General features: G+C 40.6%; 3 protein-coding genes across 4 annotated transcripts; all 3 read left to right on the top strand.

The window, feature by feature from the left end:
- The first annotated feature begins 3,545 nt into the window (after nt 1–3,545).
- Nucleotides 3,546–13,813, top strand: LOC100584047 (salivary acidic proline-rich phosphoprotein 1/2-like). Its single transcript, XM_003265504.4, has 5 exons — nt 3,546–3,621; nt 10,763–10,884; nt 11,810–11,845; nt 12,202–12,569; nt 13,721–13,813. The coding sequence occupies exons 2-4, from the start codon at nt 10,821–10,823 to the stop codon at nt 12,549–12,551; spliced, it is 450 nt and encodes a 149-aa protein (XP_003265552.1). The 5' UTR covers nt 3,546–3,621; nt 10,763–10,820; the 3' UTR covers nt 12,552–12,569; nt 13,721–13,813.
- Nucleotides 13,814–38,533: 24,720 nt separating this feature from the next.
- On the top strand, nt 38,534–42,155 carry PRR4 (proline rich 4). Of its 2 annotated transcripts, none has more exons than XM_004092118.1 (4): nt 38,534–38,630; nt 39,600–39,635; nt 40,638–40,963; nt 42,054–42,155. In XM_004092118.1, the coding sequence occupies exons 1-3, from the start codon at nt 38,567–38,569 to the stop codon at nt 40,943–40,945; spliced, it is 408 nt and encodes a 135-aa protein (XP_004092166.1). In that variant the 5' UTR covers nt 38,534–38,566; the 3' UTR covers nt 40,946–40,963; nt 42,054–42,155. The 2 variants fall into 2 exon arrangements, with proteins under 2 accessions (XP_004092166.1, XP_012357856.1); XM_012502402.2 differs by having other exon boundaries at nt 38,539–38,630; nt 40,870–40,963.
- Nucleotides 42,156–56,372: 14,217 nt separating this feature from the next.
- Nucleotides 56,373–60,653, top strand: LOC100587281 (histone-lysine N-methyltransferase, H3 lysine-79 specific-like). The gene is given in 7 exon segments (XM_030804945.1): nt 56,373–56,525; nt 56,527–56,926; nt 56,929–57,192; nt 57,195–57,695; nt 57,698–58,948; nt 58,951–59,505; nt 59,508–60,653. Coding segments are annotated over 7 exon segments (4,176 nt in total). The 5' UTR covers nt 56,373–56,387; the 3' UTR covers nt 60,575–60,653.
- The last annotated feature ends 9,439 nt before the right edge of the window (nt 60,654–70,092 follow it).

Genomic DNA, 70,092 nt, shown 5'->3' on the forward strand with positions numbered 1-70,092 from the left:
ATTTGTATCCTGAAACTTTACAGAAGTCCTTTATCTGTGCCAGGAGCCTTTTGGCAGAGTCTTCAGGGTTTTCTATGTATGGATTCACATCAGCAAAGAGATATAGTTTGACTATGGCTTTTTTTTTCTATTTGGATGCCTTTTTTTTTTTTTTTTCTTGCCTGATTGTCCTGGCTAGGACTTTCAATACTATGTTGAATAGGAGTGATGGGAGTGGGGACCCTTTTCTTGTTCTAGTTCTCAAGGGGAATGCTTTCAGTTTTTGCATGTTCAGTGTAATGTTAGCTGTAGTTTTGTCATAGATAGCTCTTATTATTTTGAGGTATGTTCCTTCAATGCTTAATTATTTGAGGGTTTTTTCAAGAGTCCAGAATTTCCTTGTTAGTTTTCTGCCTCAATGATCTGTTTAATCTTCTCAGTGGGGTGTTGAAGTCCCCCAATATTATTGAGTGGGTATCTCAATCTTTTTATAGGTCTGGAAGTACTTGTTTTATGAATCTGGGTGCTCCAATGCTGAGTGCATGTATATTTGGGGCAGTTAAGTCTTCTTGTTGAATTGAACCCTTTATTATTATGTAGTGCCTTTCTTTGTCATTTTTTTACTGTTGTTGGTTTAAAATCTATTTTATCTTATATAGGAATAGTGATTCTTTCTTTTTTTTTCTTTTCTATTTGTGTTACAGATCCTTTTACAACCCTTTACTTTGAGCCTAACAGTAGCATTACATGTGAGATGGGTCTCTTGAAGACAGCAGACAGAAGGCTTTTGTTTTTTATTCAATTTGCCACTCTGTGACTTTTAAGTGAGGGTATTTAGACTATTTACATTCAAGGCTCATATTGCTATGTGAGGTTTTGATTCTATTGTGAAGTTGTTAGCAGGGTGCTTTGTAGTTTCTATTGTGTGGTTTCTTTATAGGGTCTTGGGCTATGTGCTCAGGTGTGCTATTTTGGTAGCAGATTTTCATGTTTAGAACTCCCTTAAGGATCTCTTGTAAGACTGGTCCAGTGGTAATAAATTCCTTTACCCCTTGCTTGTCTATAAAAGATTTTATTTCTCCTTCAGTTATAAATGTTAGTTTGATGGAATATACAATCATTGGTTGGAAAATTTTCTTTCCTCTAAGAATGCTGAAAGTAGACCTCCAATCTCTCCTGGCATGTAAGGTTTCTGCTGAGCTATATACTTGGCCTTATGGGGTTCCCTTTGTATGTGATCTGATCTTTTTCTCTAGCTGCCTTTAAGATTTTTTTCTTTAGTGTAGACCTTGGATAGTCTGGTGACTATATGCTTTGGTGATGTTCATTTCTTATAGCATCAGTCAGGTGTCCTCTTGATTTCTTGTATCTGTATGTCTACCTCTCTAACAAGATTAGGGAAATTGTCTTAAATTATTTCCTCAAATATGTTTTCCAGGTTATTAACTATTTCTCCTTCTTTCTCAGGAATGCCAGCAGTTTATGAGTTTGGTTGCTTCACATAATCCCATATTGCTCTAAGACTGTATTCATATTTTTAAATTCTTTTTAATTTTTTTTCTGGGTTAGTTCAAAAGACCAGTTTTCAAGGTCTGAAACTCTTCTGCTTGGTCCAGTCTATGAGATAAAGCTTTCAATTGTACTTTATAATTCCTTAAGTAAGTTTCTCAATTCCAGAAGCTCTGATTGATTTCTCTGTAAGATGTTTATTTCTTCCTTCATTTCCTGGATTGCTTTAGAAATTTCTCTGTGTTCATTTTCAGCCTTGTCTTGCATCTCATTGAGCTTCCTTGCAATCTATACTTTGAATTTTTTATCTGTCATACCTAAGCTTTTGTTTTGGTTAGGGACCATTGCTGGAGAGGTAGTGTGCTCCTTTGATGGTGTTGATTTCATTACATTCACCTTTTTATGGTGGTAGAATTCTTGTCCTGTTTCCTCCTCCTCTGCAATACTGGCACTTCTAATATTTGTAATTATTTTCATAAGGTAGGATTTTTTTCTTTATTTCCCTATAATATTATTGTTCTTTTTTTCTTTCCCTTTCCATTCCCCCTCCCTCTTTAGGAGGTGTGACTTTAAAGAATTCTGGGTAGGGTCTTTTGCCCAGCTTATATAGCCCTATGCACTTATGGGTTGCAGGTTTTATATTAGACTGTGCGGTTCAACCTGCAAGCCAGTAGATGGCACTTATAGGTAAAAGCCAGTTGTGGACAACGTGATGGTTACATATTTGATCCTTGTTTACTGGAAGAAACTCTCTGTTGCTGCAGATAATGGGCTGACTCATGGAGTACACAGTGGTGTGAATTCCCTGCTCAGCCTTGGGGGTTGTGGGGTGCAAGGTGGGTGGGGCCAGACAAGGCAGGTCCACTTATAGGTCTTCCAATGGCAGACACAAGCACCAACACTGAGGGAGAATCTACTGAGTGGCTACCAAGTGACCAGAGTTCTGTCTAGGGATGGAGCTAGGTAACCCCCTTGGCTCCAAGTTCTTTGCACAGGGGTATTGGAGAGGTTGGCCTAAACTCTTAATCCAGGAGAGTGGGGGCTCTGAATGCCTGGAAATCTGCCTGTTTGTGGAGCAGAACCCACCCCCACCAACCAAGATTTCTGCACAGGGTAGATGGGGTGACTCAGGCTGCTTAACCAGGCAGGCAAGTGCTCTGAATGCTTGGATATTTGCCTGGGCATAAAACAGAGAGGGTCAGCCCTGTACCTGGATCTCTGCACAGGAAGGGTGAGGCAGCACAGGTTGCCAGTCTGTGTGAGTAGGTGCTTTGAATGCTTGGGTATGCAGCAGAGAGGACCTCCCTGCATCAAAATATCTGCACAGGAAGGGGAGGGGAGGGTAGGCTGCTGAGCCAGGTGAATGGGTGCTTCAGATGTCTAGAGTTCTGCCTGGATGTGGAGCAGAGAGGGCCCCACTGCACCATGACCTAGGTCAAGGAAGGTTAGGTGGTTCAGGGTGCTGAACCATGCTAGCAGGTGCTCCAAAATCCTGAGATCTGCCTAGGCATGAAGCAGAGAGGGCCTCCCTGTTCCAGGATCTCTGCACAGGAAGGATGGAGCAGATGAAACTGCTGAACTAAGTTAATGAGTGATCCAAATGCCCAGATTTCTGCCTAGAGGTAGAGTGGAGGAGACTCTGCTGCACCACAATCACAGGGGAGCAGGGTGGGGTACCCAGCAATGACACACACAGACTAGTTCCAGGTAGCTAAGCTGTCTGGTTGCAAGTCTCATCACATAGGATAAACTGGCTGTAGCAACTCCCCTCCTGACCCAGGCCTGTGATGGGGGAGAGCACAATTTCAGTGTTTGTTGATAAGGTTTTTTTTCCCCACAATTCTGGCTATGGAGGTGCCCACTCTGCTCTAGAGCAGGTGCTCCAATATCTGGCCTAAGACTAAAATGCCTGCACAGCTACGCTGCCGAGCCACTGAAGACTGATTGACTTTGTATGCACCTGAATTTAAAATGGTACCCTGTTCTCAGTCCTGGGTGTGAGAAAAGGCCTGAAACTTTTCCCAGTGTCTTTCCCTTACAGTGTCTCTAAGCCTCTCTCCAAGTTATCTCCAGGGCTTTGGAGAAACAAGGTACTCTTCCTCAGTCTGGGTTCCTCAGATCCGCAGTGGAAAGGTGAGTCACAGAGGGAGGCTCTCTGCCTCTCTCACCTACTGGAGCTTCACTCACTTTTATAACTGGGTGCCATCATGGGGGCTGTTTGCCCTTGTTCCCCTCCCTGAGATCTGTGTCCTTATGATTCTGGTAGATCCCCACTTTCCTTCTTGAAATAAAGCTCACAGAGTTAACCTTTATGAGAGTTTGTTGAAAAATTTGTGTAGGTTGGTATTTTTTTCTTCTTAAATATGTGATGAAAGTAAACATTCAGGTCATCCCTTGCTTTGTGTGAAAGTTTTAAATTAAGAAATCAATTTTTTAAAATAGACACTAAGATTTTCTACTTCTTTGTATGCCTGATTCAGTAATTTCTTTCAAAGAATTTGTCCATTTTATCTAATTTAATTCACTGAAATAATTTAAAAATATTATTCCCCGATTTCTTGGTATGTTTGTGTTGCTATAAAGGAATACCTGAAGCTGAGTAATTTATAAATAAAAGAGGTTTATTTAGCTCATGGTTCTGCAGGCTGTACAAGAAGCATGGCATTAGCATCTGCTTAGTTTCTGCTGAGAGCTTTTGTGTTCAAACCACGGTGGGGAAGGTCAAAGTAGACGCGGGCACATGTGAAGACAGAATAAACCAAAGGTGCATCCTGGCTTTATAACAATTCACTCTCATGAAAAACAACTCATTCCCCCAGAATAAATTCAGTCTTGTGAGAGTGAGAACTCACTCACTACATTGAAAATGGTACTAAGCCATTCATGAGGGATCCAACCCTATGACTCAAACACTTCTCACTAAGCTCAACCTCCCAACACCACTACTCTGGGGATCAAATCTCAATATGAGTTCTGACGGGGACAAACAAACCATGTACAAACCATAGCATTCTGACTTGGTCCCTTGAAAACTCATGTCCTTCTCACATAAAAAAAATGTAATCATTCCATCCCAAGAATAGTCCTCCAATTCTTACCATGTTGCAGCATCAATTCAAATGTCTGAAGTCCAAAGTCTCATTTGAGACTCAAGTCAATTTCCTTCCAGCTATGAGCCTGTGAAATAAAAAACAATTTATTTCCTTCCAAGATACAGTTGTTGTACAGGCATCGGGTAGACATTCTCATTCCAAATGGGAGAAATCAGCCACAAGAGAGAGGCAGTAGGCACCACACAAGTACAAAACACAGCAGGGCAGGCGTTAAATATTAAAGTTTTAAAATAATCTCTTTTGACTGTATGTGCTGCCTTCTGGGCACAGTGATGTGAAGAGTAGGCTACAAGGCCTTGGGCATCCTCACACCCATGGCTTGGCTGGGCCAAGGCCACATGGCTGCCCTCATGCCTCTTCCTTCTGTGACTTCACTTTTAGTGGTCTCACTCTCTCATCTCTGCAACAGTGACACTGCTTCCTTGTTCTTCCTCCGACACACTAGGTACATCCAATGTTAGCACACTGATAATGCTGTTCCCTGTGTCTGGAATGTACTTTACCCAGACAAAACATGGATAATTTCTTTACCTACTTTAGGTCTTGGTTCAGACATCACCTTCTCAATGAGTCCTTCCCTAATCACCTTATTTAAAATTTCAACCCCTCTTCTGACACACTTTCTATTTCCCCTCTCTACTTCTTATAAACTATATTTTATATCTGTATGATATATATTTTATTAGTTATCTGTTTAGAGTTCGTCTTTTCAGAATGTCAACTTATTAAGGGCATTTAAAAATAGTTGTATTTAATGCTGCATCCCACCTCCTAGAGGGCTGGAACAAAGAAGATATTCAATAAGACAAATAAAATAACCCTTTTTCAGCATACAATATTTTCCTGAATTTCCCTTTGTTTATTTCAGTTTCAGTTTTGTTTGCATTTCATATTTGCCTACCACAATTAACCTTTCGTTTAGTCATGGAGTTCTCTGTGAATTTACCTAGGGTGTATCTTTTGGTGGGCTGTCCAACTCATTCATTTCTTTGAATCCTCTTAGGCCTATATTATATCTCCATTGTTTCTGAATGTCACTAAATTTTGGACTAGCTACTTTGGGAGGGAAATGCAGGAGTTGAATTACACAAAGAATGTGACTAACTGGCCTTTCCTGGTTTGACCTCATTAGAATTAAGATTAAGTTCAGCTCAACATATGAAAAAATTATAGAAAATGTATACAAGTTCCTCTCACACTGAGGAAAATAAAGATGCTATGGATACCTTTATTTGGGATAGAAGAGAAAAAGAGCCATGGAAATTTGAAATAACAAAATATTGATACCATTCATATGCTAAATAATTCTATTCTGATGCTCTATTGCTGCATAATAAAATCACCCAGAAACTTCATGGTGTAAAATAACAGCCATTTTATTGTACTTGTTGATAGGGTTTGAATTTCTGTCCTCACCCAAATCTCATATTGAATTGTAACCCCTAATGTTGGAGGTGGGGCCTGGTGGGAGGTGATTGGATTATGGGGGGCAGTTTCTAATAGTTTAACACCATCCCCCTTGGCCGTGTTGTGGCAATAGTGAGTGAGTGAGTTATCACAATATTTGGTTGTTTGAAAGTGTATGGCACCTCCCCCCTCTTTCTCTTCCTCCTGCTCCAACCATGTGAAGATGTATCTGATTCCCCATTGCCTCCACCATCATTATACATTTCCTGATGCCTCCCCAGATACAGCTGCTGCCATGCTTCCTGTACAGCCTGTGAAGCCATGAGCCAATTAAACCTCTTTTCTTTATAAATCACCCAGTTTCAGGTGTTTCTTTACAGCAATGCAAGAATAGACTAATTCACTTAAAGATTCTGTAGGTTAGGGTTTTGTTCAAGGCATAGCAGGGATGGCTTCTTTTTGTTCCAGAATGTCTAAGCCTTTAGCCAGAATGTTATGAACAACGGGGGGCAATTCAAGTGACTAGGGGCTGAACTTATCTAAGGTGGAGCTGATAAATACATAGAAATGTCAATGATAGGCAATGATAGAAATATCCCCTATGTATGTTGGCTATAAAATAGTCAATAGTCACATGTGGCTAGTGAGCATTTGAAATATGGTTAGTAACACTGAGGCTCTGTACTTTTAATCTTATTTAATTTTTATTAATGTGAATTTAAAAAGCTATGTGTGACACGTGGCTAGTATCTACCATATCAGACAGGTCAAATATAGTTTTCTTGGCTCATAGGTTTAGTACCTGGGGTAAAAGGACTTAAAAGCTGGGCTCATGTGGGACAATGAGCCAGAGGGCCTGCACATGGCCTCTGCATGTGGTTTGGACATTGTGACCTCAGAGTAGTTGGACTACTTACATGTGGCTTAGGACTCCAAGAGTAAATGTTGCAGTGATTAAGAAAAAACCACATGGCTTTTTATGATTTAGCTTCAGAATTATTATAGCACTTTTACTAGTTGAATTAGTCAAAAACCATTCTAGATTTAAGGAGAGAGTACACAGACTCCTAAGATTTCAATAGAAGAAGTGCCAAAGTATGTATTGTATGTTTTAAAACTTGCATACTCTCTCTCTCTTTTTTTTTTTGAGACAGATCTCACTCTGTCACCCAGGCTGGAGTGCAGTAGTGTGATCTCGGCTCACTGCAACCTCTGCCTCCTGGGTTCAAGTGATTCCCCTGCCTCAGCCTCCCAAGTAACTGGGATTACAGGAGCACGCCACCATGCTCGGCTAATTGGAATGTTGCCGGGCGCGGTGGCTCACGTCTGTAATCCCAGCACTTTGGGAGGCCAAGGTGGGCAAATCATCTGAGGTCAGAAGTTCGAGACCAGCCTGGCCAACATGGCAAAACCCCATCTCTACTAAAAATACAAAATTTAGTTGGGCATGAGAGTGGGCGCCTGTAATCCCAGCTACTCGGGAGGCTGAGGCAGGAGAATTGCTTGAACCCGGGAGGTGGAAGTTGCAGTGAGCTGAGATCATGCCACTGCACCCCAGCCTGGGCGACAGAACAAGACGCCATCTCAAAAAAAAAAAAAGAAATATGCTAAATTAATTGCGAAATATATATATTTATGGACAATTAACATCAAAAAATATAGAAGACCGCCATAATAGTGTCACCAAAATTTTTAGACAAGTCAAAGCAAGTTGAAGTCTCAGAGACTATTGTGTTTATTTGCTAACTGTATTATCAGAATGCTTAATTGATGCAATTAATACAATAATTCTGCCAATTCGTAACACTGCCAGACCACAGCGACTCAATGAAACTCACTGACTCTCAGAGAAGTTTATCCCCTCTGCCAATGTTCATCTTTCCTGGCAAACCATCTTTAGTGTTCCAGGCAAACTAGAGCATGGTGAAGTTGAAGAAGATTCTACTTTCTGTTCCATTCAGAGAGCTTCCTGGTTTTCAAAAAAGAGTGAGGCATATAGGTGTGAAAGAGCTGAGGCATGAAATTTGGATCTTATCACAAGTGCAGAAGAAAAAACAGGAGAGATTTGAAGCACAAATGTGATATGACCTAATTTCTACTTTTAAATGATCAATCTGATTGTTGTGAGGGAACTGATATGGGATGAGCTGGGGGAAGAACATTACCAAGACCAGCTGGAGGCTGGTAAAGCCCTCCAGGAGAGAGCATCATGGCTGAACAATCACCTTCTAGTAAAGATCAGGCAAGTGGTCATATTCGGGACGTACTTTGAAAACGGAGGCAATTAGATCGGCTAATGCATAAGTTCCTGGAGGGAGTGAGGATTTTTGAACCACTAGGTAAACACCTGTCAGTGACCGAGAAAATGTTGAGATGTGTTATGAGAGATGAATCCTAAAGTTTCATATGTTGAAGACTGGCCCTTCAGGGCCTCAGAATATGAACATCTATAGTAGAATGCAAGTGTGGTGCTGAGGGCTGCCACCCACCTCTAGGTACCCAAGCTCCTGCAGCAGTCCTGCTTCTCCCTTTCACCCACCCTCACTCACAGACCATGTCCCTTTCAGCTCTTCCATTACCTCTGTTTCTGAAGTGTCTAGTGAGAGCGTAGCTGATATTTACTCTTTCCTGATACACTAGTCTCTCGCTGATTGCTGACATTGGAGGTTAGGGAACAGGCCTGAGCTGAGTGACCTTTAGGAGCATTTCCTGTTCTTTTCCTGTACTCTGCTGCCAAGGAGAAACCTGTCTTGTACCAGGCCTGCAGCTTCCTCAGTCGCCCACATCATAAGGCAGTATCTGCCTGGCACTCCTCTTTGTTCCTTTCCTCTGACCTTCCTTTTTCACATGATGGTTGACCTGAAGTCACCTAGGCAGGACTGCTCATCTCCAGGTCCTATGGGAAACAGTATCTGGTAAAACCAGAGACAATAATCTCCATAACACATTGGGAGCTGCTGGGCTCAAGCAACTACTCTGTGCCTAAGATACAACTCATAAAGGCAGCTAGAACTGATCTACTTCCCGCAGGGCCAGAGAAGAATTGCCAATTAAGAATGCATTCCCCCTGAAATAGGTCTATATTTATTTCAGGGAAAATACCAGTCAGCCTGGGTCCCTTACAAGAACAATGTTGTCTGTAGCAAAATCTAATCTACTAGGAAGCCTTCTTGTATTATTATCTGCAAATTTTCAGAAGAGCCAGACCAGACCCTCGTATGTCCAGCACAGGATCCACTCATGCACATCTGTCTAGGGCCTTGTCTTTATGATTTTCTGTCACCTGGCCTCTCAGCCATGCCTCCAAGCAAGCTATCCTCAAATAAAGACTAGCCATGCACAAAAAGTGAAAAATTACACAAGACCTACTCAAGGTCTGAAACGGAAAGTGCAGCTAGTGATACTGTCTAGTATATTTTACGAATTGATGAACAGGGAATTTCTAGGTATCACAGAGCAATCAGCAGCTGAGGAGAGAGCTATCAAACCAGGACCCTGAGAGGGCTTTTTGGAAACTTAATTTTTTATTGTCAAATTATACAGACAAAAATGAAAGTAAAGGTAGTGAGGAGTACCACACACCATTACTTAGAAGGATAAATAAAGGACATCTTGTGGGGAGAAAAAAACAATATAGGAAGAAAAGTAAACATGGCAAGGTAGACTCAGAATACAAAATATCAACAAATAAGTGCGAGAAAAAGAATGAGAAAGCATGAGTCTTAGAATATTACAGATAAAAATCCTCTGTGAGAAAGAACACTGATGAAACAGGTGACATAATTACTGAGTAAAAAACAGAAGACCAATCAATCAAGGCAATTGAGGCTTGGATAGCATTACAAATTATCTTAGTTGAATGTATAATTGTGGCCATTTAATTATCAGTGATGACAATTACAATATTTATTAGAAGAAATAAAGTAGAGGATGAATTCTATAGAACATACTGGAGAAAGTGGAGGTCTTAGCTATATGACATCACGTGGTTCACTTAGGGAACCATATATTCAGTTTGTTCAGGTCTAGAAATTCCTTGGTGGCTTCTGTGTTCAGTTTTGCTTTAATAAACCCTAAAGATATTTTTAAAATGCAAATATTTTAGCTTGCCTTTGTTGTACAGCACCAAGGCTTGCCTGAGTGTAGTGAGATTCACAGAAGTTTGGACAATTCTTGTAGCCTGAGCAGGCTGCGAGCACCCTTCTCTCATATATGTATGCCTGGGAGTGTGCTGTCCTCACACATCTCACAGATAAGCAAGACCATCTCTGTTACATGAGAAATTTAGCTAAATGTGAAAATATCCACACACACACACATCATGAGAGATGGAAATAGGCTGTAAAAAGAGTCAGAGATATTGACCATCTTCACTGTTAGCTGTAGGATTGCTGCCCACCCCCCGACACACCCACACAAACTCACATACACACAAATGAAAAGCACAATGGAAAGCAGAATAGCAGTCTTTCCAAACAGATTGAAAAACAAATGACCTCTAAAGTTCAATCCTGGCACTGTGCTGATTGCTTGGACACAGTTCCGTCAAAACATTTATCCAAGTCATAGTTGTATCTTTTAGAAATTAGACACAAACAACATCCTACCCAACCCTTCCTGCTGGGCTAGAGTCCTAAAAGAAATGAGGGATACACTTGACCTGAAGTAAGCAAAGCAGAACCCAGCCTCTGAAGTGAGGAGGCCCACCTCGTAGGGAGCTCAAATGCGCCATTGTCCCGCTTGTCTTTATAAAGGGAGCTGCCACATTTCTCCCAGCACAAAGTTGGGAGTGACACCAGAGCCTCCTGCAAGATGCTTCTGATTCTGCTGTCAGTGGCCCTGCTGGCCTTCAGCTCAGCTCAGGACTTAAGTGAAGGTAAGACGGATTGGCAGAATATATTATGACTCTGATTGGGGTTTACAGGCAAACGCTACAGAGGAGGAAAGTGGAGGGAAGAGAGGAGGATGAGAAAACAGATGGGACTGCAGAGTTCTAATGCCGAGGATCAGAAGACCTATTGTGCCTTCATTCCTCATCAAGGTCTCATAGTTTATTTGTTGCACAAATAGAATCCGATAAAGAATTTGTACTAGGGGTGTGAGAGGGTGAGATTTGCATTATATAGAGACATGGGACTGCTGTGAAGGACGTGGAGAATGCAAGACAGATTCAGGGAAGTACAACTGTGAAGATCCTGTACTGATCCCAGTATACAGGGATGATGGTGGCCTTGCTGTACAGTGGATGAGCATCGATGAAGGAGATAAACGTATGTCAGAGCTACTGCCGAGGCAGAGAATTGGGTAAACACTTGTCTCTGTCTACACAGAGAATAACCAGAGTGAAACATTGTCATTTTTCTCTCTCCTGAATGTAGTATTTCAATGTGCTGGGAATGGCATGTGTAAGATTATATCCAAGTGGCTATGTCTGGTGGCTCCTGTTGAGAAAGCTTGCAAACATAAGCAACATATTTACAGATGAAAGAGGGCAGAAGAATCCCCAAATATGTCATTGAAATACTCAGAGCAGTTTAACTAAATAAGCACTAAGGCTTGAGGAATCATAAGAGGACACACAGGGGCCCTTCTATGTTGAGTTCCTGGTTGATGCTCAGTGTAATAACAACCCTGCTTCCCCCTTACATCTTCCTCCACTTCCAGTAGCATCAGACAGTGGCTGATGAGGTCACCAAGGGGATGCATAGGGTGTGATCAGAGGGCCCTTTTCCTCTTAGAACACTGTAGCCCTGAAAGATTCATGAAGCAACTTTTCCCATCATCCTGTACTTCTTTTCTAGATGTCAGCCAGGAAGACGTTCCCTTCGTAGTATCAGGTAAATCCCAATAAATTCTCAGTAAACTGTCTCCATTTTTTCCTGAAGGATTGATCAGTTCTCCAGTGTCTTCTTATCATCATTTGCTTGTCAGAAATTGGCTAATACCAGTGCCCCAGAGATATAAACAGTTTTCTCCCAACCTTGATTCTGGGGACCATGAGTAAAGAAATTCGATTTTTCATCACCTTATGTGGATTAAGAGGAGTTCTAATCAGGAAGCCTTGGGAAGGAGGAAGGTTGAGAGTTGAGAGGCAGGTCAGTGAGAGAGGGGCTGTGTGGCAAAGACAGAGAATTACGAAGACAGGAGGGTTTTCCAGCACTGAGCTCAGCTCTTCTTGTTTCAACTCACACAGATGGAGGACACTCTGAGCAGTTCCTAGATGAGGAGCGTCAGGGACCACCTTTGGGAGGACAGCAATCTCAACCCTCTGCTGGTGATGGAAACCAGGATGATGGCCCTCAGCAGGGACCACCCCAACAAGGGGGCCAGCACCAACAAGGTCCACCACCTCCTCAGGGAAAGCCACAAGGACCACCCCAACACAGAGGCCATCCCCATCCTCCTCACGGAAGGCCACAAGGACCACCCCCACAGGGAGGCCATCAGCACCATCATCCCCCACCTCCTCATGGAAAACCCCAGGGACCACCGCCCCAAGGGGGCCGCCCACAAGGACCTCCACAGGGGCAGCCTCCCCAGTAATCCAGGATTCAATAACAGGTACGATTCCAGTTTATTATCCATCAAAGGCTCCAACTGCTACAGTTCTCTAACTTCATTGTGCCAATGAATCCTCTGAAAACCTGTTAATATTGCCTTGTACTGGAACACATTTCTAAAAATTGTTATTCAGATATTCTTATATAGGGTATCAAGACCCTGTGTTTTACAGAAGCTCTTGAAGGCAATTCTGATTTTGAGAATCACTATCTTCAAATTACATGTCTTAAATAGAGTTGACAATGAGGACATAGAACCATGTTCCCCCTTTGGCTCCGTGTTTTCTTTCCTCAAACTCAGATTCCCATTTAACGTTTTCACCTGAACATGCTTTGCACAGTCCTGCCTCATGTCAGGCTTTCAGGTCCAGTATTCCTGCTAAGTGGTCCTTGAACTTTCAGTTGTTTAATGGTATCTCATTTTTAATATACTTACATTTAAAGTCATACATGCTTAAGCTAACAAAAACCAATCTCACTGAACTGAAATGTACAGAGCTAAATAGTAAGAGCCTAACTCATCTTTCCTCCCTTCTATCCTTCTCTAAACCCCCACCTTTTACTCTTTGGAATCTCCTTTTTGAAATATTTATTGCTACATAAATATATACAATGCTTTTATTACAACCACTTATACCATACTGTATATTCAGATTTGTGTCTTACTCATTGGAAAAATTTATTGTTTAGAAAACTTTCTCATGAGTTCATTTAGATCTCTTCAGTGTTTATTGGTTAATTTGTTTTTACAATTGTATACTATTCTATTGTTTGGTTGTTCCATAATCTATTTAACCAATCCCTGTCACTGGACATTGAGGCTGGATTCACATTCTCACTATTATATGATATGTTGCAGTGCCCATCTTTGTAAAAATAGCTCTTACATAACCAACAGCAACAAAGCATGAACAACTTAACAATAATTGTTTCTCTTTCTCATCTAAGCAACACTTTAAATCACATTACATGCAATGGCTTAAAGAGTGAACAAAGAAAATATTGCTAAGGAGAAGGGGGCTGTAGAAGGGATAGAGGGCAAGAGTAGGGGCTTGCATCTCCATCACTGCAGTAACCCCTAGTGAGGGATTAGACATTTCCTGCCATGTCAAGTGTTGTCTATAATCTTCCTTGTTTGCTTGTCTTTTTCAGGAAGTGAATAAGAAGATAACAGTGTTTCAAATGCCATGAAACATGGCCGTCATGCTCTAACTTCAGTATACCAATAAAACAATCAGCTTGCAATTTCTGATGGTGGTGTCTCTTTCTGAGTGTTTGGGACTCTAGAATCTGAGACCCATGTTCACATTGTAAGAACATCCAGGACCCCTTCTCCTTGATGTTTCCAGCAAGCTTCTCTCCTCCTTATCCTTATTAAGTCATCCGCCTGGGGAAGGAGTTCCACTGTTTCTTTCCTTCTCTGTCTTCTATAGCTCGAATTTAAATTGTACAATTATTTTCAGGTCATTTCCTGATATTCTAGTCAACTTATGAATGTAAGCAAAACAGTATCAATGAAAGAAAATCCCAGAAGCTGAGAGAAATTTTAACAAGTTCGAAAGTAACCGATTTTGTTTTCTAGGGAAATGAGTATGGTTCTATGCCTCTATTCCCCAGAAGCCACTAGACCTATTTTCCCCTATTTTATCACTGATCAGTTCTGTCCCTGCCTATGAGTCTTACTATTCTTAAGAAAACCTAAATGGATTTCATCAGAGGCAGCATGACTTGAATGGGCAAAGAATTTGGAATCTCTCAGATTGCAGTTTAAGAACTCTGTCTTGCTAACTCTGGACTCACAGGAAGCTACTTATGTCTCAGAGCCTAAGTTTCCTCTTCTAAATTTTTGAATAATCAAAATGGCTCCCCTAAAGGATGAAGACTAAGCAGATCACATACATGAAAAACTAGTGGATATAGTCATGTCTGCCTCACAATAATGATTTTAGGAAAGAACAGCAGACATGAAATTGTGAGGAATTAAATGCTCCCAAGTTAAAAATCTTAAGATTTCTTTGTCAAAAAATCTAAGTACAATAGTCTCTGATATTTTTTTTCTAGGCTTTCAAACAAAATAGGAACACATTGAGTATTCATATATTTTTTAGCATTTTCTTTCTTATCAGGTCCGTAAAATTCTAATTAGTTTTTTTTTTTTTAAAAAAGTATCTGCCTATGGAAATTTAATTATGACAATCAGAAATGCAGGCTTTTGAAATCTAAGAGCTTATGAATGTATTAGTTAATATAGTGAAATATTGCTTGCATAATGTCAATTTTTTATGTGTATCACCCAAATTAAAATATCTAGAATGAGAAAACAGAGAAGCAATCTAATTTATAACAGACAGAAAGTCTAATTCTTAAGCAAAAATAAAAGATACATACATCTTATAATTTCATTTAAAAAAACAGAAAACAATGCAAACTTCAGAAATGAGAGGGAGAAATTAATCATAGATGTGTAAAATTTTGAAATAAATCAGATAACATGATGTACAACTCTTCTGATATAAAAATTTCCATGAAATTAATATTACTTTAACATAAGTTATCAAATATGACTCAAGAAGTTTCAGAAAAATGGAATATAAATAACCTAAGAGAAATGAATGATGTTGATAGGAGACTCTCTGCAAACAACTTTCAGTGTCATTTCCAATGTCAATGAACACAGAAAATTCTTATGTTGAATTTGTTAATCACTAGGGACAGATATGTCTAGTTTAAGTTTTTCTAAATTATAACAAAGATTAAAAACATTCAGAATTCTTTCTGTGAGGCTCATTAATGAAAACAAATAGACCTGCAAAGGATAAATACTCAGAAGTAAATAAACAAGTCAATGCTGTGCGGAAAATAATCCACCATGTTGAAAGAGGATAGTGAGGATGGCTCAATATTAGAAAACTGCATCTGTCTCCACTGATAGCCTAAGTGCTTTCACTAAGAAGTTCAAAAACAATCAGAACAGAATGATCTCACCACAACAGCCACCAAGTTGACCAACCCACATGCAGCTGGAGCTGAGTTCTCTCCTATTATCCTAGGTGAAGCCTCCTTGCCTCTATCTTTTCCCTTCCTACTTGATTTTTTATCTCATTGCCTAATCAAGGATTTTGATTCTGCACATGATCCTTTTGTCTCTTGAATCTTACCTGTATGCTCCATGAGATTATTTCAATCAGCACAAACTTGCTGAAACATCTCTTATTTTTACTAAGGTCTCCCTAAAGCTTTTAATGCTTCCTTACTGTGACATTATTTGTCCGCCTTCCTTATTACAAAGTTCTTGAAATATATGACTATAGTATTTCCTCCATTCACTCACCTCCAATTTTTCTTCCACATTCATTATACAGGCTTTCATACTTTGCACTCCAATTTTATGACAGTCATCTTTGACCTTTATTCCAGTCAGTTTAGGAATCCATTTTCAGTCTTGCATCTCATTTGACCTCTGAGCAATGTAACACTATTGAACATATCCTTCTTTTTGGAACAGTTTGTCAACATCTCCAGGGATGTCTCACTGTCTCCTATGGTTTCTTCTACCTCTGCTGCCTCCCTCCTGCAGCTACAAGTTTATTGTCTCTCAAATCTGTTTCATCTTGGTAAATAGCATCTATATTCATCTATGTGATTTAGCCAACTGCAAGTCATTCTTGACTCTTCCTCATACATCACATTACATCAGGTCAAATGGACTATGCTACTATTTTAAAGTTCAACCTTCAAGTATGTTTCTATTGCAGCCATTTTTAAGCACCATCATCACTATCTGCCCATCTAAGCAAGCCTCATTTCTACCTTACTCCAAATTGCAAATCTATTTTTTCTCAACAGTTCCCCACTGTAACTATTTAATAATCATATTACACATGTATCTTTTTTAGTGCATTTGCCCCTCCTTTACACTATAAGAACAAATTCCTAATTTTGAATGTGGTCAAGTTCCTTAGGGTAGAGCCCTACCAGTCTCTGAACTTATTGACTGCTCTATACCTAATTGATCCAGCTACGGCCACACTGGTCTTCTTTGTTGTCATCTCCTCCTCCTCACTCCTCCCACCTCCCTCCTCCCTCCTCCTCCTCTCTTCTCCCCCCTCCTCTTTCTTCTTCTTCTTCCTCTCCTCCTCCTCTTTCCTCCTCCCTTCTCCTCCTTCTTCTTCTACTTTTTCCTTCTTCTTTCTTCCTCCTCCTCCTTCTCCTTCTTTTTTATTTCTCCTTCTCCTCCAACTCCTTATTTTTCTTTTTTGAAAAAATATGCTTCAATTTGCCTTCAATTTTTTTTTATTTTTTATATTTTTTCGAGACGGAGTCTCGCTCTGTGAGCCAGGCCGGAGTGCAGTGGCAAGATCTCGGCTCACTGCAACCTCCGCCTCCCAGGTTCAAGCGATTCTCCTGCCTCAACCACCTAAGTAGCTGGGATTACAAGCATGCACCACCATGCCTGGCTAATTTTTGTATTTTTAGTTGAGACAAGGTTTCACCATGTTGGTCAGGCTGGTCTCGAACTCCTGACCTTGTGATCCAACCGCCTCAGCTTCCCAAAGTGCCGGAATTACAGGCATGAGCCACTGTGCCCGACCACCCTCAATTTATTTTTAAACTTCATTTTTATAAATATATGTGGTTCAAAGGTAATTTTGTTACATGTATAGATTGCATACTGGTTACATCATGGCCTTAGGGTTTCCATAACAAGAATAACAAACATTGCATTTACTAATTAACGTCTAACTCTTAATTCCCTCCCACCCACTCACTCCTCCAAGGCTTCAGTGTCTATAATTCTACCCTCTATATCTATGTAAACACATTTTAGCACCTACTTATTAGTGACAACATGTTATACTTGACTTTCTGTATCTGGCCTTTTTCACATAGCACATTATCTGTCACACCCAGTTCCATTCATATTGCTACAAAAGGAGCGATTTCTTTTTTTCCTTCTTTATTTTTTTATTTTTATTTTTTGCAGAGTATTATTGCATTGTATATATATCACAATTTCTTTACCTACAAACCCATTGATGGGTTTCCATTGCCTCCATACTTAAGATTTCCCAAGTATCTATTGATGGTTACTTAGGTTGATGCCGTATCTTTGCTACTGTATGTGGTGTTTCAGTAAACATAGAAGTGCAGATTTATTTTTCATATACTGATTTCATTTCCTCTGGGTAGATACAGTAGTAAGATTGCTAGATTGAATAGTAATTCGAGTTTCAGTTCTTTGAGAAATCATACTGTTTTCCATAGAGTTTATACTAATTTACTTTCCAATTAGGGTGTATAAGAGCTCTCCTTTCTCCACATCCATCCCAACATCTGTTTTGTTTGTTTGTTTGTTTGTTTGTTTGTTTGTTTGTTTTAATCATAGCCATTCTGACTAGGGTAAGGTGGTATTTCATTGTGGTTTTGAGTTTTATTTCTCTGATGATTAATGATGTAGAGCATTTTTCACATACTGTTGATTATTTGTATGTCTTATTTGAAAAGATGTCAACTTCTCTTCCTTGTCCACTTTGTAATGGACTATTTTGTTGTTTTTGAGTTGTTTGAGTTGTTTGTATAACAAACAACTGGTTATTATTCCCTGCCAGTCCTATGCTCAGTAGGGTTATAATTGGGAGCTGTGTAGAAATTTCCAGTAGTCCAAACTCAGGAGTGAGGCATAGGCGAGCACAACTTGCCAGGCAGGGGCTCTTGAGGCTTGGCCAGATCAGTCCTGGGCTCCAATCCAATGTCTAGTGTGTTTCTCTAGCACTAGAGGAGAAGGAGAACTCTCCCACCTCCAATTATTCAGTCCCGTCCTGACCTTTATAACAAGCTCTTCTATTCTCAAATTGATTCCAATATGGAAACCAGAGTGGTGAGTGACAGGCATGTATCTGCTCCCTCCTAGTAGGTCCCGCTAGAAAGTCAGGTCTCTTCGGTAGTCAAATATTTTTCTTTTTTTAGAATGAGGAGATTTTCTTTGCTTTGTGTTCATGATTGTATCCTACAATCACCAATGTCAACACTACTCTGTATCTGAATCTACATGTTAATTGTACTTACATTTATTTGCTTGCAAAACTCCCATGCCCAACCACAAAGTTATTAATTATCTGTTTCTCAGTTATTTGCTTTGTTTTAAAAAACATCTAAGTCTTCCTTCAATTTCCAACAGACCTCCAAAATCCCTCCTAGTACAATTTTCCTCACTCTCAAATGTCAGATAATTGGCTTTTTTCCTGGAAATTCTCATTTCTCCTTTTTAAGTAAGATAATGTATATCCTGAGTTACTGCCTTGCTCTTTCCTGGTTTTCTTCTTCTCCTGTGAAATACCTGCTAGCATAGCTTCAGCATATGAGAAGCAAAATATTTCAAGATTTTTCATGTCGTCAGATGGGTTATGTTACCTTCACACTTAAATGATTACCTGACTGGATATAGGGTTCTAGTTTGAGTGTTATTTTTACTTAGAATTTTTAAACACCTGCTCCACAGCAGCAACAAGGAACCATCTTGGAAGCAAAGAGAAGCTCTCACCAGACACTGAATCTATTGATGCCTTAATCTTAGACTGCCTAGCCTACAGAATGGTAAGAAACAAATTTCTGTTCTTTAATGATGACCCAATTTATGGTGTTGTCAGGGCAGTAGAAATGAACTAACACAGAAACCCATCTGAGTTCAAATAAGTAAACACACATCTAAAAACAAAAATAAAATGAAATGACAACAAGAAAACACTGTTGGACTGTCTTCTGACTTCTATTGTTCCATTTAGATTCTGATTCTCAATATCTTCTCTATGACTGTTTTTTCAAAGTTGACTCTTCAGGATCTTTCTTATCGTTAAGAGTTTATTAGATATAAGTTGATGTGGGTCTTTCCCATTTATTGTGTTGGGCACTCTGTATTTCAAGAGGGTCTCCTATCCTGGGTCCTCCACTTTAGAGGGCGCTCTACAAAAACACCATAATCAAAAGCATTGTTCATTCCTTTTATTCTCATTAGTAAGTACTTTAGAAGTTCAGCCATAAATAAAACATAGAAATTACAGGAGTGGGTACAGGCTGAAATAAATGCTTTTCCAGGCCTGTGGGAACAGGTGAAGAATTTGAAAAGAGAATAAACACTGTTTCTGCTCTGTGGCACCAGAGAAAAAGTGGAATGCTTCTCTGTAAAGAGAGCCAACTGGATAGGACCAAGTAGTGCATTATCAAATCCTAGACAACTATCTCCATACACACTACTGAAACAAAGTTGAGAGGAGTAAGGTTGCCTATCCTGTCTGTAGGAGGAAAACATGGGGATCCCAAAGATGTCCACATTCTAATGAGTATATTTTATGTAAAGATGAAAAAGAAAAACAGGACTGGGGAATGATGTGTAAATGCGTTTATGATTTAGAAACAAACTTATTTACTCAAGAAAAGAGTTTTTTCTTACCTCAACTGTTAAGGTCTCAGGACAAGTTTTACCTTACCCATGTCTTATCACTTGTACCTGAGTTTATTTTCTGGACCTCATTTCTTCTGACTTTCTTGGGAGTAAATAAATGTATAAGTAAATAGCAAAACAGTGGTAGAGTACAGTAGGCAAGAACATAGGCTCTAAACTGACTGCCATCTATACTACTTATTACCATTCTAACAACCTTGGCATGTGCCTCAGTCAGCTCACCTATAAAATTGAGATGGTACTAAACAGTATTCTTACCTAATAAGCTAGTTCTAAAGATTAAATGGCATACAGTAAATGCTTAACAAATATTTTTATTATAATCAATCATGGCTACACTGTGTTCATAGAATAATATCCTAAAATAATTATGAAATACATCTTTATGAAGATAAAACATATTAAAATATGTACACCAGTGTCATAATTTTGTAGCCATGATTTTTAGAAAAATCTATGTGAATTTGAATTCTCAGAGACATTTCTGTTTCATTGCTAATTACATCATAAGAATGTTTAGTTGATTCAATAGGCACAGGTATTGCACTGATTCACATGAACTCCTCCCAGACCACAGGGACTCAATGCAATTCACTCCATCACAAGTCCATCCACTCTCTTCATGTTCATCTCTCCTGCAAGACAACCCTTTTGTATTGCAGACAAGCTAGTTTATGATGAAGTTAAGGAAGATTCTCCTTTCTGTCCTATTCAAAGAATCTCCCACTCTTCCAGAAAGAGAAAGTCATGTGGATATGAAAGAGTTGACATATGAAATTTAGATCTTATTACCAGTGCAATAAAAAACACTGGTGTATCTGAAGCACAAATGTGATATGATCTAATTTTCATCTGTAAAAGGTCACTCTAGCTATTTTGGGGAGAGCTGATATGGGATGTACCAAGAATGTTATCAAGACCTGGTTAGGGTTCTTAACATCCTCCTGGAGAGAGAATCATGGCATGAACCACAGCCCTGAAGTAGAGAATATGCAAGTGTTCATATTGTGCGGTATCTAGAGGTGAGCCCACTGAATTTGCTCATGGACCAGGCCTCAGTGAGAGAAAGGCAGACATGATTCCAATATATTTGAACAACAAAATGAAACTGCTGTCATTGACTGAGAAGGCATTGGGTAGTGTTATGGGCTGAATTCTGTTTCCACTTATTTATATGATGAGAGCCTTCACTCCTGGTTTCTCAGAATATGACCATATTTGGAGGCAAAAGACTGAAATGTGTGGATTAAGTTAAAATGAGGCTGTTATGGTGGCACATAGTCCCACCTGATAGGTGTCCTTATAAGAAGAGGACATTTGCATGCACAGAGAGACTCCAAATATGCACATGCACCAAGGCAGCCCCTTTTGAGGACATAGCAAGAAGGCAGTTGTCTAGAGGCTAAAGAAACAGGTCTCGGAAACACTGAACCTGTTGACACCATGATCACAATGAAACTGTGAAAAAATGAATTTTTGTTGCTTAGACACCACTCTGTGGTATTTGCTTAGGCAGCAATAGCAAAATATTTTGGGTGAGAGAGGTTTCAGGATGTTGAAATCAAGAATACTAGTTGAGGCATGTTGTTTGCAGCCATTTTAGAAGGCGAGTGAATTACTGAGGGCTTCGACTCATCTACAGGTGCCCGAGCTGCTGCTAGAGTATGGTTCTTGCTTTACCCACCTTATCTCTGTCTTTCAGCTCTTTGGTAACCTCTGTTTTGATTGTTTCCCATGAGTTTATAGCCGACGTTTATTCTTTCCTGATACACCCATCTCTTCCACTCTTTGCAAGCGTAGGAGAAGGTCAGGAAAAGGCCTAAACTGATCAATCTTTAAAAGCATCTCCTGCTTTCTTCCTGTATTCACAAGACAAGGAGAACAAGGCACATCTGCCCTGCACTCCACTCTGTCCCTTCTCTGACCTTTTTTCCTACTTGAAGGCTGCCATAAACTATGTATGCTGGACTGAACATCTGTTTTCTGCTGCCAAGTAATATCTGGTGAAACCAGGTACAAGATATCCCAAATACAACAGAGTACATGCTATGCCCAAGCAACAACTCTCTGCTTCAATTAATACATGTAAAGCACAGTTACAACTGTTTCAATTTCCACATATACAGATAATATTTGACAAGTGATAACATATTCCCCCTTCAGAACATGTCCCTACTTATGCCAGGGAAAAAAACAGAAAAACCAAGAGTCTGCCTAGTCACCTAGAAATTGCAAAGGTATGTATAGCAAACCTTGTATTATGAAATCTTCCTGTAATATGTTGGGTCTTAAAAATTCATTGAAAAATGCATATTGTATTTAAACAACTATGCATGGATTTTAACATTTTTTTGAACCAAAATGAACTCAGACTGTCTTGTTATAACATGTCTGAACAGGATCTACTTCATAGCATTAAGAAGTCTAAGACAGCAGTTGAAAAGAGCCCTTATAAGACCAACATGAACTTTGCTCAAACTATAGCAAATACCTACATTAAATTCCTGGTGAAGCCTGGGTGGAAGAATGGTGAAATTACTAATACTTTACAAAAAGTTTATGGGGACAATGGCCAAAAAAATCAGAAGTTCACAAATAGATAACTCATTTTAAGAAGGGATGAGATGATGTGGAACATAAAGCCTACATTGGCCAACCACTCATATTAATTTGCAAGGAAAAAATTATCTTGCTTATACCCTAATAAAAGATGACTGGTGATTAACAGTACAAACAATAGCCAACACTGCAAACTTCTCAATTGTTTCAGCTTACATGATTCTAACTGCATAACTAAAGTTGAGAAAAACTTTCCATGCAGTGAATGCCCAAACTCCTGCACCAAGAGCTACAGACAAGAACAGAACTTTCCCTGAAAAAGTAACTATTAAAAAAGTGGTATCAAGATCCTGAAGTACTTTTTAAGGAATTGTAACAGGAATTGAAACATGGCTTTACCGGTACAATCTGAAAACAAAGCACAGTCAAAGCAATGGCTACCAAGAGGTGGAAGTGGTCCAGTCAAAGCAAAAGTGGATAGGCAAAGGGCAAAGATCAGGGCAAAAGTTTATTTGGGAATCTCTCCGTGTTTTGCTTGTAGAGTTTCTGGAGGTCCAAGGAATGACAATAACTGCTTATTATAAAAATGTCCTGAGAATGTTAGCCAAAGCTTTAGTAGAAAAATGCCTGGGAAAGCTTCATCAGAGTGCTTCACCACGACAGTGCTCCTGGTCATTTATCTTATGAAACAAGGGCAATTTTGTGAGAGATCTGATGGAAAATCATTAGGCATCCACATTGCAGTTTTATTTTGGCCCCTTTGAACTTCTTTTTGTTTCTTGTGTTTTCATGATGGTATATATTGCCCTTTTGCTTCAAGTTATAGAATTCCCTTAAGCATTCTTTTTGTAGGGCAGGTCTAGTGGTAATGAACTCTCTCTGGTTTGGAATTCAGGGAAAAACTTTATTATTATTTCATTTTGAAAGTTAGCTTTACTGGAGATAGTATTGGTGGATGGCAGAATTTTTTTTTAACACTTTGAATATGTCATATCATTCTCTCCTGGCCTGTACAGTTTCTCCTGTGAAAATCACTCCTGATCTGATGAGGCTTCTTTAATATATGACTTGATGCTTTTATCTTACTGTTTTTAGCATTTTGTCTTTGTTTTTGACTGTTGACATTTTGACTCTTATGTGCCTTGGAGAAGGCCTTTTGGGGTTGTGTCAGCTTGGATATATTTGAGGTCCTGTATTTCCATGTTCTGATCTCTTGCTAGACTTGACAAATTTTTAGCTAATATTGTGTTTACAATTTTTTCCATGGCTTTGTCCATCTCCTCTTTCTGGAATACTCAAAATCAAACATCTGGTCACTCCATGGTGTCTTGGGAGACATTGGTTAAATTGTGGATATCATTTTAAATGACCTAAATTTTGATTCATTTATCACAAGAAATCTAAAATTTCAGAAAGTCACGAGAGAGATTGGTCAGAGAGTTGTATACCAAAAGACAAATTTGTATATTATATGCACAGCTATTAGGCTTCTGCCTGAGAGCATCTCCCATGTTCTGGCCCCAGAGCTGGTGTTACTTTGTCAGTGGTTGGGGCTGTAGAAGGAGACAATGCTCACTAGCCTAAAGTCAAGTGTCTAGCCTCAGCTTACCACTGTTTTAGCAATGTCAGGGGGTGTTGTGAAACTTTTAATTACTCAATTTCAAATTTTATGGAAAAATACAATCACACCTTCTTTTATATGGGATTAAAGGCAACACAAATCTTCCTCAAACTGTTATAAAATTATACAAGAAGCAGGTAAGTGTGCATTTTTAAAAGGGGATTATTTTCAAGTGACTAATGACAGATTCACTTTTCTTTTAGAGGAACATGTAGCTTTTCTCTCACAACAGGGTCTTCTCTTCTGCTTAAGAACATTTATGATAAATTCTGCCATAGATTTCTTACCACATTTGTTGATTTTTAGATGCACATGCTTACATTTTTAGCATCTTGAAATTTGGAATGAGTGGCAGATCATACCTTCCAAAGATGGCCAAAAGATTCTCTCTCACCTCATGCTTTCTGACTACAATGGGGCCTTGATATCCTCCCTGCAACTGGTGACATCCGAGTCCTCCCCCTTGAACCTCAGTGGACCTTTGTAACCGCTTTGACCAATAGAGCATGTAAGAAGTGATGCTTAGTAACTTTTTAGTCTAGATCATAAAACTTCCATGTAATTCTGACTTGTTCTGTCAGAAATCAGTCCACCTGCTGTGAGGAAGTACATGCTGTGAGGTAGAGATCTAAAATTAGTTTGTCAAATAATTGGATATTGAATTGTCCCCAAACAACATGGAATGACCAAGTTTTCTTCATTGGTTGAATTGCTTCACTATCATACAATAGTTTTCATACAAATATGGGTATATAGCCAAAGACGTAATGATCATCCCATTATACCTAGAATACTAATAATGTTTTGTATCATTAGCTCTTTTATCCCTACAGTAGCCCTTTAATAATTCCTTGCATTATGTTTACTCTTCAGATTAAAAAACAAAAGCTCAATATGATTGCCTGACATTTTCAGTCATATAGCTGGTAAGCATCAGTCTGCTTGATTAAATGTATTACTGAGTAATTAATTTTTTATAGCTTTGTAAAGGGAATTTCATACTTGATTTTTCATTCCTGCTACTTTATTGTTAGTATATAGAAATGCTACTAATTTTTGCATATTGATATTTTATCCTGCAATGTTACTGAATAGCCCTAAATTTTTTTTTGGTGGAGTTTAGATTTTTCTTTTTTTATGTTAACAATTTTTTTAACTTTTATTTTAAGTTCAGACATACAACTGTATGTTTGTCACATAGGTAAACTTGTGTCTTGGGGGTTTGTTGTACAGATTATTTCATCACCCAGGTATTAAGCCTAGTACTATTAGTTATTTTTCTTGATCCTGTTTCTCCTTCCACCCTCTACCTTCTGAAAGGCCCCAGTGTGTGTTTCCTAATATAAGACTATGTTGTCGGCAAACAAGAACAATTTAACTCCTCTTTTCCAATTTGGGTGGTTTTTATTTTTTTTGCTTGCCTGATTCTTCTGCCTAGGGCATGACATAAAGTAAAATGTTGACTGAGTGGTGTCTTATTCCAGTTTTTAGAGAAATGGCTTTCAGTTTTCCCCATTCTGTATGATGTTAGGTGTGAGTTTGTCACACATGGTTATGTTATATAGAGATATATTCCTTCTTTGTGTAGTTTGTTGGGAATTTTCATCATAAGAGAATGCTAAATTTTATCAAACGCTTTTTCCTACATCTATTCATATGCTTATATTGTTTCTGTCTTTATTCTGTTAATGTGATGTACCACATTTATTGATTCGTGTATGCTGAACCATTCTTGCATCCCCGGGATAAATACCACTTGATTATTGCTAATTATCTTTTTGATGTGTTCTTATATTTGGTTTGCAAAACATTTTGTTGAGGATTTTTGTGTCTGTGTTCATCAGAAATGCTGACCTCTAATTTTTGTTGTAGTTATTGTTGTTGTGTTCTTGTATGTTTTTAGCATTGGGGTATTCCTGGCATTGTAAAATTAGTTAGGAAGTATTCTCTCCTCTTAATTTGTTGGAATTGTTTGATGAGGAATGCTGCTCCTTTTTCCTTATAAGTTTGGTAGAATTCATCAGTGAAACCATCTAGGCCTGGATTTGTTGGGAGATTTTGTTTTTATTACTGATTCTACTTCTTCACTCATTATTAGTCTGTTCAGGTTTACACTTCTTTCCTGGCTCATTTTGTGTGAGTTGTATTATGTCGAGGAATTAATCTTTTTCCATGGTGTTCAATTTTAGTGTATAGTTTGTTCAAAACATACAGTTTCATTAGTGCATTATTATTATTATTATTTTTTTTTTTTGAGACGGAGTCTCGCTCTGTCGCCCAGGCTGGAGTGCAGTGGCGCGATCTCGGCTTACTGCAAGCTCCGCCTCCCGGGTTCACGCCATTCTCCTGCCTCAGCCTCTCCGAGTAGCTGGGACTACAGGCGCCCGCCACCACGCCCAGCTAATTTTTTGTATTTTTAGTAGAGACGGGGTTTCACCATGGTCTCGATCTCCTGACATCGTGATCCGCCCGCCTCGGCCTCCCAAAGTGCTGGGATTACAAGCGTGAGCCATCGCGCCCGGCCATCATTAGTGCATTATTGTCCAAAATATACAGTTGTATTTCTATGGTATAAGTTGTAACATCTTCTTTTTAGTTTCTGATTTTGTTTCATTCATTTTTTCTCTCTGTCTATATATATATATATAGATATATATACACATACATACACATATACATTTTTTTTTTGCATAGCCTAGCTAGACACTTAGGAATTTTATTTATTGTTTCAATAAACCAACTTTTCATTACATTGAGTTTGGGTATTTTTTTTTAGTTTCTAGTTGTTTGGTTCTGCTCTTATTTTTATTATACTTTTCCTTTCACTAATTTGGGGTTCAGTTTGTTTTTAGTTTTCTAGTTCCCTCTGGTGGATCACTGAGTTGTTTAATTGTAATCTCTCCAGTTTTGGATGAAAGAATTTATTCATAACATCTCCCCTCTTAGCACTATTTTTGCTGTATGTTGTGTTTACATTGTCATATTTGAAAAACATTTTAATTTTCTTCTAAATTTCTTCATTGACCCAGTGGTTGCTCAGGAGCATGTTGTTTAATTTCCATGTATTTTTACAATTTCCAAAGTTCCTCTTAATATTGATTGTTAGTTTTATCCATTGTGGTCTAAGAAAATACTTTAAAGTACACTGCTTTTTCAAAATGTACTGAGACTTGTTTTGTGGCCTAACATATGGTCTATACTAGAAAATCTTCCACAAGCTAATAAGAAAAATGGTATGTTTTGCAACTGTTAAATAAAAATGTCTATAATGTGTATTGGGTCCCCTTAGTCTTAAGTCCAATACTTCTTTGTAGACTTTCTGTCTAAATAATCTGTTTAATGCTAAGAGTCAAGTGTTAAAGTTTACAGTACTATTGTATTGGAATCTATCCTTTTAGATGTCATAATGATTGCTTTAAATATCTAGGTACTCTAGTGTTGGGGGAATATATTTAGTTTTGTTATATCCTCATGCTAAATTGATCTTTCTATTCTTATATAATAACCTTCTTTTTCTCTCCTTACTGTTTTTGACATACAGTCTATTTTATCTGATGTAAATATACCTATTTCGACTTGCTTTTTGTTTCTGTTTACATGGGATATTTTCTTCTATCCCTTCACTTTCAGTCTATATGTGTCTTATCAGGTGAAGTCAGTTTCTTGTAAGCAGCATATAGTTAGGATATTTTTTAAAAATTCATTCAGCCAGTCTGTGTCTTTCAAGTGGAGAATTTAATCAATTTTCAATCAAGATTATTATTCATATGTGAGAAATTACTTCATTCATTTTGTTATTTGTTTTTGGTTGTTTTACATATACTTTGTTTCTTTTTCTCTCACTTTTTATTATTGTGGTTTAGTATTTTTCTGTAATAGTAAAATTTAAGTCATTTCAAGTCTTCATTTGTCTGCTGACTAGGGAGTATTTTAAATTTTCTGTGCTTTTATAATGGTAGATATTGTACTTTTGCTTTCAGGAGCAGAATTCCCTTAAGCCTATCTTGTGGGGCAGTCCTTATGGTAATGAATTCTCTGTTTTTGCTTTTCAGGGAAAAACTTTATTATTACTTCATTTTGAAGTTTGCGTCTGCTGAAGATAGTATTCTTGGCTGACAGATTTTTTTTCTCTGAACACTTTGAATATATGATTTTATCTCTCTTTCACAGTTTATACAGTGAAAATCACTGTTAATCTGATGAGGGTTCCCTTATCATGACTTGATGCTTTTACCTTACTGTTTTTAGAATTATCAACTTTTGGCTTTTGACAGTTTGACCACTGTATGCTTTGGAGAAGGACTTTTGGGGTTGTGTCAATTTGAGTATCATTGAGGTCCTCTATTTGAATGTCTAAATCTCTTGCTAGACTTGACTTCATAAATTTTCAGCTGTTATTTAGTTTAAAGTTTTTGTCATGCCTTTGCCCATCTCTTCTTTTTGAGTATTCTGGAATACTCAAAATCAAACCTTTGGGAACTACGTGGTATTCTATATTTAATACTGGCTTTATTTAGATGATTTATTATATTTTCTATCTGGTTTATTTCAGAAATCTAGTCCTCAAATGGTGAATTTTTTTCTTCTGCCTTACCTAGTCTATTGTTGAAACTTTTGAAAATATATTTTTTTACTTTATTCATTGAATTCTTTACTACCAGGATATCTGTTTGCTCCTTCTCATGACATCTATGTATCTGGTGAATTTCTTATTCTTATTCTGATTTTTTTTCAGATTTTTTGTATTGATTATCTTTGCTCTATTATATTTAACTAAGCTTCTATGATATCATATTTATGAATTTTTTAGAAGTTCATAGATTTTATTTTTGTTGCAATCTCCTGCTGAAGAATAATTGTGGTCCTGTAGGGGTGTCATGTTTTCTAGCATCTTCATGTTTTTTGAGTCCCTATATTAGTATATGCACGTCTGGAGTAACAGCCTCTTCTTGATTGGCTTTCATAGGGGAATGTTATTTTTTCTATAGATATATCTATAGTGTTGGTTGCATACAGTACTTTAGCTTTGATTCTGGGTGTATACACTAGCATGGTATCTGTACGGTTTCTTTGTCTTTAGTCAGGATCAGTGGTCTGTGATTTCCTCAGTTGCTAAGACTGAGGTTGTTAGTAAAAGTTTTTGTGAGGTTTTGATGGGAACAGGGGTACTAAATGGGCCAGTCTGCAATCCACATTGGTGGCAGCAGTGGAATGAGCATGCCGGTCTTTGAGCCTCCAGACAGCATACATTGACACCAATATCTGCAGGTTCAGTTGGGTCAATTATTGTACCTCCAGGGAGTTTCCTGTGGTGCTGGAAGTTGCAGTGGTGGGCCTGGTGAGTGAGTGGTTCTTGGGACTTTGTGCAATGTGCCTGGCATGGGTGATAGCAATAGCAGTAGCAAAACAACCCTCAGGCTTCCAGGTTGAATGTGCTGGTGGTAATGGTGATGGCAATGACCTATGTAGGCCAGTCCTAAGAATCCAAGGTGTACATGCAGGTAGGTACTGGCAATGGTCTTGGCACAGGCTGTGTAGGTTTGTCCTCAGACCCATCAGAGGAGTACATGGGTGCCAGCAGTGCTGGATGGAATGGGATGAACCCAGACCAGCTCCAAAGTGTCAGCAGTGATTATTATTCTTGCAGGTCAGGAAGACGGAAGATTTTTCTGAAGGGTCAGTGTGGTTTCAGAGATAGCATATGGTTGTCTCAACAAAAAAGCTACCCACTGGTCCCAAAGTATTGGTGTAGAGGCAAGCTGACTTCACTACCCCAACCAACAGAATACCAAAAACAAATATAGAGCATTGAGATTTATCTCAGGAACTATACATTGCTCAAGTATGAAAATGAGATGGTTCTCAGGGCCAAAGAGAAGTGGAAAATCATCAAGAAGACAGTAGGAGATGGGACTTCCACCTCCGTGATGTCCCTCCTTCCTATTCCTCCTGGCACCACACATGCAGAGAATCTCCCCCAATTCATGGGTTTTAGAGTGAATAAAGTGAAATTGATGTTCTTGAACAGATTATTTACCACCTTGGATTCCCTGGCAAGAAACTTGTTCTTCCTTAGCCCACGAGATGCATTATGATTCCCTTAGGGAAGATGAATATTCTCTGTCCTCAGGGAGGAATATTCCTGAAGAGAGCAAGAGACAAAATAGGGAGGAGGGAAGATCATCTCCAGTTCTGGACACTGTTCATAACTTGGCCAAAGGAGAAGCCAAATCAGAGTAGATGTTCAATAGCACCATGCTTTAGGAGGTACATTCCTTAGGTCACCAGACCATAATCCCTAGCCAAGGTTCTCACATGTCCAGGATAATTCCTTTGGGACATTTCCCATTTAGGACAGTTAATACTCCAACCATTTACTAAAGACAAGGTAAAAGTGAGGTTAAGGCACCACCTAGAGTCAAAAGGGAGGCAACAACCCAGCAGTGAGGATTTGCCAAGCAAATAGACTCAATAACAACAAACACAACCCAGACCTAAAAAACTGAAATTAATTAATAACCCTTCTATGGAAAGACATAGAAGTATACCCACAGGAAACAACAGCAAGCAAAGAGCCATGGCCTTCCCAAAAGGACAAAGGTACCAAACGAGTTACTGACCCCAATGACAATACGATTGGTTAGTTCTCTGATCAAGAATTCAAAATAACAATTTTAAGGAAATCAGTTATCTGCAAGATAGCATAGAAAAGCAATTTATTGATTTATCAGAGATTTTTAACAGAGATTGAAATAATTTTGAAGAATCAAACAGAAATCTGGAGACTGGTAACTAGATTTGCTGAACTGAAAACTCTTTAGAGGCTCTGTATTTTCCCACCTCTCAGCTTGCAGGATCAGTCAGTGTTGGTGCAGGGAAACACATGATTCTTCTGTCTCTAGGCCAGGTTAGAAGGGCAGCCTCCAAGGGACAGGCTTCAGGACTTGGATGGAAACCTAACCTGAACCTAGGGTCGATTTTACTTTATAATGTATGGTTATTCAGAGATAGAGTATGTGAGGCTCCATTTGTCTTCCTGCACTGGGGCCTGAAAATGTTAAATCTGGTCTTTTAGATAATCCATGGCTTTTTTCATTATGGAGAGAATTATCCTTAAGTTCCAAAAAAGAGAAAGCTGTAAAAAGAAAGGGGCTACAGGCCCCATGCAAATCTGAAACTAGCAGGGAAGTCATTAAATGTTCAAGCTGCAAAATAACCTCATTTGACTCACTCTATGTTTCACATCCAGGCTTACCGATGGAAGGGGTGGGTTCCCAAGGCCTTTGGCAGTTCCACCCCTGTAGCTTTGCAGGGTTCTTTTCCCACAGCTTCTCTCAAGGGTTGACATTGAGTGCCTGCAGCTTTTCCAGGTGCATGGTGCAAGCTGTCAGAGGATCTATCATTCTGGGGTCTGCATGATGACAGCTCTCTTCTCACAGCTCCACTAGGCAGTGCCCCAGTGGGGACTCTGTGTAAGGGTTCCAACTCCACATTTTCCCTTTGCACTGCCCTAGTAGAGGTTCTCTGTGAGGGCACTGCCTCTGCAGCAGGCTTCTGCCTGGACACTTAGGCTTTTCTGTAGATCCTCTGAAATCAAAAGAGAGGCTCCCAAACCTCAACTCTTGCACTCTGCACACTCACAGACTTAACACTACATGGAAGCTGCCAAGCCTTATGGTTGGCATCCTCTGAAGCAGCAGCCCGAGTTGCAGCTGGACCCCTTTGAGCCACAGCTGGAGCTGGAGCAGCTGGGATGCAGGAAACAGTGTTTGGAGGCTGTGCGGGTCAGTGGGGCCCTGGGCCTGGCCCAGGAAACCATTCTTCCCTCCAAGGCCTCCAGGCCTGTGAAGTGGGTGTGGCCACAAAAGTCTCTGAAATGCCTTCAATGTCTTTCCCCCATTGTCTTGGCTATTAACATTTGGTTATTCTTTACTCATGCAAATTTCTGCAGCTGGGGTAAATTCTTCTCTAGAAAACGGGAATTTTTTTTCTACCACATGGCCAGGCTGCAAGTTTTCTGAACTTTTACACTCTGCTTCCCTTTTAAATACAAATTCGAGTTTTAGCTCATTTCTTTGCTTAGGCTTATGGGCTTAGGTTGTTAGAAGCAGCCAGGTCATGTCTTGAACACTTTGCTGCTTAGAAATTTCTTCCACCAGATACCCTAAATCACTCACAAGTTCAAAGTTCCACAAGCCCCTAAAGGAGGGGAACAATGCACCCAGGCTCTGTGCTAAAGCATAACAAAAGTGACTGCTCCAGTTGTTCTCAATAAGTTCCTTATTTTTATCTGAGATCTCCTCAGCCCAGACTTCATTTTCCATATCAGTATTAGCATTTTGGTCACAATTTACAAGTTTTTAGGAAGTTCCAAATTTTCCCTTATCTTCTTGTCTTCTGAGTCCTCCAAACTCTTCTAACCTCTGCTCATTGCCCAGCTCCAAAATTGCTTCCACATTTTTAGTATCTTTATAGCAATGCCTTACTCTTCAGTACCAATTTTCTGTATCGGTTCATTCTCACATTGCTATAAAGAAGTACCTGAGAGTGGGTAATTTATGAAGAAAAGAGGTTTAATTGGCTCACAGTTTCATAGGTTGTACAGGAAGCATAGTGGCATCTGGTTTTGGGGAGGCCTCAGGGAGCTTTTGCTCATGGCAAATGGCAAAGCAGGAGCAGGCATCTTACATAGCAGGAGAAGGACTGGGTGAGGGGGGGTGACACACACTTTTAAACAAGCAAATCTCATGAGATCTCACTCACCATCATGAGAATAGTACCCAGGGGATGGTGCTAAACCATTCATGAAGGATCCACCCCCATGATCCAATTACCTCCAATGAAGCCCCTCCCCCAACATTGGGGATTATAATTCAACATGAGATTTGGGCAGGGACACAGATCCAAAACATTAACTTTTCTTTCTGAAGATGTATCTGTGGTGTTGATTCAGTAGGACACTTTGGCTTTGATTCTGTGTGTGTACAGTAAGGTGGTCTTATATTATTCCTTCAGCTATTAACAGCATCAGTGGTGTCTGTGACTTCCTCAGTGGCTTAGGCTGTAGTTGTGATTGGAGGCTGTAGTGAGGTTTTCCTGGGGACAGAGATTTTAGGTGGGCCAGTTCTTGGGCCCCAGTAGGGGTAACAGTGGGCTGAGGGTGCCTATATTTGGCACCTAGTACATACATATGTTTGTACCAGTTTTAGCAGCTTTAAGTAGAACAATTCTGGGGGCTTCAAGTAGCTTACTTGGGTACTAGCAGTTGCAATGGTAGGCTGAAAGGGTGGGTGGGCCTTCAGGCCTCTGGGAATGTGCTTGCCATGGGCAATTTCTGTAGCTTGGTTGGACAACCCTCAGGTTCTCAAGTTGCATGCTCTGGTGTTAGAGGTGGTTGTGATGGGCTGGGGGCCAGTCTCCAGACCTTCAGATGTTGCATGCATATTGTTTCTGGCTACAGTGCTACTGTCAGGCTGGTTGGGCCCATTCTCAGTCCTCCTAAAGGAATGTGCAAATGCCAGTGGTGGTGGACAAAGCAGGATGATTGCCACACCCCTGGGTAGTGTGCCTGGGCACTGGGATGATGGAACCAGGCTTGGCAGGCCTGTCCTCAGTCCCCCTAGTTATGTACATGGACATTGGCTGTGGTAAGTTGGATGGGGTAATCCTTGGGTCTCCTAATAGCAGGAGCAATACCTGAAGAAAGCCTGTCCTCAAGGCACATGCAAATTTGCTGCAGCTGTGCTGCTAAGGCAGGGTGTGGTTATTGTCAGTGGCAGCAGCCACTAGCAGGCAGCTCTCTGGCAATGTGGAGCACACTTTGGCTTCTGGCAGCAGCATAAACCAGTCCTCAGAGTACTTGCAAGTTCACAGTGGCTCTGCTGCTGGTGGAAGTCAGGTCGCTGCCAGTGGCACATGCTCTGGCCCCCAGCTGCATCAGCAGCCTCAGTAGCAGGCGGAGAGGGCCTGTCCTCAGGTTGCATGCAAGTGTGCAGCATCTCTGCTGCTGTGTTGCGGGGGTGACGTTGCTCTCTGTGTCAGCAGCCACAGGGAGGTAGCTCTCTGGTTCTGGAAAGCATGTGCTTTGGCTCCCTATGTCTGGTTCACAGCCTTTCTGGTGCCTGAGATGCAGAACACTGTGTATGCTAGAATGCTGGGGATCCTGCCACTTTGCTGGGTCCAACTGGCATTGCACTGCTGCAGCCCCCCGTGGTGACAGCAGCAGCTGTGCCACCAGCAGCAGTGGGAAGAGCCTTTTCTCAAGGTGGGTGCACTTACATGCACTGTGGTCTTCCTGCTGGGTGGGTGGGTTGCTGTCAGTGCTCACAGGTGTAGCAGGGCCATCCATCTCTGCAGAGTCCCATCTGAGGGGCAGGGTCACTGCAGGACCAATTATTAGACCATGCACAAACTCAGAGTTGTTGTGGCCCAAGCAGGCTGTAGTCCTGGGGGTGGGCCCACCACAGGACCAGTTTTCAGGCTGGGCACTAGCATGCACAGGCTCAGCAGACTCGCTGGTTGTGAGGTGTGGGTGCATGTGGGTGTCATGGCTAGTAGGCAGATGGGTGGCTTCCCTGCTGTTCACTTCTTCCCTGGATTGGTGGTGCATCACATCGGTTCGGATGCCGGGGTCTTGATTAGTTTATCTGGCTAGGCTCTGGGAAGCTAGGGTCATGGTGCTGCAGATACCTGTATGAATGTGTTGGAATGATGGTGGGGCCTCAAGTGATAGAGAGCTGGGTGCTACTGATGCTCAAAGCAAGACATACGCTCTATGTAGGTTCAGTTTGCAGATGGCACTGAGCCATAGCACCTTACATTGCAGGGGCAGAGGGTGCTCAAGGTGAGCTCTTACTATGTAAGGTGATGCAGTTCGGAAATCCCAACTGCTCTCCAGACTGGTTTTGGTGCCAGTGAGAACAGTGGGGCAAAGATTGTTGACATTTTTTATGGCAATGAGGACCGCTGGGGAACTACAGCTTACTTTTTCCCGTAGAATGGAGTTACTGATGACCCTGAACCAACCTTAACTGAAGAGAGAGTATGTCAGAGGCAGGAGGCTATATTGAGTTTCTGTACTTCACAGAGGTTTTTCTGTTCCCCTGGTGGTCTCCAGCATACTTTTTAAATCACACTAGCTGACACATAAAATTGTTTGTTTTCTTGATTTCTTTTTGTGGGGAAATGAGTGCCAGGGAACTCTAGTCAGCCATCTTGCTGATGTTCTAAATTCTATTTTTAAAAGATCACTCTGGCTGTTTTAAGGAGAACTGCATGGAATGTGGTGAGGGGCAAGAATGTCACCAAGATCAGTTGGAGACTGTTAAAGTCCTCCAGCAGGGAGATTCATGGCTTGACCCAGGGCCTTCTGGTAGAGATTATGCAACTGATCATATATGGGATATCTTTTGAAGGTAGAGCCAATTGGATTTGCTAAGGACAGTACACGGAGGGGACTAAACAGTCAAGAGTGACACTTATGCTTTTGAAAGGTTGAGTGAAACAAATGTCATGAACTGAGAAAAGATTGTGAGGTGTTATCAGCTAAATTGTGTTCCCTCCAAACTCTCATGGTGAATCCCTTACCCCTGATACCACTGAATATGACTTTATTTGCAGTAGGGCCTTTAAAGAGGGGATTAGGTTAAAATGAGGCTGATAGGTTTGGTGCTAATCCAATCTGACACCTGTCCTCAGAAGAAAAGAACATTAGCACAGAGCACAGAGGGGCACCAGGGATGCACGTCTACAAATAAAACCCCATGTGAAGATACAGCAAGAACCAGTCATCTAGAAGTGAAGGAGACAGGGCCTCAGAAGACACCAAACCTGTTGACACCTTAATCTTGTACTTCAAGCTCCAGAACTTAACAGAAAGTAAATTTCTGTTGTTTAAGCGACTTGTGGGGCATTTTTTTAGGGTAGCCATAACAAATTAGCATGAAGGAGAGCAGGTTTTAGGAAGCAGAAATCAAGAATTATATTAGGGATATGTTAAGTTTTCATCTGTTGTAAAAAGCAAGTGGATTGCTGAGAGCGTCCACTCACCTACAAGTGCCTAAGCTCCTGCTGCAGTCCTGCTTCTCGATTTGACCCCACCCTCACTCACTGACTGTCTGTTTCAGCTCCTCTGTCACCTCTGTTGTGGTTGTGTGTGGTGAGATCATAGCTGGTATTTATTATTTCCTGATACATTCATCTCTTTCTCTCAATGCTTACATTGGAGAATGTCAGGGTAAGGGTCTGAGCTGAGTGATATTTGCAGGCATCATCTGCTGTCTTCCTGCACTCACCAGCCAAGGAGAAGCCTGCCTTCCACCAGGACTGCAGTTTCCTCATCCACCCACACAGTGAATCATGTCTGCATGGCATGCCCCTCTGCTCCTTCTCTCTGACCTTCCTTTCCTACCTGATGGTCTACCATGAGCCACCTAGGCAGGACTGCTTATCTCCAGTTCCCATGTTAAACAGTGTCTGGTGAAATCAGAGGCAGCAATCCTAGTAACACAGCTGGATCTGTAGGCCCAAATAACTACTCTCTCTCACCCATAAAACCCATAAAGCACAGCTAGAACTCTTCTGCTTCCCACATAGAGAAGAATTGCTAACTCATAATATATTTCACCTTCAAAATATGTCCATAATTATGCCAGAGAAAATACTTATTTTTTTGGTCACCTTGCCAAAGTAAAGTTATCCATAACAAACACCATTGATTAGAAAATCTTCCTATAATATTACCTCCAACCCTTCAGAAGAGCCAGACCAGACCTTCATCTGCACAGCACAGGATCCACTTATCCACAATGGTCAAGAGGCCTGTCTTTAAGATTTCCAGTCACATTCCCCCAACTCTGTCATACTTCCAACCAAGCTATCCTCAAATTATCACCAGCCCTGTACAAAAATGTAACAATAATACAAGACCTATACAATGTCTGTAATGAAAAGTGGCAGCTGGTGATACTGAACGATCTAGGGGTTCCATGAAAATATAAGCAGAAAACTACTAGATAGAACAGAAAAGTCAGCAGGTGAAGATTGAGCTACCAACTCAGGACCCTACCAAACTTTTTAGAAACACAAAACTTTGGTGCCAAATTTTAAAAACAAAAATGAAGAAAGGAAGTGAAGAGAAGTACAGAACCTTGTTTAGAAAATCAAATAAAGATTTTTCCCAGAACACATGAAGAAAGCAGCCAGATATAAAACATAGGGAGGATTGATTCACAATATAACATATCAACAAGTAAGGTTCAGCACAAGAGTGAATAAGAATGAGTATAAGAATATTGCCGAGAAAATAATCTTTGGTGAAGGCAATCTGAGAAGCAAATAGCATGGAAACTAATTAAAACATAGAAAATCAATGCAATACTTGAGGCTTTCAACAGGCTATCATACCATCTAATTAGATTGTATTATTGTGTCCACTCAATAGCCAGTGTGATTAAAATATTTGGTACAAGAAGTAAGACCTAAACTGAATCTTATAGAACATTCTAGAAAAGAGAAAGACCGTGGAAGAAGTCTTAGGGACATAAAATCGCATGGCTTGTTCAAGGAACTGTGTATTCACACTGTTCTGATGCAAAAATCTAATGGTGCTTTCTGTGGCCAATTTTATTTTACTAACCCCCAGGATATTAATAAAGATAGAATGTTTTAATACCTGTGTTCTACAACAATAAAGTATCTCTGGTTAGTGCTAGATTAGGAGAATCTTAATCTCTTTGGGCCAGAGTAGCCTGAGGGTAAACCTTCTGTCATCCACGTGTGCCCAAGTGTGTGTTGTCCTCACACAACTGAACATTAAACAGAAATGATCTCTGTATTATTACCATATTATTATGAAATTAAGCTACCTTTCATCTATATAGGTATATATGCCATAAAAATGGAATTTATGCTACACTAATAGCTAGAGATATTAATCATTTTCACTTCTGGCTATAGGATCACTGCTGACACACATATACAAATGTGAGCACATGTGCACACAGACAACCAATGCAGGGGAAGGACCAAGTAACTGTCTAACCTGATTGAAAATCAAATGATGACCAAACTTCAATTGTATTTGTGCTGATTGCTTGGATACTGTTTCTTCAGAAACTATGCTCAAGTCACAGGTTGTACCTAACCACATCCTACCACCACATCCTGCTGGGCTAAAGTCCCAAAAAGTAATAAGAGATGCATTCAACTTTATGAGAGGAGAGCAAAACCTAATCTTTCAGGTGGTGAGGTCCACCCAGTATGGAGCTGAAAGGTGCCATTGTTCTGCTCATGTTTATAAAGGGAGCTGCCATTTTTCTCTCAGCACAGAGTTGGGAGCAACTCCAGAGCCTCCTTCAAGATGCTGCTGGTCCTGCTCTCAGTGGTCCTTCTGGCTCTGAGCTCAGCTCAGAGCACAGATAATGGTAAAAAAATAATTTTTTTAAAAAAGGAAATGGGGAGTGGGATGAGGGGCTGTGAGTCTTCTAGGGCCTCAGGGGTCCACCCTACACCACTGCAGAGGAAGAGTAGGAGGGAAGGAAGGAGGTTGAGAAGAAGGGTAGGGCTTTGGAGCTCTCATTCCAAGGATGACATCTGTTGTGCCCTCATTCCATGCCAAGGCCTTATACTTTATTTGATATACACTTGGAACCCAATAGAGAATTTCAGTTAGAGGAATGACAAAGTAAGATTTGCATTTTTAGAAAGACCTGGCTGTGCTGTGAAGGATGCAGTGGAGAATGCAAGACTGATCCAGGGAAGTCCAGCTATGAAGATGCTACAGTAATCTCAGTGGACAGCGATGATGATGTCCTGGCTGTACGGGGGATGCAGAATCAATGAAAGAGATAAACAAACATCAGAGTACTTTCAGACATAGAGGACTGGATAATACATTTGTGTCTTTCTACATAGTGGTATAGAAATATCAGGTCCCCAAATTCCCATTTTTCTTCCAATCACATTTAAAATTTCAATATGTTGCAGGCAGTATGTGTAAGATTGTATCCAAATATTTACTCCTGGTTGCTCCTCTTGGGAAAGCTTGTGAATATGATCAAAATATTTAAAGAAGGAAGAAGGCAGCAGAACTAAAATACAACATGAAAATACTAAGAGCAGTTTGCCTAAATTAGGATTAGGGTTTGAGGGATCCTAAGGATGACAGAAAGGGACTCTTCTATGTTGAATTCGTGGTTGATGCTCAGCGGTAGTAACAACCCTGCCTCCCCTAACATCTTCCTCCCCTTCCAGCAGCTTCACAAAAGATGGTTGATGAGGTAACTTAGGGGATGCACAGGGTGTGGCCAGAAGACCCCTTTCCCTATAGACCACTATGAGTCCTGAAAGATTTATGAGGTTATGTTCACTTCATCCTGTGCTTCTTTTCTTAGATGTGATCTATGAAGACTTTACTTCCACCACACCAGGTAAATCCCAATGATCCTCAATCAATTTCTTTTCTTTTTTTTTCCACTAGAATTTTTTTTAGTTTCTTTCAGTGTCTTCTTCTCATCACTTTTTTGGGAGGAGGTGGTAAGAGGGGTCAGGCATTGATTAATATTAGTGCCCCTAAATATACAGGCAATTCTTACCCATCTTCGATTCTGGGGACCATTGGTGACTATTCTGGCCACCAACTTGAATCCAGAGATGCCTGGCTTTGAGGACAATAGGAGTGGGCAGGCTTTTTTCCCAGGCTGGAATGACTGCTGAGAGATGATGAACAAATGAGAAGTGTTCTCATTCTGACTCCTCCATCCTTAACTGCTTCTTTCTTCCCCCAATATTCCCCTGCACAGTTATGTGGCTTCAGGGAGTAATGCAAAACAAAACAAAAAAATCAGTGCATGAATGTCTTTTCTCTGTGTTGACCCACTCAGCTGTGTCACCACAGATGATAAATACTTGCCACAGCTGTTTAGTGATCACGTACAGGCTTTCACATTGTCTTTCTCGTCTGTCTCTTAGTATTTCTCTACTTGGTTCCAGAAGCCTGGGAAATCAGCTCTAGTTTCCACATAGGTCTTAGGTGCCCAGAGATGGAGTCACAGTTTGTAAGTTATTACAGCAACCAAAATTAAATAAATAACCAGTAACATAACTGAAAGCTATAATGCTTTTGCTTTTTTTTTTCTGTCCTTGGAGACATCCTCTGGCAACTCTAAGATATGCAAGAACCCCTCTTTTCAAATTTAAGGAAACATACTTGTCACAGGAGCAAATAAATGAGACTTTCCATATCACTCTTACATGGATTAAGTGAAGAGCTGCATAAAAAGAAAAAAAAAACAGTGGGCACAAGGGAAGTTGACAGTCAAGCAGCAGGTTTGGGGAAAACAGGGCTGTGTGGTAAGGTGAGAGAAGTATAAAGAGAGGAGAGTTTTTCTTCACTGAGCTCATGCATTCTTGTCCATTAATTACTCACACAGATGTAGAGGACTCAAGTCAGAGCCCAGATCAGGGACCCCAGAGACCTCCGCTTGAAGGACTCCTACCTAGACCCCCTGGCAATAGTGGTAACCAAGATGATGGTCCTCAGCAGAGACCACCACAACCAGGAGGCCATCACCACCATCCTCCCCCACCTCCTTTTCAAAATCAACAACGACCACCCCGACGAGGAGGCCATCACCTCTCTGTACCCCGATTTCCTCCTGTCAGCCTGGAGGAAGTACCACCACCATTCTTCCAGAGGGACAGACCACCAAGACATCCGCAGGACCAGCCACTCTGGTAATCTAGAATTCAGTGACAGGTATGATTCCAGTTCATTCTCCATTAAATGCCCAAACTGCTACCGTTCTCAAACTTTATCGTGTTCACAAATCAATTGGAAATATGTTGAAATTACGTAAGCCTGGACCCCATTTCTAAAGATTTGTATTCAGATCTTCTTGGATAAGATTTCAAGTCCTTGTATTTTTAACAAGCTGTTCAAAGAATTCTTATCTTACGAAATACTGACCTCCCCAACTTTTTTCTTAAGATGACTTGTCTCATTAAAATGAGTTGGTAATGAGGAAGTGGGGTGTGTTCTCCCTTTGGTGCTCTGCCTCCTGTCTTTGAGTCTGCCTTCTCAAACCTGAGAACTCTCCATCTCAGGTTTCTCTCAGGTTTCTACCAGAGGACTCTTTGCTCAGTCCTGCCTCACACCAGCCTCTCAGGTCCAGTGTCCCTGCTAAATGATACTTGAACTTGATGCTCCTATATCTTATTTAATTTTTAAAATACTTATTTTGAAATTAGTACATGCTCAAGGAAAAAAATATATATAACTGAACAGAATGGTATGAAGCTAAATCTTAAAGTGATGCCTTATCCTACTTACCCACACCCCTCACCAGACGTCACCACCATTAATTTTTTGAACATCCTCCTGGAAATATTTATATGTATAAAAGCATACGTCATTATTTTTCCCATAAATGACATATTGTTTTATATGCAGATCTGTATTTGCTTATTTCAAATAATATATGTCTTAGATAACTTTATAATTTCACAGAGACCTATAGATCTTCCTGGTGATTTATTTGTACATTTTTCTTTTGTTGTTACAATTGTATACTATTCTCTTGTGTGACTGTACCATGATTTCTTCAATCAACCACTGTTAATTGATATGTAGGCTTCTATTAGTTTTTCACTACTATAGGTTCAAGTTGCAGTCATTTTCCTAAATATAACCTTGAATGTTTTGAACAGTAACCAAAACATAAACACCATAAAAATAATGTTTTCTTAATCTTGAAAGCAATAATTTACTTTAGTAATATCATCAAGAAATTAGATAAGTTTTGCCATGTTGTATCTTGTGTATAAATGTCCTTGTTTGTTTGTTTCAGAAAATAAATAAGAAGATAACTTCCTTCAGAAAGCCATGACATTGAAATAATATGGTCATAACTCTTTCTTCAGTATACCAATAAAATATTAATAGCATGCAATTTCTGATTGTTGCTCCTCTTTGTGAGTGTTTCTGAGTCTAGAATTTGAGGGCCATTAATACAATCTAAGAATATCTGGGACTCCTGCTCATTGATGCTTCCAGCAGGCTTCCCTCCTCCTTTATCTTAATAAAGCCAGCTGCCAAGGGGAAAGAGTTCCATTGTTCCTCTTCTGTCTTAGATTGCATAGCACAAATGCAAATTCTTAAAATTATTTTTACATCTTTCATTGATATTCTTGTAACTTTAGGAAAACAAGGAATATATAACAAACGAGAGGGAGTTGCAGGTGCTGGGGAATTCTTAAAATTTCCAAAACTATTAATCCTGGTTTCCAGGGGCATAAATGTAGTTCTAGATCTCTTCTCCATAACACTCACTATTCTCTTTTCTCCTCTTTTTTCATTGCTCAGTTCTCTTCCTCCCTAAGTCCTTCACCATTCTTTATAAAAACTTGAGTGGATTTCATAAAGGGTGCAGCATAATGTATTTTAAAGGGCAAGAAATTTAAGTAAAACTCTGTTCTGATTGTGAAAATTCCAGCAATATCAGTATTATTGTCAAATAACAGACTGCCAAATTTAACTCAAGATGCTGAGGGAAAGTTGAATAGAAAATAACCCTAAGAAGCAAAAGAATTTGATATGTAACTGTCTCCAACCACCTCTCATTATCACCTCCAATGTCACTGAATACAGAAAATTTTAATATCTAGTCTTTATCATTAAAAAGCACATAATTCTTATTTAGATTTTTTAAGTACAGGAAACAACAAGTTTCTGAATTCTTTCTGAGTTTCATTAAACAAAATATATAGGACAGCAAGGATACTCTGTTAGGGAAACTATTCAATAGTACATAAACAAATGAACAGTATGCTAAAAGAATAATAAAATATGTTGAAAGAGGATGAGGATATTAAAGGTGGTTCAATATTAGACAATTGGCCATACCATATCTGATTTTGATGATACTCAGATGAGACTTTGGATTTAGATTTTAGAGTGGATGCTGGAATGAGTTAAGACTTTGGGATTTGCGGGATGAAATAAATGTACTTAGTATGTGAGACCATATATTCGTGGGGATGACCAGGGACAGAATGCTATAGTTTGAATGTTTATGTCTCTACAAAATAAATTTATGTTGAAACTTAATTCCCTATGTAATGGTATTAAGAGAGGGAATCTTTGGGGGAAGTGACTAAGTCATGTGGACCCTACTTTCGTGAATGGGATCAATTTCCCTATAAAAAGAGGCTCCCAAAGGCTGCTGAGCTGTTCCATCTCTTTTGACATGTAAGGACTCTGTTCATCCTTCTTTCACACTTCTGCCTCATGAGAGAGAAGCCAGGAGAAATTGTCTGTTTGGAATGGGCTCTCACTCAACCCCAAATCTGGTACCATCTCAATCTTCAACTTTCCAGCCTCCAGAGCTATGAGAAATACATTTATATTATTTATAAATTACCCAAGATAAGATATTTTGTTAATAGCAGCTCGAACTGGCTAAGGCAGAGGGCTACTTACAAGAATTAAATGTACATAGATGAAACTGGAAACCATCATTCTCAGCAAACTATCGCAAGGACAAAAAACCAAACACCGCATGTTCTCACTCATAGGTGGGAATTGAACAATGAGAACACATGGACACAGGAAAGGGAACATCATACTCTGGGGACTGTTGTGGGGTGGGGGGAGGGGGAGGGATAGCATTAGGGGATATACCTAATGTTAAATGACGAGTTAATGGGTGCAGCACACCAACATGGCACGCGTATACATATGTAACAAACCTGCACATTGCACACATGTACCCTAAAACTTAAAGTATAATAATAATAAAATTAAAAACAAGAATTAAATGCATAATGTATATAAAATTACCTTATAAAATGTATATAAAATTACCCTACATGATGTATATAAAATTACACGATTTGAGTCTTGTAAAATGCAACATGTATATAAAATTACCCTACATGATATACAACAATGAAAGCTCAATACATTTAAATTTATTTATTCTTTTATTAGAAAAGACTCGTTTTGTTCTTTCTAATAATGAATTATCTTAAAATAAATTATCTTTCTAATAATGAATTAACTTCTAATAATGAATTATCTAAAAAATAGATTATTTGATAAACACTTGCTTTCTTTAGCATTAAAGCCATTCAAAAAAGAAGCAGAAAGGCCATCTAAAAGGTATGTTGATTAACAAATGCACTGTTGCATGTCATCAGGTGGCTGGTTAACGTGAATAAAAAGTAAGTCTCCTTCCTCGTTTAAATTCCAATGATTCTGCTCCTTAACATTTAATATGCAGCCTATTCTCTACCTATACAGAGAGTAATGCCACCTGTAGGTCTATTGTTGCTCAGATGTTAATCTGGGAAGTAAAGCCCAGTTCCTCTTGAAAAGGCAGAGAATTTAGACAGAAATTCACCGACTGCTTTTTTACAGAAAGTAAACTAATTTCTGCTTCCAGAAAAATGGAGTAAATGTATTTTGCCCTATTCCTTCTACTAAGAAAAACTATAAACCCTGAACATTATATATAAAATATATGAAAACTCAGACCTGGAGAGACCAAGGCAGATGTGGTAGGGACTCAATAAATTGTATAGTGACGAATCCTCTAAGTTTTCTTTTTTGCTTTATAATTTGCAGACTTTTAGCTGAAAACGCCATCAACATAGAAATACTAACAGGCACATATGAGAATTTCCCAACAAAAGCCTATTATTTTAGGCAAAGGTCAAGGAAATAGTCTACCAAAGCAGAAAACATTTAGACAATAACCACTGTACTGTAGTCAAGTACCACAGAAAACACTATTACCTCAAGTGAAGAGCTTAGATCTTTAGATCTTCACATCTGCCAGGCTGTGACAAGGTGTCCCAACCCTCCTCCAGAATAGTATCTCAGAATATCAGAAGTTGGAACTTTCATCCCCAGCTTGTGGTAATAAGCCCCTTACTCTCCTTCCACACCTTGATATGACTGGAGAGCAAATGGGGAGCTGGACCTACTCTAAAAGCAGCAATGAAGAAGCACCCTCTTTTCCATACCAGGTGGTGCTTGTGGAGGCCATGTGGGAAACAGTAACAAGTCACTTCTGCCTCCAAGACAGGCTATCAGTGGAGGCCTAGTGGTGACCCAGAATCCACCTTCCAGCCAGTAGTAATGAGGAACATTCCCCTGCCTAGGTATGAACAGAGATGGCGAGGAAATCTTTATTTCTACCATCACCTGGCAGTAATGCAGTGTCCCTCCCTCACTCCCTTGCCTTGCTGGAGTAGTGTCTGAGGAAGCTAGCTAAGACAGAAAAGGTAAATAAGTTCTAGAGTCTCATAATGCCTAAAATGTCCTGGTTCATTTAGAAATCATTTGGTATACAAAGAACCAGGAAAAATCTCAACTTGAATGTAAAAGATAATTAGAAGATTCCAGAACAAAAATGACAAAGATGTTGGAATTATTCAGAAAAGATTTTAAAGCAGTCATCATAAAAATGCTTCCAGTATATTACTTACAAACATATATGAAACAAATTTTAAAAATAATCTCAGCCAAGAAATTAAAATACATGAAAGAACTGAATGGAAATTTTAGAACTGAAACTTAAAATAACCACATAAAAAATTCAAGGAGATAAGCAGGAAAAAACCATAAACACAGCCTCAGGGACCTGTAGTATTATAACTGAAGGCCTAATTTTTGTGTTATCAGAGTCCCAGAAGGAGACAAGAAATAGGCAACTTTGAGAAAGGTCTCAAAGACTGAAAACTTCCTTAATTTGGCAATGGGCAAAAACCCACAGATTTCTAAATTCAAGCAAACCCAAAATCTCTTAGCCATTTTAGGCTACTGTATCAGAATACCATAGAATGGTGGTTTATAAAAACAGAAATGTGTTGCTCACAATACTAGAGGCTGGAAGACCATGATCAGAATACCAGCATAGTTGAGTTCTGCTGAAGACATTTTTTGGCTGTAGATGGACATCATCTCATTGTATCTTCACATGTTGGAGAGAAGAAAAAGATATCTCTTGTCTCCTTCTCCCTCTCTCTTTCTCTCTTTTTTTTTTACAAGGCCTCTGATCTCAACATGAGGGCCCCACCCTCATGACTTAATCTAACCCTAATTACTTCCCAAAGGCCTAAACTCCAAATAACATCACATTGAATTTAGGATGTCTACATATGAATTTTGAGGGGACACAAACTTTCAGTGAATAAAACTAACCAAGATAAACACAAAGAATCCAAACTAAGGTATACCATGGTAAAATATCTGAAAATTAAAAGAAAGAACAAATTTTGAAAGCAGCTAGAGGAAATAGCTTATCTATAGGAGGGAAAACAATACAAATGGAAGCAGGAAACATCAGAAATAGACGAAAGCCACAGAAAAGTGGCGCAACACTATCTATGTGATGAAATAAAATAACTTTTGATTCTGGTTTTTATATCTGGTATATTTATCTTTTAGGAATGGAAGGGCTATAAAGACATTTGATGAAAGAAAACTGAGAGGATTTGTCACCAGAAGATCTACCTTTTAAAAAGGGCCTCAAGAAAATTCTCTATCCAGGAAAAAAAAAAAAAAAAGATTAAAAAAGAAACTTTAAAACACCAAAATTAAAGAAAACACAACGGAAAGGGAAAAACGAATAACCTCATCTTCCTTTTCCTCTTCAGTTTGGTAAATTTATTTGACAGTTGAAGTTAAAATTATGACATTATCAGATGTGATTCTAAGTGTATATAGATAAATATTTAAGACAACTATATAAGGAACAGAGGAGGGTAAAGAGACATACAGGGGATCAAGGAATAAGGTTTCCATACATCTTTCAAAGTACTAAAATTCTGACCCTACTACACCATGATAAGTTATTACATGTGATGTAAAACCTACAGTATCCACTAAGATGTCTGCACACAGAGATATACTCAAAAATACCACAGATAAACCTCAATGGAATTCTAAAAAAAAAAAAATTAAAGTAACACACATGAAAGCAAGACGTACAAAACAACAATGACAAAAAAAGAAAAAAAACAGATAAGCAGAAATCACAAAGTAAAATGGCAGGTTTGTGACCCAACATATCAATAATTACAAATAAAAGTGGTCTAATGTGAACAAAGTTGCTGAGTATTGAGTTTCTATATTATAGAAATAAAATAGCATATGCTATTATCAAATTTTATGGGATATTTGTATTTTTATATACATCGTACAAATGTTATGTTAAATATTTTAATTAATATTTTGTACAATTAATTTTTGGTACAAAGTAATTATTTTGTACTATTAATATTATTGTATAAAACATGTATATTTTGTAAGTAACCCAGGTGAAGCTCTCAGCTCCATCCATGCTTGGCACAGGGAAGCTGATATAGTTTGGATGTTTGTCCCCTGAAAACCTCATGTTGAAATGTGATTCCCGACGTTGGTGATAGGACCTGGTAGGAGGTGATTGGATCATGGGGCAGATTCCTCATGAATGGTGTAGCAGAAGCTTGTCCAACCCATGGCCAGCATTCTGCATGCAGCCCAGAATGGCTTTGAATATGGCCCAATACAAATTCATAAACTTTCTTAAAACATTGAGATTTTTGGAATTTTTTTTTAGCTCATCACCCATCGTTAGTATATTTTTTGTATTGCCCAAGACAATTCTTTTTCTTCCAATGTGGCCTAGGGAAGCGAAAAGATTGGACACTCCTGGTTTAACACCATTCTCTCGGTGATTAGTGAGTTCTTGCTCTGAGTTCATGCAAGATATGGTTGTTTGAACGTGTGTGGCACCTCCCCTACTTGCTCCCACTCTCACCATGTGACACGCCTCCTCCCCCTTTGCCTCTTGCCATGATTGTAAGCTTCCAGAGGCCTCACCAGAAGCTAACCAGATACTAGTACCATGCCTGTACACCCTGCAGAACTATGAGCTAATTAAATCCCTTTTATTAATTACCTTTATTTTTTATTTTTTTTATTTTTTTTGAGATGGCATCTCGCTCTGTCATCAGGCTGGAGTGCAGTGGTGCGATCTCGGCTCATTGCAACCTCCACCTCCTGGCTTCAAGTGATTCTTCTGCTTCTGCCTCCTGAGTAGCTGAGACTACAGGCACTTGCCACCATGCCCAGCTAATTTTTTGTATTTTTAGTAGAGACAGGGTTTCACCGTGTTGGCCAGGATGGTCTCAATCTCCTGACCTCGTGATCCACCCGCCTCTGCCTCTCAAAGTGCTGGGATTACAGGTGTGAGCCACTGTGCAGAGCCCCTCTATTTCTTTATGGCAACACAAGAATGGCTAATACAGAAGCCTTCACTGAGAGCTGCTAGTGTGAAGACAGTCACTGGGTGGGGCTCCCCATCATTTGCTTGCCATGTCAAGTTCCCACATGGCTGTCTCAGAGGTCTTACTTGTCCTGATATCTACACTATTCCTAAGTGACCTTGTCTAAGCCCATGGCTTCAAATGCCACTGAAATCAAGTTTACAATCACAGCTGATAATGTCATAATTGTAACTTCAACTGTCAGATACATTTACCAAACTGAAGAGGAAAAGGAAGATGAATTTATTCATTTTTTCCCTTTCCATTGTGTTTTCTTTAATCTTGGTGTTTTAAACTTTCTTTTTTAATTTATTTTTCTTGGCCAGAGAATTTTTTTTAGCCCCCTTTTAAAAGGTAGACGTTCTGGTGACAAATCCTCTTAGTTTTCTGTCATCAAATATCTTTATAGCCCTTCCATTCCTAAAAGATAAATTCACCAGTTTCATTGTCATTTGAAGCCATGGGCTTAGATAAGGTCACTTATTTAAGTTATAGCATGGCACAGGTGCTATGACTCCTTCAACCAACCCAGGTTTGGCACCCACCTCATTATTTTCTAGGCAGCTACTTTCATTCATCAGTTGAAATTTGAAAAAAAAAAAAAAGAAAAGAAAAAAACCAACAGCATTTAAAAAATCGGGACAGATAGTTTGAGTGCCTATTTTGAATCCACTAATATTTATTCCTGGCTAAACTGTGCACATCAGACTAGTGGCCCATCACAAAATTTCATACTGAAATGTATTGGATATAAAAAGAAAATAGAAAGAAAAAGTGAAAACATATTAACTGGCAGAACAGAAATACTACAGTCTTAAAATAAGTCAGGACGAGCCTTCAGACTACTTTTCTATTTAGAAGAAAAGTCCTGAGACAATGGGTTTTATCAAGCCAGGATAAAGAAACATAAAATCTGATATTCTTTAAAACAAGTTTGTCATATGAGTCAGGAATTTATTACATGTTGTACAAAAACCAATAGTAAATTAAAATTTTCTTTCTGAGACAAGCTAATGAGTTAATAATTCTGTAACCTAATGATTCCAAACATTGATGTATTACTTGTTGAAATGCATTAAAAAGCAAAAAGATGCTTTCAATTTAATTTGGTTAACTGACTAATTTTTCAAGAGGAAGATGAGGTTGATGTCATTAGCCTCAGTAAGTACCATAGTTAGAACTAGAATCCACATCTTCTCCACTCTCAAGTCTACACACAACTCTGAAGTATTCATCATCCCCACCTTACAAATGCAGGGAAACTAAAAGTAAATTTTTGACATGCTTGCTTGTCATTTACACTATTTGCATATACCCGCCTGCAAGTACAAATATATGTAATATCAAAATAATTTTATACAAAATCATACATACTCTTTTGCAAAAATATAATGTAACTATAAGAAAATCTTTGCTAACTGTATCTCCCTCTGCCCTCCACCACACACACTGAACCAAACCAGGTGTAGATGAGTAAGATGTTTATCCTGTCTGTAATATGCAGAATAATGGCCTCCCAAGCATGCATGCTTCCTAATCCCTGGAACCAGTGACTATGTTAAATTACATGGCAAAGGGGATTATTGTTGCTAGTCAATTAACATTAATATAGAGAGATTATCCTGGATTATCTAGTTGAGGCCAAAGTAATTAAGAGGTCCTTAAATGTGAAAGAGATGAAAGAGTCAGTGCCACGGTGATGTGGTGTGGTGTGGTGTGGTGTGGTGTGGTGTGATGTGATGTGATGTGAGGCTCCTATAAAGGAAGGGTATAAAACTGGAGCAGAGTATATGAGTCCCAATTCTTGAGTCTGTCCTAGAACAACTCCTGAGAAAAATCAAAGACCAAGAATAAAATTAAATATGAAAATCTTTGGTTTTATCTGGTATTCCAGTCATGGGCTTTTCATAATAAATGGCAGTGACATCTAGAAATAAGAGCATCAATTTCTTAATTTGAAAGATAAAACCTCCAGGGAAATTAGTTTCCTGTTAACATTCAAAGAATATTAGTTTTTTTGGTAATTGCTACAGTCAGAAACCTGACTCGAGAAACAGTACGATAAGCTCACCCATGACAAAGCCATGCTACTTTTGCCATGAACTCTCTTAGCCTAGGCCATAGAAAAACTTGCAGACACCACTAGTGTGGATTACAGCTGAAGAAACGATATGCTAACTACACTACTAGTCAAGGCCAATGCACCATACCAAACAGACACCCCAAGACACACTCATACAAATAAGTCTCTGTGAAACATACTCCATAAAATTGGAAGAGGCAACTTTTCCACTGGATGCATAGAAATTAAGGTAGAAACCCATTAACCATGAAAAACAAAGATATATATATATATTTTTTCAAAAAATAATAATTCTCCAGAAAGAGACTTCAATTATAAGGAAATATATAAAATGCCAGAAAAATAAATCAAAATAATAACATTAAGGAAATTCAGTGAGATAACAAGAGAACACAGGTATACAGTTCAGTGAAATCAGGACAATTCATGATTTGAATACAGCAAAGAGTTGAGCATCAAAGAAAATAACCAAACAGAAATCCTAGAGCTAAATAATTCAAGAAATAAATAAAAAATATAATTGAGAGCTTCAACAATGGAGTAGACCAAGCAGAAGAAAGAATTTTTAAACTTGAAGATAGATATTTTGAAATAAGACATGCAGACAAGAAAAAAACAGAATAAGGAATAAATAAAGTCTACAGAATTTATGTGATGCCATTAAGTGAACAAACATTCATATTTTGGGCATTCTAGAAGGAAAAGAGAACGGCAAAGGTAAGGAAAATATATTTAATGAAATAATGGTAGAAAAGTTCCCAAGTCTTGGAAGAGAGACGGTTATTCAGGTACAGAAAGCTCAAAGAACTCCAAATATATTAAGCCCAAATAGGCCCTTCTGAGCCTTTTAAAAACAGAAAGAAAAAAGTTTCAGGTTACATATAAAGGAATCCCCATTAGACTAATAACATATTTCTCAGCAGAAATCTTACAGGCCAGAAGAGAATGGGATGATATATTCAAAATATATAGAGAAAAAAACCCTACCATCCAAGCATACTATGCTGAGCAAAACTGTACTTCAGAAATGAAGGAGAAATAAAATCTTACACAGACAAGCAAAAACTATGAAAATAAATCACCAGTAGACAGGCATTACAAAAAAATACTCAAAGCAGTGTTACATATAGAAGAAAAAAGATGATTAAACCCATAATAAAGACATGCAAAACTGTAAAACTCACTGATAGAATCAATAAAAAGGGAGAAAGAGAAAGAAATAAAAATTATATTTACATCAGACAAAATAGACTTCAAGTTAACAGCTGCAAAAAGAAGAACCTAAGACATGCAGACAGAAAAAAAAAATAAAGAATAAAAAAAGCCTACAGAAGTATAATAATAAAGAGATCTAGAAAGGGAATGTTACAATTGTAAATATACATGCACTGAACACCAGAGCATCCATATATATATAAAGCAAATATTGTTAGATAAAAAAGGAAAGATAGACTCAAATACAATATTCAGGACTCCAACACTTCATTTTCAGCATCAGTAGCATGATCTAGACAGAAAATCAAGAAAGAAATATAGGATTTAAACTGTACATAGACAAAATGGGCCTCATAGACATTTTTAAAAATTTCCAACTTTTAAGTTCAGGGACGTGCAGGTTTGTTACATGGGTAAATGTGTGCCATAGTGGTTTGCTGCACAGATCATCCCATCACCTAGGTATTAAGCCCAGCATCCATTAGCTATTCTTCCTGATGCTCTCCCTCCCCCCAGCCCCCACCGTCCAACAGGCCCCAGTGTGTGTTGTTCCCTTCCCTGTGTCCATGTGTTCTCATTGTTCTCATTGTTCCCACTTATAAGTTTTCATTGTTCTCATTGTTCCCACTTATAAGTGAGAACATGTGGTGTTTGGTTTTCTGTTCCTGCATTAAAATACTGGAGTTAATGGCTTCCAGCTCCATCCATGTCCCTGCAAAGGACATGATCTCATTCCTTTTCATGGCTGCATAGTATTCAATGGTGTATAGGTACCACATTTTCTTGAACCAGTTTGTCAATTATGGACATTTAGGTAGATTCCATGTCTTTGCTATTGTGAATAGTGCTGCAATGAACATATGCATGCATGCATCTTTATAACAGAATAATTTCTTTTCTTTAGAGCATATACCCAGTAATGAGATCGCTGAGTCAAATGGTATTTCTGTAGATCTTTGAGGAATCACCACACTGTCTTCCACAATGTTTGAACTAATTTACACTTCCACCAACGGTGTAAAAGCATTCTTTTTGTCCACAACCTCGCCAGCATCTATTTTTTTTTTTACTTTTTAGTAATAGCCATTCTGACTGCTGTGAGATGGTATCTCATGGTGTTTTTGATTTGCATTTCCCTAATGATCAGTGATGTTGAGCTTTTTTAAATATGTTTGTTGGCTGCATGTATGTCTTCATTTGAAAAGTGTCTCTTCATGTCCTTTGTCCACATTTTAATGTTTTTTTTTCTGCAAATTTGTTTAAGTACCTTATAGATACTGGATGTCAGACTTTTGTCAGATGAATAGATTCCAGAAATGTTCTCCCATTCTGTAGGTTGTCTGTTCACTCTGATGATAGTTTCTTTTGCTGTGCAGAACCTGGTTAGTTTAATTAGATCCCATTTGTCAGTTTTTGCTTTTGTTACAATGCTTTTGGTGTCTTCATCATGAAATATTTGCTTTTGCCTATGTCCTTAATGATATTGCCTAGATTTTCTTCTAGGATTTTTATAGTTTTGGGTTTTATATTTAAGTCTTCAATCCATTTTGAGTTAATTTTTGTATAAGATGTAAGGGAGGGGTACAGTTTCAATTTTCTGCATATAGCTAGCCAGTTATCCCAGCACAATTTATTAAACAGGGAATCCTTTCCCCATTTCTTGCTTTTGTCGGGTATGTCAAAGATCAGATGGTTGTGTGTGTGGTCTTATTTTTGGGTTCTCAATTCTGTTCTATTGGTCTATGTTTCTGTTCTTTTACCAGTACCATGCTGTTTTGGTGACTGCAGCCTTGTATAGTTGGAAGTTGGGTAGCATGATGCCTCCAGCTTTGTTCTTTTTGCTTAGGATTGACCTGGCTATTTGGGCTCTTTTTTAGTTCCATATGAACTTTATAATATATATATGTATTTATATTTACATATAAATATATATATTAATTCTATGAAGAATGTCAATGTAGTTTAATGGGAATAGCATTGTATCTATAAATTGCTTTTGGCATGGCCATTTTCACAATATTGATTCTTCTTATACATGAGCATAGAATGTCTTTCTATTTGTTTTTGTCGACTCTGATTTCTTTGAGTGGTGGTTTGTAGCTCTCCTTGAAGAGGTCCTTTACTTCCCTTGTTAGCTGTATTCCAAGGTATTTTATTCTTTTTGTGGCAATTGTGAATGGGAGTTCATCCATGATTTGGCTCTCTGTTTGCCTATTGCTGGTATATAGGAATGTTAGCAATTTTGGCATATTGATTTTGTGTCCTGAGACTCTGCTGAAGTTGCTTATCCACTTACGAAGCTTTTGGGCTGAGACGATGGGGTTTTCTAAATATAGGATCACATCATCTGTAAAGATAGTTTGACTTCCTCTTTTGCTATTTGAATATGCTTTGTTTCTTTCTCTCGCCTGACTGCCTGGCCAGAGCTTCCAATGCTATGTTGAATAGGAGTGGTGAGAGAGGGCATCCTTTTTTGTGGTTTTCAAGGGGGAGTGTTCCAGCTTTTGCCCATTCAGTATGATATTGGCTGTGAGTTTGTCATATACAGCTCTTATTATTTGACCTCATAAACCTTTACAGAACATCTCACCCAACTGCTGCAGAATACACCTGCTTTTCATGAGCACATGAAACATTCTACAGGACTGACAATATGTTAGAACACAAAAAGAGTCTCAAAACAAAAATTTTAGATTGAAATCATGTCAACTATCTTATCTGACCATAATGGAATAAAAGTAAAATCAACAACAAGAGGAACCTTGGAACTATACAAACACATGGAATTTGAACTGTATGCTCTGGAATTACCAGTGGGTCATAAATAAATTTAAAAGGAAATTATTTTTAAGTCATAAAACGAATGACAATGGAAATAATATATCAAAACCTATGCAATATGGCAGAAACAATATGAAGAGGAAAGTTTATAGCAAGAAGCACTTCCATTAAAAAAGTAGAAAAACTCCAGATAGGCAACTTAATGATGCATCTTGAACTAGAAAAGTGACAGCAAACCACACTCAAAGTTAGTAGAAGATAAATATCAGAGCAGAAATAAATAAAATTGAAATTAAAAAATACAAAAGATGAATGAAACAACAAGTTGACTTTTTGAAAAAATAAACCAAATTAGCAAACTCCTGAAATGACTAATTAGGAAAGCAAGAGAGAAGACTCAAATAAATAAAATCATAAATAAAAAAGGAAATTAATATTACAACCAGTACTGCAGAAATACAAAGAATTATTAGACACTTCTATGAGCAACTGTATGCTAATAAATTGGAAAACCTAGAGAAAATGGATAAATTCCTGGACAAATAAAACTTGCCAAGATTGAACTATATAGAAATCCAAAACCTGAATAGACCAGTAACAAGTAAAGAAATCAAAGCTATAATAAAAAACATTTCAGTAAGAAAAGCCCAGAACCTGATGGCTTCACTGCTGAATTTAACCAAACATTTAAAGAAGAACTGATACTCAAAATATTTCAAAACATAGAGGAGTACAGAATGCTTCAAAATTCATGCTATAAGGCCAGTATTACCGTGGTACCAAAACTACAAAGACACGTAAAAAAAAAGAGTCCAATATTCCTGATGAAGATTGAAGTAAAAATTCTCAACAAAAAGCATGCATTAATGCAAAATCCTCAACAACATAGTGAATACAATTCACTATGTTGTTGAATTCCATTTGTTGAACTCAGCCAATGGAATTCAACAACATGTTAAAAAAAAAAAAAAAGAAACCCTCATCATTACCAAGTGGGATGATCCCAGAGATGCAAGGTTTGTACAGCATATGCAAATTAATCAATGTATATATTATATCAACAGAATGAAGGTCATAAACCATATGATCATTTCAATTGATGTTGAAAAAGCATTTGATAAACATCCCTTCATGATAAAAGCCATAAAAAAAACTGGAGATAGAAGAAACATACTTCAAAACAATAAAAGTTATATATGACAGACACACAGCTAGCATCATAATGAATAGGGAAAAACTGAAAGCCTTTCTTCAAAGATCTAGAATATGAGGAAGATGCCCACTTTCACCACTATTATTCAACATAATACTGGAAGTCCTAGCTAGAACATTCAGACTAGAGAAAGAAATAAAGGGAATCCAAATTGGAAAGGAAAATATCAAATTGTCTTTGTTTACAGATGATACGATCTTACATTTGAAAAAACATGAAGACTCCCTGAAAAAGCTATTAAAACTGATATTAAAAAGTCAGTAAAGAGCGCAACGGCGGCGGCCTAGGCCGAGGCCAGGGCCCCTCCCCTCAGCCTCCCGCCCCTCCCTCCCGCCCGCCCTCTTCCGCCCACCGGCGGCCCCGCCCCTCCCCCAACCGCCCGCCTAGCATGGTGCGGCGGCCGCTCGCGCGGACAGGGGGTAGAAGCTGGAGCTGAGATTGAAGTCGCCCGTGGGGGCTGAGCCCACCGTCTACCCGTGGCCGCTGCCGATCTACGATAAACATCACGATGCTGCTCATGAAATCATCAAGACCATCCGATGGGTCTGTGAAGAAATTCCGGATCTCAAGCTCGCTATGGAGAATTACGTTTTAATTGACTATGACACCAAACGCTTCAAGAGCATGCAGAGGCTCTGCGACAAGTACAACCGTGCCATCGACAGCATCCACCAGCTGTGGAAGGGCACCACACAGCCCATGAAGCTGAACACGGCGGCCGTCCACCGGGCTCCTGCGCCACATCCTGCAGCAGGTCTACAACCACTCGGTGACCGACCCCGAGAAGCTCAACAACTACGAGCCCTTCTCTCCGGAGGTGTACGGGGAGACCTCCTTTGACCTGGTGGCCCAGATGATTGACGAGATCAAGATGACCGACGACGACCTGTTTGTGGACTTGGGGAGCAGTGTGGGCCAGGTCGTGCTCCAGGTCGCCGCTGCCACCAACTGCAAACATCACTATGGCGTCGAGAAAGCAGACATCCCGGCCAAGTATGCGGAGACCATGGACCGCGAGTTCAGGAAGTGGATGAAATGGTATGGAAAAAAGCATGCAGAATTCACATTGGAGAGAGGCTATTTCCTCTCAGAAGAGTGGAGGGAGCGAATCGCCAACACGAGGTGTATCACCAGCTGAAGGAGCGGTTTGCAAACATGAAGGAAGGTGGCAGAATCGTGTCCTCAAAACCCTTTGCACCTCTGAACTTCAGAATAAACAGTAGAAACTTGAGTGACATTGGCACCATCATGCGCGTGGTGGAGCTGTCGCCCCTGAAGGTCTCGGTGTCGTGGAAGGGGAAGCCAGTCTCCTACTACCTGCACACTATCGACCGCACCATACTTGAAAACTGTTTTTCTAGTCTGAAAAACCCAAAACTCAGGGAGAACAGGAGGCAGCCCGGCGCCGCCAGCAGCGCGACAGCAAGAGCAACGCGGCCACGCCCACTAAGGGCCCAGAGGGCAAGTTGGCCGGCCCCGCAGACGCCCCCATGGACTCTGGTGCTGACAAAGAGAAGGCGGGAGCAGCCACCGTGAAGAAGCCGTCTCCCTCCAAAGCCCGCAATAAGAAGCTAAACAAGAAGGGGAGGAAGATGGCCGGCCGCAAGCACGGGCGCCCCAAGAAGATGAACACTGCGAACCCCGAACGGAAGCCCAAGAAGAACCAAACTGCACTGGATGCCCTGCACGTTCAGACCGTGTCTCAGACGACGGCCTACTCGCCCCAGGATGCCTACAGATACCCTCACAGCCCGTTCTACCAGCTACCTCCGAGCGTGCAGCGGCACTCCCCCAACCCGCTGCTGGTGGCGCCCACCCTGCCCGCGCTGCAGAAGCTGCCAGAGTCCTTCAAGATCCAGTACCTGCAGTTCCGGGCATACACAAAGACCCCCAGTACAAGGCCAGCCTGCAGGAGCTGCTGGGCCAGGAGAAGGAGAAGAATGTCCAGCTCCTGGGCGCGGCTCAGCAGCTCCTCAGCCACTGCCAGGCCCAGAAGGAGGAGATCAGGAGGCTGTTCCAGCAAAAATTGGATGAGCTGGGCGTGAAGGCGCTGACCTACAACGACCTGATTCAAGCGCAGAAGGAGATCTCCGCCCATAACCAGCAGCTGCCGGAGCAGTCGGAGCAGCTGGAGAAGGACAACCGTGCGCTCCGCAGCCAGAGCTTGCAGCTGCTCAAGGCTTGCTGCGAGGAACTGCAGCTGGACTGGGCCACGCTGTCTCTGGAGAAGCTGCTGAAGGAGAAGCAGGCCCTGAAGAGCCAGATCTCGGAGAAGCAGAGGCACTGCCTGGAGCTGCAGATCAGCATTGTGGAGCTAGAGAAGAGCCAGCGGCAGCAGGAGCTCCTGCAGCTCAAGTCCTGTGTGCCGCCTGACGACGCCCTGTCCCTGCACCTGCGTGGGAAGGGCGCCCTGGGCCGCGAGCTGGAGCCTGATGCCAGCCGGCTGCACCTGGAGCTGGACTGCGCCAAGTTCTCGCTGCGTCACTTGAGCAGCATGAGCCTGGCCAAGATTGTGCTGAGGCGGCACCTGAGCCAGGACCACACGGTGCCCGGCAGGCCGCCCGCCAGTGAGCTGCACTCGAGAGCTGAGCACACCAAGGAGAATGGTCTTCCCTACCAGAGCCCCAGCGTGCCTGGCAGCATGAAGCTGAGCCCTCAGGACACGCGGCCCCTGTCCCCTGGGGCCTTGCAGCTTGCTGGAGAGAAGAGCAGTGAGAAGGGCCTAAGAGAGCGCGCCTACGGCAGCAGCGGGGAGCTCATCACCAGCCTGCCCATCAGCATCCCGCTCAGCACCGTGCAGCCCAACAAGCTCCCGGTCAGCATCCGCCTGGCCAGCGTGGTGCTGCCCAGCTGCGCCGAGAAGGCGAGGAGCACCCGCAGTCCCGTGCTGCAGCCCCGTGACCCCTCGTCCACACTTGAAAAGCAGATTGGTGCTAATGCCCACGGTGCTGGGAGCAGAAGCCTTGCCCTGGCCCCCGCAGGCTTCTCCTACGCTGGCTCGGTGGCCATCAGCGGGGCCTTGGCGGGCAGCCCGGCCTGTCTCACACCTGGAGCAGGGCCTGCCAACTTGGATAAGTCCTCCAGCTCTGGGAGTCTTTTTGCCACCGTGGGGTCCCGCAGTTCCACGCCACAGCACCCCCTGCACAGCCCCGGAACTCGCTGCCGGCCTCTCCCGCCCACCAGCTCTCCTCCAGTCTCAGGCTTTGTGGGGCCACCCAGGGCCCGCTCCTCGAGGCCAGCAAGGGGGACCTGCCCTCTGATTCCGGCTTCTCAGATCCTGAGAGTGAAGCCAAGAGGAGGATTGTGTTCACCATCGCCACTGGTGCAGGCAGTGCCAAGCAGTCGCCCTCCAGCAAGCACAGCCCCCTGACCGCCAGCGCCCGTGGGGACTGTGTGCCGAGCCACAGGCAGGACAGCCGCAAGCGCGGCCGGCGGAAGCGAGCATCTACCGGGACGCCCAGCTTGAGTGCAGGCGTGTCCCTCAAGCGCCGAGCCCTGCCATCCGTCGCTGGCCTTTTCACACAGCCTTCGGGGTCTCCCCTCAATCTCATCTCCATGGTCAGTAACATCAACCAGCCCCTGGAGATTACAGCCATCTTGTCCCCCGAGACCTCCCTGAAGAGCTCCCCTGTGCCCTACCAGGACCACGACCAGCCCCCTGTGCTGAAGAAGGAGCGGCCTCTGAGCCAGACCAACTCACCTCAGACGAGGAGCCAGGCTCTGAGGACGAGCCCAGCAGTGCCCGAATTGAGAGAAAAATTGCAACAATCTCCTTAGAAAGCAAATCTCCCCCGAAAACCTTGGAAAATGGTGGTGGCTTGGCGGGAAGGAAGCCCACGCCCGCCGGCGAGCCAGTCAAGAGCAGCAAGCGGAAGTCCACCTTCTCGCCCATCTTTGACATCGGCCTGGCCAAGTCTGCAGACAGCCCGCTGCAGGCTAGCTCCGCCCTCAGCCAGAACTCCCTGTTCACGTTTCGGCCCGCCCTGGAGGAGCCCTCTGCCGATGCCAAGCTGGCCGCTCACTCCAGGAAAGGCTTTCCTGGCTCCCTGTCAGGGGCTGATGGACTCAGCCCGGGCACCAACCCTGCTAACGGCTGCACCTTCGGCGGGGGCCTGGCCGCGGACCTGAGTTTACACAGCTTCAGTGATGGTGCTTCTCTTCCCCACAAGGGCCCCGAGGCGGCCGGCCTGAGCTCCCCGCTGAGCTTCCCCTTGCAGCGCGGCAAGGAGGGCTCGGAGGCCAACCCATTCCTGAGCAAGAGGCAGCTGGACGGCCTGGCTGGGCTGAAGGGCGAGGGCAGCCGCGGCAAGGAGGCAGGGGAGGGCGGCCTGCTGCTGTGCCGGCCCACGGACAAGACCCCGCTGCTGACCGGCAAGGCCGCCAAGGCCCGGGACCGCGAGCTCTACCTCAAGAATTGCCACAACCTCTTCATCTCTGCGGCGGCCGTGCCTCCCGGAAGCCTCCTCAGCAGCCCCGGCCTGGCCCCGGCGGCGTCCTCCGCAGGCGGCGCGGCGTCCTCTGCGCAGACGCACCGGCCCTTCCTGGGCCCCTTCCCGCCGGGACCGCAGTTCGCTCTCGGCCCCATGTCCCTGCAGGCCAATCTCGGCTCCGTGGCCGGCTCCTCAGTGCTGCAGTCGCTGTTCAGCTCTGTGCTGGCCGCTGCAAGCCTGGTGCACGTGTCGTCCGCTGCCACCAGACTGACCAACTCGCACGCCATGTGCAGCTTTTCCGGGGTGGCAGGCGGCACAGTTGGAGGTAACTAGGATTTCTACCTCAACCGCGAGACCTATGCAAGGACAGTGTGGACCAACTGGCGCCCGCGGCATGGTGCCCCCCGGCCTGCCGGGCTCCCACCCCCGGACGGCAGAGGCGAGGACGGACGGGAGCTCCACTGTGAATCGGCGGCACGCGCCGCAGGAGGCTGGGACTGGTCCAGTTTGTACTGTCGATAGTTTTAGATAAGTATTTATCATTTTTTAAAAAGTAAAAAAAAAAAAAAACTCAGTAAATTTGAAGGATATAAAATCGACATGCAAAAATCAGTAGCATTTCTACAAGAAAACAACAACAAACATTCTGCAAGAAACATCAAGAAAGTAATCCCATTTACAAAAGCTACAAATAAAATAAGATGCCTAGAAATAAACTCGACCAAAGAAGTGAAATATTTTTATAATGAAAACTAGGCCGGGCGCGGTGGCTCACGCTTGTAATCCCAGCACTTTGGGAGGCCAAGGCGGGCGTATCACGAGGTCAGGAGATCGAGACCACGGTGAAACCCCGTCTCTACTAAAAAATACAAAAAATTAGCCGGGCGTAGTGGCGGGCGCCTGTAGTCCCAGCTACTCGGAGAGGCTGAGGCAGGAGAATGGCGTGAACCCGGGAGGCGGAGCTTGCAGTGAGCCGAGATTGCGCCACTGCACTCCAGACTGGGCGACAGAGCGAGTCTCCGTCTCAAAAAAAAAAAAAAAAAAAAAAGATTTTAACAGCAAATAGAGAAATTTAAAGGTTGAGAAAAAAAGAATCTCTTTAAATATTAAGAAGGATTGCTTTTCTTAACTAATCAAAAACCTAATAAAAGACAACATGAAGCACAACAGATATAACCCAATCTGAACAACAGAGAAAACATAGGAAAAAAAATTAACAGCCTCAGAGACTTGTAGAATTACAGCAAAAGACCAAATATGTCATCTGAGTCCCAGAAGAAAAGGAGAAATAGACCAGGCCTGGAAAAGAACTCAAGGAGGTAAGGGTAATACTTTCCAAATTAGGCAAAAGACATAAACCTACAGATTTCAAAAATCATGCAAACCCCCACTGCCTTAGTCACTTTGGGCTGCCTTAACATAAACTGGGTGGCTTACAAACAATACAAATTTAATTCTCTCAGGTCTGGAAGCTGGAAGTCCGAGTCATGATGTCAACATGGTTGGGTTCTGATGAGGGCCATCTTCTGGATTGCAGAAGGACGTCTTCTCCTTGTATCCTCACATGACAAAAACAGAATCACTTGTCTTCACCTCTTTTTATAAGGGTGCTAACTCCAACATGAGGGCTCCATCCTTGTGATCTAATTTAAACCTAATTACTTCCAAATACCGTCACACTAAGGATTTTTTTTTTTTTTACACTGGGGATTGAGATTTAAATATATGCATTTGTGGGCACACAAAAGTTTAATCCTTAATGCCAACCAAGGTAAACACAATGAAATCCACACCAATATATATCATGGTCAAACATCTGACAAGAAAAAAATTTAGATAGAGGAATTAGCTTATATATAAGGAGGGGGATAATACAAATGAAAGAAGAAAATATCATCAGAAGCACATGAGAGCCATAAGGAAGTGCCACATTTTTAAAGTGCTGAAATAAAAGAACTATAAATCCTCATTTTTAAAAGGGGACCATTTGTCTTTTAGGAATGAAACGGAAATAAAGAATTCGATAAGGAAAAACTAAAATATATATATACACATATATACATATATATATATGTATATTTAATCAGCAGCTCTACCTTAAAACATGGCTAAAGGAAGTTCTCTAAACAGAAAGAAAATGGCCGGAAAAGGAACTTGAAACTTAAGAAGAAAGAAAGAACAATGCAAAAAGGAAAACATGGGTAAATTCAATGCATCTTTTTATTCTCTTCAGTTTTCTGAATATGTTTGACAGTTGAAGTAAAAATTATATAACATTATCTTATATGGTTCTATGTGTATACAGATAAATAAGGCAATCATATTATAGAGGAGGGTAAAGGAAGATACAGGGGATAAGATTTCTGTACTTCACTCAAAAGTGGTAAAATGTTGAACCTATTAAACTGTGACAAGTTGTATAGGTGGGATATAAAATAACAGCATGCACTAAAAATATCTGTACAAAAAGATACACTCAAAAATACTATAGATAAACCAAAATGGAATTCTTTTTTTTTTTTTTTTGAGATGGAGTCTGGCTCTTTTGCCCAGGGCGGAGTGCAGTGGCGCTATCTTGGCTCACTGCAAGCTCCACCTCCTGGGTTCATGCCATTCTCCTGCCTCAGCCTCCCGAGTAGCTGGGACTACAGGTGCCCACCACCACACCCTGCTAATTTTTTTTTTTTTTGTATTTTTAGTAGAGATGGGGTTTCACCGCCTTGGAACTACTTTCTATTTAGAAGAAAAGCCTTGAAACAAGAGGCTAGACGCAGCCAGAAAAAAAAAAATTAAAATTCGATGTGCTCTGGTATAAAATTCATTATAATCATAATCAGAATATTTCTCCCTGAGGCAAACTAATGGGTTAATAATTTTAGAAGTTCATGACTCCAAACATTGGTATATTATTTGTTGAAATATATTAAAAATCAAAAAAGAACTTTCAAACTGATTTGGTATAACTGACTCATTTTCCAAGGAGAAGCTGGGGCTTAGAATGATTAACCAAAGTAAATGGCATAAGTACAACTAGAATCCATACCTCCCTACTCCAAGTCCTCACACCACTTTGAAATATTCATTGCCCCCAACTTACAAAATCAGGGAGCCTCAAAGTAATTTCTGCCATTTCAGTTGTTATTTATATTATTGCATACACATACTACAAAATATGAATACTTCCACTACTAACTAATTTTACACAAACTCATATATACCTATTTGAAAATACCTAGTGTAAACCTAAAAAATGCCAGGTAACTTTCTCCTACTCCCCACTGAACCAAACCAGGTTGAGAGGAGTAAAATGTCCATCCTGGGTGTGCTATGAAGAATAATGGCCTCCCAAAGATACAAACTTCCTAGTTCCTAGAACGTGAATATGTTAACTTACGTGGCAAAGGAGAATTAAGTTTGCTAATCAGTTGACCTGAATATGGAGAGATTATCCTGGATTATCCAAGGACTCAATGTAAATCAAAGGTCCTTAAATGTGGAAGAGGGACGCAGGAGAGTTAGTGCCAGGGTAATGTGATGCGATACAATGTGATCTGAGGCTCAACTGGCCATTGCTGGCTTTGAAAGTGGAAGAAGTCCAAAAAATGTGGGCAAGAACATGAGATTCTTCCCTAGAGTCCCCAGAAAGGGACTCAGCCTTGACACATGGATTTAACCCCGTGAGACTCATTTCAGACTTCTGAGCTACAAAACTCTAAGGTAATATTTATGTCTATTTAAGCCACTAAGTTTATGGTAATGTGTTATTGCAGCAACACGAAAACTGACGTACTTTCCAAGATTCATTTCATGCTTTCCTGTGGCCCCTCTAAAGTGTTGGTGCCTGTTTGTAAAGTATTAGAGAGAAATAAAATTACTATGGGTATTAACACAAAGCAACTAAGCAACTCTTCCCTCATAAAATAAAAACCACTCTCAAAATTCAACTCAAACGAATGTTTATTGAGCCTATATGAAATGGAGTACAGCTAAGAAATGCCCCTCTCCCTTCCTTATACAATTCCTTCCACTCAGCCAGGATCAATGTCTTGCTTTTTCCCCTTATCTGGGCACACATCCTATGTATCTCTAGTTTCTACAATTATGCAATCTCCTATTTTGTAGTAGTAGGTGTTCAAAAGCTCAGAATAATCTTAGAAAGTGGTGGATAGCACTATGATAGTCACAGCTAATGAGGAATTTGCTTCATTTTCTAAATTAAAGAAAAACAACAACAGGAGTTACTACGAGAAACAAGAGATTAGTACTCAAAAAATCAGCCCCATCTTTTCTCACTTATCACTGTGACCTTGGGGGTGTGGTTCATTACATCTTTGGGATGTAATTCCCTAACTTCCCTGTCCTTGTGCTTTAAATGAGATGATACACTGTGCCCAGCTACCCGTTTTACTGCGTGTTCCTCATAAGGGGCCTCCGAAGATGCCAAGGGTGAGGTGAAGTATTAAGGCTGGGACTTCCTGATTCAGCTTCCCTAAGCTTTGGAGTCTTAAAATGAATTGTATGTTCTATGCGTCAAAAATCTGATAGCTTTTCTTCAGGCTCTCCCTTAGATAATATTCCTTGGATTGGAGTGGAATCCGCATCCTAGAGAGACAGGAAGGAAGAAATTTGAAAACTCAAGGGAAATGCCTTATTTATCTATATCTATTAGATTATTAAAAATCCAGGCAATTGAGCTTGGAAGGTGATATGGTATGTCTGTGTCCCCACCCAAATGTCATCTTGAATTTTATCTCCCAGAATTCCCACATGTTGTGGGAGGGACCCAGGGGAAGGTAATTGAATCATGGAGCTGGTCTTTCCCATGCTATTCTCATGATAGTGAATAAGTCTCATGAGATCTGATGGGTTTATCAGGGGTTTCTGCTTTTGCTTCCTCCTCATTTTCTCTTGCCACTGCCAAGTAAGTGCCTTTTGCCTCCCATCATGATTCTGAGGCCTCCCAGCCATGTGGAACTGTAAGTGCAGTTAAATCTCCTTTTCTTCTTAGTCTCAAGTATGTCTTTTTCAAGGTATGTGAAAACGGACTAATACAGAAGATAAACCTCAGAAGGAAAGGGATTGTTTTAATTTCCATATTAGACTACATAGGCTAATGTCAACATCTGGAATGCGTTCAGTTTGGAATCCTTTTTCAGTGGATTAAAATGGTCTCTGAAGATAGCATCAAATCTCTAATATCAGGGAAAGAAGATGAAAATTACAAACATGAACTGAGGAGAACTCATTGCTTCTTGTGGAGGTGCTGAGTTGATCTGTAATTAAGAAATGGTTTGATTCATTTTCATCAGCCTCCAGTAGTGTTAGTAACTGTAAAATTCCATTGAGACTGTGGCACAACGGTCCCTCTCCTACCTGCAAGGCACTCTTCCAGGGCTGATATACTAACAATGGAAATGGGGTGCAAATGCACTCTGTGAGAAGGATTTGGTTAAAGGCTTGGTTCACTCACATGCAGAAGTTTCTAAGAGAAACTTAGACACCTCCTCATACACAAGTACCATATTCTGTCTTCTTTCTGAGAGTGTATGAGCATGGCACCCATTTGAGAAGGGCATGAAATGAGGCAGAGTTTCAGAATTCCACTTCTTGCTTCTGCCTTAGAAAGCCTCCTAGAAAAAAAATCCCTCAAGGGCCAAAAATTAGGGAAAAAATCAAAGATCTTTGGCCTTACCTGTTACTTCAATCACTGGCTCTTCAGAGGAAACAGCATTTTCACTGGATAGAAATAAAGGAATAAATTTCTTATTTTTAAAAGTAAAAGCCCCATGAGAAATTTATCTTCCTATTAAAAACATAAGTTTCTTAGCCTCTTAGTCATTGTCATAGTCAGAAACCATCTCTTGATAGGAGGGTGTGGAAACGTGAGGTCCAGTTTATTGGTGGAAATGACTAGATGGTCTTAGCCATAAAGCTGCTTCTTGCTCTGGAGTCAAACAAGAAAATTGTCCTGACATCTGTGTGTTACGGGTAGAGGAGCAATAGGTGACATGGTTAACTTATTAACTAACCACAGTCATTTGGGTAGTTAGAGTACAATACTGAGGTATTGCATCAATATGCAAATGAGGCATATTCTGTAAAGAAGTCAGTGTCGGAGCAAGAATTTTAAGCCACAACCAACCATATTCTAATAGACCCTCAGTCACCACTAAAATGCAATTTCTAGATTCTTCCAGCTACTACCTGCAATACCCAAATACAATTAGGACAATGGTAGAATACAGTAGATCTCAGTAAATGTTTGCTGTTATTTGCAGACCTAATAACCAGATCGTTTAGAAATTTGCTCTTGTAACTAAGACTCAATGCTCTTTTTTTAGGAAAAAGAAATCTCAAGTATTCCTCAAACTATTAGAGTTTGCAGAGGCAAAAGGCATTGAAATCTTAGGACTCTTTGACTAAGTCACAAACAGAAAAATGAAAGACAAATGGAGGCTTGAGAGAGGAAGTGGGGAAAGGTAGGTGCTTAATTCATGAAGCTTTTAAGTCCCTTTTTCTTCTCTTCAGTCTGAACTCAGTTAACATTTACACTTATCATAATCTTCATTCACAATGGTCTCTGTCTGAATTGTATTGTAATCAACTGGAAAAGAAAAGGAAGTTATTGACCCTATTCTTGTTACTATGTTTGTCCCCATGGAGACAATGAGGAGCTCATTCTTCTTAGAGAAGCCCAGAGGTTGGCCCCAGAGATCAAGTTGGGACAGACCTCAGGGCTGGAGCCATGCTGGTATTCAACAGATTCCATCTGCAGAAAATGCTCTAGGAGGCTGGGCATGGTGGCTCACGCCTGTAATCCTAGCACTTTGGGAGGCTGAGGCAGGTGGATCACCTGAGGTCAGGAGTTCAAAGCCAGCCTGGCCAACATAGCAAAAGACCATCTCTACTAAAAAATGCAAAAATTAGCCAGGCACAGGTGGTGCGTGCCTGTATTCCAAGCTACTCAGCAGGCTGAGGCAGGAGAATCGCTTGAATGGGGCGGCAGGGGGCAGGGGAGTGGCGGAGGTTGCAGTGAGCCGAAATTGCACCACTGCACTCCAGCCTGGGCAATAGAGAGAGATTCCATCTCAAAAAAATAAAAATTAAAAGAAAAGAAAAGAAAATGTTCTGGGAAAATGCTTAAATTTGCCTCACATTTCAAGAACATTTGGCAAAAGTTTACTCTACCTCAGAAAACGCAGCAGCAAGAGTATCCCCAAACCTGTAAGTTACCACAGGACACTCCTAAATGATGAGAAATAAGCAGCACAAGGAAGGTAGGGAGACATGTCTGCAGGTTTGGAGCTAGGAGTCCTCACCAGAGTCCTCAGTGGTTTCTTCCATGAAGATGGCAGTGGCTTCTTCCACTAAGCTGGAGGTGGCTTCTTCCACTAAGCTGGAGATAGCTTCCTCCACAAGATTGGAGGTGGTTTCATGTACAAAGCTGGAGGTGGCCAACTCCATGTCAGCAGAGAATTCTGGGAAAACAAAACGGAAGATGGGAATGGTCACAAGCTATGGTGGGAATCCAGTCTGCTGGAGGAAAGCAGACCTTCCCTCAGGAATGCAAAAGGTGGGAGCCCATCGCCTGCCCAGGCCTCCTGAGAAGCCAGACCGTCACTCACCGAAAGCCTGAGTGTTCTCCAGGTACACATCTGTGGGTGACTCCAGGTCCATGGTGGATTCTGGTAGGTCAGTGGTTGATTCTAGAGGAGCCAAAAAGAAAAGAACAGCAAAAGTACTTTCCAGTGAGAATTTTCACTCTTAGGTAGATCTTTTTCTGGGGGGAACATGAAACAATGTGGCAGACCACATCAAACACACAGTCCTTCAGATTGTGTCCCAGAACTCCCAGTTCCAGGAGGACCAGCACAGTCCCTCTCTCTCCATGGGGTGGGCGGGACCCAAGCAACCCTGAGTCTATTACCACTGGGACTGTGCTGGTTCAGACCCAAAGCCACAGCACTGAGTCTCTCCCAGGGCCCAAAACTCCCTTTAGCTTTCTTGTAGGACAGTTCTGGTGTCGGTCATTTCCTTAGCTTTTGTTTGTCTTAGAAGGTCTTTATTTCTCCTTCATGCTTAAAGAATATTTTCACCCTTCAACACTTTAAATATGCCATGCCACTCTCTCTTGGCCTGTAAGGTTCCCACTAAAAAGTCTGCTGCCAGACATATTGGAGCTTCATTGTGTGTTATTTGTTTATTTTCTCTTGCTGCCTTTAGAATCCTTTATTTATCCTTTGAGAGTTTGATTATTAAATGCTTTGAGGTTGTCTTCTTTGGGTTAAATCTGCTTGGTGTTTTATACTTTCTTCTATTTGAATATTTATATATTTATCTTGGATATTGATATTGAAGTTCTCTGATATTATACCTTTGAATAAACTTTCTACTCCTATCTCTTTCTCTATCTTCTCTTTAAGGCCAATAACTCTTAGATTTGCCCTTTTGGGGCCATTTTCTAAATTTTATAGGCGTGCCTTGTTCTTTTTTGTTCTTTTTTTCTTTTGTCTCTTCTGACCATGTATTTTCAAATAGCGTGTCTTCAAGTTCATTCTTTCTTCTGCTTGATCAATTCTGCTATTAAGAGACCCTGATGCTTTATTCAGTATGTCAACTGCATTTTTCAACTCCAGAATTTCTGCTTGGTTCTTACCCATTTCCATCTCCTTGCTAAATTTTTCTGATAGAATTCTGAATTCTTTCTCTGTGTTACCTTGAATTTCTTTAAGTTCCTTCAACACAGTTGTTTTGAAATCTCTGTTTGAAAGGTCACATTCCCTGTTTCTCTAGGACTGATCCCTAGTGCCTTAGTTAGTTCATTTGGTGAGGTCATGTTTTCCTGGTTGGTCTTGATGCTTGTAGATGTTTGTCAGTATCTAGCCATTGAAGAGTTAGGCATTTATTGTAGTCTTTGCAGTCTGGACTTGTTTGTGCCCATCCTTCTTATGAAGGCTTTTTATGTATTTCAAGGGACTTGGGATCCAAACCCAACAATGCTGTGGTTCCTGCAGACTTGTAGAGGCACTATCTTGGTAGTCTTGCATAAGATATGGAAAAATTGTCTGGATTACCAGGCAGAGAAACTTGTGCTTTTCCCTTATTTTCTCCCAAACAAATTGAGTCTCTCTCTGTGCTGGGCCTCCTGAAACTTGCAGTTGGGGGACACAAGCAACCCTGTGTGTACCACCTCTGGGACCATCTGGGTTCAAACCTAAAGTCAACACAACACTAAGTCTCTCCCAAGGTCCAATGTAACCACTACCTGGCTACCACCTAAGTTCACTCAAGGCCCCAGGCCTTTACAATCAGCAGGTGGCAAAGCCAGCCAGGTTTGTTTTCCTCCCTTCATGGTGGCAAGTTCCTCCAGGTCCCAGGTGCGTCCAAAGATGCTGCCTGGGAGCCAGGGGTTAAAGTCAAAAACCTTAGTAATTTCTAAATGATGTTTTATTCTACTGCAGCTAAGCTGGCACTTAAACCACAAGACAAAGTCTTCCCACTTTTCCCTCCCTCTTTCGCAGGCAAATGAGCCTCTGGCCACCACCACCACCACTAGCCCACAAGGGTTTCTGCCAGGCCACCACCAATTTTCACTTAAAGCCTGAGGGTTCTTCAGTCAGCTCATGATGAATGCCGCCAGCCCTGGGACTCACCCCTTGGCCCAGAGCAAGTCCAGAAATGTTGACCAAGAGCCTAGGCCTGGACTTGGGGACTCCAAGAGCCTGCTTGCTGCTCTATCCCACTGTGACTGAGCTGGTACCTAAGGCTCAAGACAGAGCCCCCATTTTCTCCCCCTGCTTTACTGAAACAGAAGGAGTCTTTCACCATAGCCACCATAGCTGGGAATGAGT

This window comes from Nomascus leucogenys, chromosome 23 (assembly GCF_006542625.1).
Source record: "Nomascus leucogenys isolate Asia chromosome 23, Asia_NLE_v1, whole genome shotgun sequence".
Lineage (NCBI taxonomy): Eukaryota > Metazoa > Chordata > Mammalia > Primates > Hylobatidae > Nomascus > Nomascus leucogenys.

Bases quoted from the DNA above. Each gene is read 5' to 3' on its own strand.
- LOC100584047 (XM_003265504.4), top strand. From the start codon at position 10,821: ATGCTTCTGATTCTGCTGTCAGTGGCCCTGCTGGCCTTCAGCTCAGCT. The intron at 10,885-11,809 runs GTAAGACGGATT...CTTCTTTTCTAG, and splicing joins AGCTCAGGACTTAAGTGAAG to ATGTCAGCCAGGAAGACGTT. The intron at 11,846-12,201 runs GTAAATCCCAAT...CAACTCACACAG, and splicing joins CGTTCCCTTCGTAGTATCAG to ATGGAGGACACTCTGAGCAG.
- PRR4 (XM_004092118.1), top strand. From the start codon at position 38,567: ATGCTGCTGGTCCTGCTCTCAGTGGTCCTTCTGGCTCTGAGCTCAGCT. The intron at 38,631-39,599 runs GTAAAAAAATAA...TTCTTTTCTTAG, and splicing joins AGCTCAGAGCACAGATAATG to ATGTGATCTATGAAGACTTT. The intron at 39,636-40,637 runs GTAAATCCCAAT...TTACTCACACAG, and splicing joins CTTTACTTCCACCACACCAG to ATGTAGAGGACTCAAGTCAG.